Genomic DNA, 62,430 nt, shown 5'->3' with positions numbered 1-62,430 from the left:
TGATTTGGCCGTTTTCGTTGCCGTCGCCGCTAAGCATTACACGATTCTAAATTTTGTTTGAGTGAACTATAAATACTAACGAGAGCGTCGCTGTTAGCCCTGGCTAAATCTACGTATTATGATAGATTTAAAGGCAGATCCAACAAGGCGGCAATCTGGTGTCGAGCAGACTACCAAAATTTAACAAAAAATTTAGAGGTCACAGTTTCCAGAAACCTGACATGACTTTCCATGACTTGAGTTTGGCATTATTGCTGCCGCCACTTCGTCGGTCTTTTTAACAAAATCATAATTATGCTAGCACAACATGACAGACAAAGGCTACACATGTGTGAAAAGGGAGACACACATGGAAGAAGAGAAACATAGTGGGTTTAATTTTCTTGCCTATGGAACCATAACAATTAACGCGACGTCAAGGCTTGAACTCGTAACAAAAGACCCGAGGATTGAAATGTTCGTCTCTCAGCCATCTCCCCTCAAAACATTAGTAGTAAAACTAAACGATACCCTTCTCTTGAAGTACTAACGTATTTTATTATAATTAAAAAAGCTATAATTGTTGCGGTACTGAAAAAAGGGCCTACGTAGAGAAATGGCAAAAAGTAAAAACAATTATAAGAAAGGTTCAGTTGAAACCAACTGAATTGATACCCTGGCTTATAATTTACAGGCCCCTTTTTCGCTGTAACGTCGTGGCATGCAAAAGTAACTGGCAACTGGCATGGTCCAACGTTGACAATAAATTGCAGAATATATACACTTGTATTTAAAGAATTTATACACTGGTATCCGAAACAGTGTTCAGCTCCAGTTTATCGTTTCTCTTGTCGTTAAAATATGCGTTATTGACCAAGCGTGAGGTCAAGATGGCTAGATTTTGGCCAGGTTCTTTAATATTATGACCCGAGACGACGTAGAGGTCCGCTAAAAACACACAAAGAAACGAGGCCAATATCCAGAACAAGCTTGGTCAGGAATGGATACAATATTTCCAGCGGGCAAGAATGGACCCATCATGCGAGATCGAGTAGCCTATCAGATCACAGTATTTGCTTCATCTTGCCCATTCGCAGATTCAGCCAATTGATAAACGTTGTTATTGCTCGTCACTTTCGGAGCCCTGGGAAAAAATCGCGCAAGTTACTCTAAAGGGTGGGTTTATTAACAGCATAGATGTATGCATTTGCTGCTAATAAAAGACCAGACGGAAACCAAAGAAAAGCGTATGAATAGTCTCAACTGGGAAATTCCGTTTTCACTTATGTTCTATTTTAGATGCATTAACTTTATCTATCTGACATAATGGAGGCGAAATAGAGCTGCCTAAAACTTTTTTAACCAACTAAAGGAAAAATTTCAACCTGTTCATGTATGCAATTAAAGTCACTCCTGCTTAGTTTTACAGCGTTACACTTTAGACGAATCTTAACTACCGGTTATATTCCGTTCAAGTTCAAATACCTATTAAATATATCTTTCAATTGAAAATAAAAACGCGTGGAGTAATAGTGTCGACTAACCACCCTGCAACCTACTGAATTATTGCGCCTTTTCATCAACTTACTTTCACACAAGAGCGCAACTTAACTCTTACTTCTACTTTATCTTTGGCTCACAGAAGGCACTCACTGTAGATTTTCGTTACAAAGAAAAGAAATAAGAGGTGCTAAGCGATAACAAAAGGTCACTGTTAACTAATTGTGAACAACACATGCATGTTTAACAGGGCGTGTCATGATTTCCATCTTCCACCTGTGAACCCGCTACGACGATCTCTTACCCTTTGGCGCGATAGACAAAGCAGTAAGTGTCAATAATAAATAACCTTGAAACTATAGTCGATTGCAAGAAAGTAATGAATTCACTGAAAGTTTAAATTTGGAGAAGAAAGGTCTTGTGAAATGTTTAGTGGATAGAAAGACTGAAGCAGACGACAACAATATTCACCTTTACTGGTAGGTAACACTACTATTGATGGGATTTGTGTTCATTTTTATTCGCAAATGCCACATTAATGTGACGCCATGATCTTCCCGCACACCACCTCTCGCGCTTATATATCTCTTTTATTAAGACACATGACTACCAATCGAAAGCATTTCCGCGGTGTGGTTCTTCTCGAATTGACCATTACTTGAAATTGTAACTAATACTTTTTTATAATCTAGTTTGAACCTTCAGGTCGTCATTATTAATAGACAAGAAAAGAGAGCCAGAGCTAAAAGCTAGACGCTATGCTTGGTTTTCTTGGTTTTCAAGTTTTAATTTCATTGGGTACGTCAATCTTTAATTTATGTTGTTATTCCTAAGACCTACGTAGATTTAGTTTCTATAGTACTGCTTTAAATCTTTTTGTCGCATGTACACATTTCTACTTTGTTAATAATGTCAGGCAACAAATTCTTCTTCAGGGCCACTCAAGTTTATTTGATTTGATTTTGACTAGTTTTATTATTTAAGTGTTATTGGTATCGATTAGTTTCTTTGTATCTTTTGCAGTGGATTTTATTATCCCCTACAGCTCATAGATTTGTGGTCCTATTGGTCGGGATTAATGTTTAGATACGTCTTCTCATGAGGTCATACACGTACATTTCCCTGTTAAGGCCGTAGGTCGTTGTCATGTAACAATTTCATTTTACCTTTACATTATTGCTTTCATCTAGCGATTGCGCTTTTCTTTGTGCAAGTGTATCTGTTCATTAAAACAATACATCATACCCACAGTATTCGTGAACAAATCCGTTGTGCACATGGTGTCGCGGGTCTCGCTCACGCTTAGCAGGCCTTTTATCATTGGACTTTCCTGAAACGTTCATTATTTGATTTTGAACACAGCTTTGTCATTGGACATCTTTGAGAATAACTGTTTACAGGCAACCAATCAACTGAGAAGACGACACGGCGTTCCAGACTTAACTTGGTCCAACACCCTCGCGGCTGATGCACAAGCCTGGGCAAATAGGCTAGCAAACAGCAACGTATTTCACCACGACTATATCAGCATGCAAGCCAAGAATCAAGGAGAAAACTTGGCCTACTTTAAACCTTTCAAGAGGAAATGTCAGGGTCCAAAAAGGGACGATTGCGTCCAGTGCGCAGAAATTGTTGATGATTGGTATGATGAGGTCAAGAATTACGATTTTGACTTGGGTAAAGCCAAGACACCCAGTGGAGTAGTGATGCACTTTACACAGGTACCAGTTTGCATGGACAACTCCAGCAATTTTAATAGTTTTCACTATTTTTATTAGGCTATGTTCATTCAATAGAGGATACCTTATCGCGCGGACACGAAAGAAACCTATCCGAAATGTGGCGCCCACGTAAGGGATTCCGCATTCTGGAATACGGAACAATTTTGCTCGTGGAATCCAGAATCTGGATAATTTTAGTTGTGCTACCCAAATTCCTGGGCTGTTGAATAAGGAATACGGTTCAACGAGTCCAGATCCTACTGACAACTAGAATCCGGAGTTCAACTGACAAAGAATCCGATACCCAGTACAAAGAATCCGGAATCCACAGCATGGAATACAGAATCTTAGACTTTCTTGGATTCCCTTATATGGAGAGATATGTGGCTCTCCACTTCAGAGATCGGAGCAAAGCAGTTGCTCTCCGTTACAGACATAGAGCAACATCACCGTTTTTATATGTGAACAAAAGCCTTACCCGGTATGATTCACGTGCCGGCGTAAAAGCTATCCAGTATATTGTGAATATAGCCTTAATGTCTTAGGTGATGACCTCTGAACACGGTGCACAGTCATGTTTAACAAGGGAGCTTTGTACTTAGATATGAGCAGAGCCAGTGCTGCAATAAACAATAGCTGTTGTTATCAACAGTTGTTGATACAGTTGTAATTATGCAATAATATAAAAGAATCTGCTAAAGTTCCTTCCAAATTATTCACTTTCTGTTTGAGGTGATGTTTTCATCTTCATTCTTCATATGAACCCACAGCTTCATAGCAGCGAAAACAGGAAAGGATATTTGCCATCAAGCGCCTATTTGGGCGCGTTAACTTTTAATCAAAGGATTTTCCTATGCCAGCATCTGTAAATGAATTCTATGTCGAATGTGTAGACTGTTGTCACCAAGTTCGATTTCTTTCCTCCGATAAAAAATTCGACCGTATAAAATCTACACCGTGAATTTTCGTCATATAAAAGGGAATTATGATAGAACTTGAGCTCAAATGGCAAGAACCATTGAGAACCAAAATAGTTTTTTTACTTAGCCTGACCTATTCCTGTTTCTCAACAATTCAAAAATTTCGCTGCTCCTGTAATTTATATTCTCCGTCCACTACCACCAACATCGTCACTACATTTCTATTGTTTTCCCAGTCCACCCCCATCACTGCCACAACCACATTTCTATTGTTTTTCTTCCACCACCACCATCACACCACATCTGTATTGTTTTCCCCCCACCATGATCACCGCCACAACCGCACCACATTTCACAACCACACCTTCCACCACCACCACTACCACCACCAGATTTTTATTGTTTTCGCTCTACTACGAACACATCCTTTCATCCGCATTTTATTCATGAGATTAAGACAACACGCTAAGGCGCCATTGGCGTTAATGTATTCCTGCGCTAGTTTATGACTTTCCTGCGCCAAAAACGGATGATTTCATCCCTGCTATACTACTTAGAAACGAACATTTTTTTTATTTAAAACTTTGATTACGTCTCATACAAAACGCCATTATTTTTTATGCAGGAAGTCTGGAGAAAATCGCATCATTTCGGAATTGGCACTGCCAAAAGCAAGAAGTACGGCTTTATTTTAGTGGCACGCTACAGTCCTCGGGGTAATGGAGGAGGGCCTATGGTTTTCAAAGACAATGTCTTCCCACCAGGTGCGTTGTCGTCTTATGCATTTTTGCTTTGAAAACTCCTCAAAAATGCAATTGAAAAAATAAATAATTAAGGCTAGTTTGTCTTCTACAGTATAATTACGCTTTTAAATAGTCTTGGCCCCTATTAATTGCAAAAAATCTTGCATGAGAGATTCATTCCAAATGGTACAAATAGACGCTAGAAGCACAAACGTCTTTAGGACTGAATAACAATTCCAATTGTATTTATTTATAGATTATCTACTTTCCATTCGTTTGAAAAAAACACCGAGCAATTTTTCTCTTTTTTGACAGGGACTATTTCGGACCCCACGCCATCAACAAGCCCAAGCGCAACCACTCCAGCGCCCACGTCGATCACACAAAATATTAAAATTAACATATCAATTAACACAAGCACAATGCCTACATCAGCTCCAAGCAAGCAAGGTGAAAAACTGCATGCAAACTTTTACGATTTTATATATTACAGAAGAACCAAAAGCTCTGCAACAATGATTTTCAAATGTTTTTTTTTTTGGACAGAAAGCAGTATCATGCAATCGAGGAAAAGGCTTACCTCTTATTCCCGGCCATTTGATTTAGTGACGCACTCGCTTAACATTTCGTATCCGACAATAAAACGAAGACTTGTCCTTATATTTGAAATTAGACTTCAAGTCTATGTTAAACGTAAATGTCGCATATGTTACGTGATTCTAAGCAAAATATCTGTAAAATACATTCTGACATTACGATTCTTCATAGCCAATAACATCACGGCTTAACTGACAGACGACCGATAATATCGAGACTTAATTTACCAATCAGGTCAATAACCAGAGTTTAACAACATCAACCGACGTGATACAACTCACTGTGACTCTGAAGATGACTAACGCACAAGTTGTCGAAACGTCAGTCATGTCAACAACAACAGTCCTATTCAGGACTACGTTCACCTGGACGATTATACTCAATCGACTCATGGGCATAAAAGTGTATCTCAACTCGTTCTACGACAACTTATGAACTTTCAAACGATGACTTCTTGATGAACTTTCAAATTGAATGCTCATATCTGACTTATCTTTTATTCTGCAGGCGGAGGAAAGCCCACCACGCCGAGTGTCACTACCACCTCCCCTCCACAAGTGACACTTCCTGCTGGTAGGTGATGAGTGAAACTATTGTTTATCTTTTTAATTGTTTGTGTCTAAACGTAAACGTTGAGTTAAGTTGGACCTTTAATGTCCAACGCCTGAACCTTCACACAATGGCTTTATTCTACTTGCACGTAAAGGTTACGTGACAGTGGAAATCCACACTAAAGGGCTGCAATAAAATCATCCATAGGAAGTGCGATGATTTTTAGTGTTTGTCCGTCATTTGACACTGTACTTGTCTTCGTATCATGTGATATTTGTGTCGATTCTGCGCATTACAAAGTAAGTAAAAAGGTACCATTCTCCTTTCTTACTTACTGCAAGGGGCTTATCTATCATTTCTTGTATCCAGACCTGCACCACTTCCTCTTGATCGCAAAAAAGGATGTCGTTCCTCCACGTATTAGGTACAGAAGGAAGGCGTTGTTATGAATTATTAGGTTCTTGTCAACCACTGTTATTTATATTTTCTTTTAATTCTTTTTTCGTTTGTTTATGTACGCGGAAGTTATCGTTTTGACGAATGACTAGCGCCGCAACGTCAGTTTCTCAATCTACCTACGGAGGCCAATCTATAATTTAAATCATATCACCTTCGTTTATAAAGCTAAATTTTTGAACCTGATCCCACAACCACCGCCGTAACGTGTCAGTTTCTTTGGAAAAGTAAACCTCTTCGTTTATCTTTTGTTTTCGAACCACCTCACTTTATTTCCAACGCCTTATTGAGCAGAGAATATTAAAGTGAATTTACTCTTTAGAAAAAGGCATCGATTCGAAGGTCACAAGTCAGTCTGCAACTGGGGCCAATGACACTCGGGTCAGTGAGTGGCGGGAAAATAAAGGAACACGACTCCGTTGTTCTAAAATTTTCTTCGGATGGGGTCTTCTGAGGGCCTAAACTCAAACGTTTTCAACAGGAAAGTCAAGTCCTATGTTAACGGCTTTACCGAGAAAAATGTATTTTTGGAAAGAACGTTGGAGAAAAGGATCGAGCTTATAAAGAAACAAACGCAATTAACGTCTTTGCAATTTTATTTTAACGCGCCAACTGATGGAGAAATTTCAGAAATCGCCACTTAAGCTTAGCTTGCACGAAATTGTCCTCTCCTCAGTGTTTGTTTGTATTTATGCTGTTAAAAGGGGGGGCATATCCTTTTTTTAACTCTTTTTCCCTTTGGTTAACATACATCATTACACCACCTTTCCAAGACTTTTTTTCAGGTCAAGTTTTTTTGTTCTTGTGGTTTGCGCTCCTGTTGATGTTTTACGACCATGATTACTTAAACTTCATTGCCTTCGTTTTTGCTTCATTCAAACTATCGATCATCCAAGCAGCCATGAATATAGACTACGAACAGTCTCTAGCGCTTGACGGAAGGCGCAAGAGAGAAGAGGCGTGAAATATACAGGCTTTTCTTAAACCCAGTCGGCATAATTACAATAACTTCACGTCCCGAGATGAGAGCTTCTAATGCTTCACTTTGCTCTGACTTTAACGTTCCTGTTTTTTGGACTACGTGACAGACATTCCTGCATACTTCAGTCATCATCAACTTGTCAGTGGTTTCGGTTGTTGACAGTTGTTGTCAACGCTTCATTCATAAGCAAATTGTAACTATTTTTGAGTCGTGAGAGCAACGCATAATTCTTTTTGCTCTGGCTGTAGGAAACTCTCTTCTTATTTCGGGTCCGACTACGCAGCACAACATGAATTGAAAAACCATAGGTTTATTTTGGCAGTTTAGACCAAACACCAAGAGCTATAACAATACGTTCTACTACAACTTCTGTTACATTCAAATATGTGGTCGATAAACTAGAACAGGGTTTAGAGACAGTTTAAAAAGAATACTGTAAGTACAAAAGCCAGAAAAATACCTGCCGGGAAAAAACCGAGTAGGGAAAAACCACCCAGGGAATCTGGGAAGGAGCCATGATCATGCTCTGAAAAGCCCAAGGTCTCTACCCTCGTACGTTACTTTACTTAGAATGTATCCCAACAAAGCGCGATAAACTCAAAATAATGGTAGTCGAAAACAATATACAAAAAATAAAGGAAACAAGCCAAAACCCTCGCGAAATTCAGTCTGTTACTTACTAAATTCAGTAAATAAAAAGACAATAAATAAATAATAACGCGGGCTAAACGAGGTGTCGGCTCAGATTACTTTCCCACGTGATAAGAATCCCTTTTATAGCTCTCCATTTTACCCATGCTGCACTTCAGATTCGGTCTGGCACGATGGACTCTTATACAAGCTGTTACAAATAAATGTTTATACTCAAACTCTACCTGTTAAATTAGGATTGGAAAAAGCCAAACACAACCTTTTCAATACACTAGAGGTGTGCGTCAAGGTCCTTTTCTCTTTAACCTATACGTTAACAGGTAGATACGACAATATAACACGCGGTGAATGGTTTTTTTAGTCTCTGCAATTGCAACAGAATCGAAGATGAAACTCACCTTTTATTAGATGGTCCAATTTTTTCTTCGATAAGAGACATGTCTCTAAACTAGAAGGCTTATTAATACCTTTTCTACGACTACATGCAATCACATGCGACCTTATTATCACTTCTAATTAATTCTACTGACTATTTTATTAACATCCAATTAATTTCATTTATATCATCTTGTTTTGAATTGAGAGAAAAAATGGTCTCCGGAATAATTAATCCTACTAATGGCTGAAAATAAGCAATTTTTATTATATTTAAAGTTATTTTAAATAATTAATTTAAATAAGGAATCAATAATTAAATTCAAGTAGCTTTTGCATGCAATACTGTTTAGTAATACTTTGTTATAGTCATGCAAATAAAGCTTCTTGTTGTTGTTGTTGTTGTTGTTGTTGTTGTTGTTGCCCCAGTCCCCACTGCTCCCCTGCCGCAGAAAATTTCATTTCCGGCTAATTCGTATTCACTCAAACGTAGGAAATTCCATTTTTCTTCTCGGGCTGCCGCCCTTGTCTCTCGCGTCTCGGGTCGTCGCCGCTGAACGCTCGTTCCCGTGTACCACCCTCAATAAATCGGAAGGAAAAGAAAGAATGATCGTAGTCTACCATCAGTTCATCAAATCAATAGAACTTACAGCATCGTAGCCGCAATAGTTTCAAACACGAAGCTTTTCAGGATTCAAACCGAACAACAATAACATAATTATTATTATACATAACACTATCTATCCTCTGAATGGCTAAGAGCCTACAGTAATAGTTACCTAATTATTGTGTAACAAACTTAACCGTGTCGCTTTTTATATATATAAATCTCTCTCTCTCTCTCTCTCTCTCTCTCTCTCTCTCTCTCTCTCTCTCTCTCTCTCTCTCTCTATATATATATATATATATATATATGTATATATATATATATGTATATATATATATATATGTATATATATATATATATATATATATATATATATATATATATATATATATATATATATATATATATATATATATATATATACACCCGTTTTCAAAAAGGTTTTCATAGAGAGAGATATATAGATAGATATATACTTTATTCTCTTGCACGTGCGCCCGTGTGCATTTTGCACTTCTTATTGTCCAACTTGTGAAAAACTCGGTTCAACGATAAATTTTTTCTTCGTCGGGTTTTTTGTTCCAATTTGACATGTCGTTTTGAGTTTGTTTTTTTTTTTAGAAAAATACATGCGCCCTGCGATACAAATTTACAATGGCGAATTATATAGCTGATTTTGGGAATGAGGAAAACATCCCGCGAAGCAGCCGATCCGCGAGTTATCGGCGTCACCGAATTAGTAGGCCAAATGCCATGACATCTGTAGCAAGTGACGAAGCATTTTCATTGATTGAGTGTATTAAAAAATGCGCTGTCCAGAGGCGTGCTTAAGAGAAACTGTAAACTAACTTGACAGCATTTGCGAGCCGAGAGTTTATTCTGTCTTCAATGAGACGTTGCCTTACAGGCCGTGATTTTACACGCAAAAAGGCTGAAAAATTAAGATATATGACCAGCTCATCATGGTTATGATAAAGTCTGCTTTTATGAACCTCGCCAACGTCTTAGTCCGTTTTAATCAACTGCTATAATATTGTTGCTCCTTCCCACATATCCAATATGGACATCCACCGTTACATCCAGTCCTTCTCAGCGGTTTAGAAAACACATTTTTTTTCATTTCATCTGCGTTTTTCCCCTTATCCTGTAACGACAACAATTCTTTGACCTATAAGTGACCGAATTCCTCATTCTTTAAGTTTCAAGAGAATGCAAATCAAGAGAATTGCAGACAATACTCGTGCATTATTTTTTTAATTGACAAATTGGAACAAAGAACCTGACGAAAAGAATTTTTATCGTTGAACCAAGTTTTTTCACAAGTTGGACAATAACAAGTGTAAATGCACACGGGCGCACGTGGAAGAAAACAAAAGTATATATCTATCTATATATCTCTCTATATGAAAACCTTTTTGAAAACGGGTGTATATATATATATATATACATATATATATATATATATATATATATATATATATATATATATATATATATATATACACCCGTTTTCAAAAAGGTTTTCATACAGAGAGATATATAGATAGATATATACTTTATTCTCTTGCACGTGCGCCCGTGTACATTTTGCACTTCTTATTGTCGAACTTGTGAAAAACTCGGTTCAATGATAAATTTTTTCTTCGTCGGGTTTTTTGTTCCAATTTGACATGTCGTTTTGAGTTTGTTTTTTTCTTTTCGAAAAATACATGCGCCCTGCGATACAAATTTACAATGGCGAATTATATAGCTGATTTTGGGAATGAGGAAAACATCCCGCGAAGCAGCCGTTCCGCGAGTTATACGGGCGTCACCGAATTCGTAGGCCAAATGCCATGGCATCTGTAGCAAGTGACGAAGCATTTTTATTGATTGAGTATATTAAAAAATGCGCTGTCCAGGGACGTGCTTAAGAGAAACTGTAAACTAACTTGACAGCATTTGCTGGCCGAGAAATTTTTCTGTCTTCAATGAGACGTTGCCTTTCAGGCCGTGATTTTACACGAAAAAAGCTGAGAAATTAAGATATATGACCAGCTCATCATGGTTATGATAAGGTCTGCTTTTATGAACCTCGCCAACGTCTTAGTCCGTTTTAATCAACTGATATAATATTGTTGCTCCTTCCCACATATCCAATATGGACATCCACCGTCACATCCAGTCCTTCTCAGCGGTTTAGAAAACACATTTTTTTTTTTCATTTCATCTGCGTTTTTCCCCTTATCCTGTAACGACAACAATTATTTGACCTACAAGTGACCGAACTCCTCATTCTTTAAGTTTCAAGAGAATGCAAATCAAGAGAATTGCAGACAATACTCGTGCATTATTCTTTTAATTGACAAATTGGAACAAAGAACCTGACGAAAAGAAAATTTATCGTTGAACCAAGTTTTTTCACAAGTTGGACAATAACAAGTGTAAATGCACACGGGCGCATGTGCAAGAAAACAAAAGTATATATCTATCTATATATCTCTCCATATGAAAACCTTTTTGAAAACGGGTGTATATATATATATATATATATAATAAATTTAGGCCAAACACCTGGTTCATCTGCCGCAACTAAACCACCCAGTGTATCAGGTAACAGCATGCTAAAAAAGCAATGAGACTGCATGGTGATACTTGAAACCACTGTCCAAAAAGTTAATGAAAAAGATCAAATTAATTTATTATCAGGTAATTGCGTATAAAAGTAAACTTAACGGCTTCAAATTATCTTTAAACCAGGTGAACATACGGCTAAACTTTGCCTGTATATTTTCGTCTGAGATATTTCATCTTCATACTTTTTGAGTAGTTCAATGAACTCGAAACTTAATGCTCTATATTAAATATAAACAAGGAAAACGTACCAGTATCATTTACTATTTTGTTTTGTTTGTTCATTTTTTTTTGTTTTCAACCATTATATTTATTCTACATGTTGTTTTGTTTCTCTGTACTCATACTGTTGGCCCTTTACAGCTTCACGAGGATTTACGATGAATGTATTTCTAGTTTTCTAAGATAATACTCGTGAGAATTTATAGCTATAGGTGTATCTTCCAGGGACGACGAACGTACCTTCCTCACCGAAACCATCAACTACACCAGGTAAAAAACCGTTTAGAATAGGATTTATAAGACTTGTCGACCTATGTAGAAACTGGGACTATCTAAGGGTGGCCGGCCAGACCATGGTTGGACCAGACATTTTGGAAATGAAATAGGCTTTTTCTAAAAGGTTTTACTGAAAAACCATCTCTTTGGTGCATAATATTTGACTGATCTGGATGGTTAGTTTTGATTAAAAGTGAAATTCTCATTAAGATGGGAATGGGGTGGCTGGTCAGTTTTGACAGATGGAAAGCGCCCTCAAAACCGGCTGTAAATCACTTTTTTCAACGAACTTTGTTTTATTATTTGGATATCAAATCAATCATAGCGTTTCGTGGTTTCATATATTAGTAATTGTATGAATTGAATTCTCGAAAATTTTGAACAAACAGTAGGTAAGAAGCAACAAATTTAAGGTTTTATGTGTAAAACTACTAATGTATGTTCTGTTTAAGTTGTCCAGTTTTAAAAAAAACAGAATTCGAGGTTCGCGTTCTTTGAGGTTTTTAACACTATTTCGCTGCCTACAGACGTCTACCGATACCTCAGACAAATATTAGTAAAACTCTCAAAGATTGTCTAATGATAGTGATAGAGATAGAGTAGGAGCGTTGGATGTTCCCTACATTTCTAGATACTCATCTTATTACAGGTACTTAAATTAACCCCCAGTACTCGGCTTACCAATATTTTTGAGATGACACATAAGGAATATAGATTCTTGGATATAATTCACAAGAAAACAAACTATTCAGCAACTTTCTCGCAAAGACAATTAACACACCAAGTTATCAGCTGACATTGATGGAATTGCAAAGCTTCAGGAGCGTAGCGTCCATAAATGTACATACGCCCGTGCGTACAGCTGAAATCTGGAAAAACAATTTTTGTATTATTTCTTGAAAGTATTTTTATCATTAAATTGGGATGACGGTTAAACTTTTCGCATTATATCAGCGTCTTTGCTTGTAACCAGTACTTGATGGGGTCACCAAGTGTTTTACCCTTTTTCCCGTAAACACTGTACCGTGTATACCGATAACACTACAGATGGGTAACTTTTGCACTTTCCTTCGTATTTATTTATTGAAAATGTCCGGCGGAAAGCGCAGAAAATGACATTTCCTAGACCCTAGATTCAGAACTTTTCTGGGGGAGCATAACCCTGGAGCCCCCTAGATTGGAGTGCGTTCGGCACTCTAACTTTTCTTCCGTGCGCACACATTCAAAATCTCACGCTTCGCCCCCGAAATTGTATCCCTTTTTCTCTTAGGGACAACACCCGGTCCATCTGAGGCAACTAAAACACTCAGTGTATCAGGTACCAACCTGTTAAGAACTGAATGTGCGGTCTGATGTTAGAGAACACAGTTTTCTGTAACAGAAAACATTGATGGAATTACAAAACTTGTATCTTGTTCCCTCTTAGGAAAAACACCCGGTCCATCTGAGGCAACTAAAACACCCAGTGTATCAGGCACCAACATGTTAAAAACTGAATGTCGTTCTGAGATTAGACACCATATAGTTTTTTGTAAGAGAAAACACTAATGATTTCAAAAATACTTATTTTGATTAAATTAGCGAGGAGACCTGGTTCATCTTCTGCAACAAAAATGTACAAACTGCTTGTTGTTCTTTGAAAATCCTTCAACAGGTACTCTGTAGACTAAAAATTATTTATCCAGACGAGACCAAAGTAAGCTACGTCATCACTGCTAAACCCAAAACGTGATTGAGCAGCGTAATTTGTCTCCGAACGTCATGTTCAAGCTTTTTATGTAATCATTTTAACTGATTTATTGTCTTTTAACCACAAGGCAACCCGGTTTTGCTTCGTTTTTCCCAAATCAAATTTACAATTGCTGTACGAATAGTGTAGTCCGCCATGCTAGAGATTTATAACACGGTGTCTATAACTAATTGACTAACTAACTAACTAACTAACTAACTAATTAACTAACTTCATGTAACTACATTATCAAAAGCACATCTAGCTGGTGCAAAGATGAAGGTTTTTAAATTTTAAGAAGCAGACTGAGTTGACATTCTAAGATAAACACTCTTCATTAGACAAAAAATATTTGTCTGACTTATGAAATTAGTGCTTTTCTACTTTCTAAATCCTTAACTCATTCCGAGAGATTTAGTGAATTACTACTAAAAAGTTTAAAATGAAACCATAGAAGGAAAGAATAATGAAATAAAGTAGAATGGTCATCTCAGCTGGTTTGATTTTTGTAATAGCAAAAACCTTGCAAGGTTAACTGATTTTTAACTTAGGCACAACGTCCGGGGCATCTGCTGCAACTAACCATCTAACCTACCTATTTACCCCAGCTAACCTACTGTATCAGGTAATGGCATGGTAATGAAAATAAACAAAAATAATAATAATAAAAATTGTAATATAATAATCATTAATAATAAAAATAATAATAAAGAACAACTTAAAGACGGTGGCAAATAATTAGAAAAACTAATAAACTCGTGGGCCTCTTCTAAAATGAAACCTGATTTTTGCAAAACACCTCCAACTTCCACAACAAGAACACCAACTGCAACAGGTTGGAATTCAGCCTTCCTCTGTACATTATGAATACAATCTGACCCATTACATAATTATTTTATAATCCTTATGATTAAAATACATCGACCAAACAACGTAAACTTCCGATGCTCTTCCCAAGTCGTTTTACAAGATTGATAAAAAACGTGAATTATGACCAGAGTGATAGTGTTAGGTTTACTTTCTAGGGACCTCACCCATACCTTCCTCGCAAAGACCAACTAGTGCACCAGGTAAACTGCCGATATGAAATGAACAATAATACTTGTATTCCTGTTTATATCTACTCTTAGATTCACCAGATTACACCAACTCTATATACTTCAGTTGCCAGCTGTAACTGGAACGTTTTTCATCCTAATCTGACAGCTAGTAATTAAACAATATTAATAAAGGCCTCATAAATTTTTTTGCCTTTCTGTCAGACATAAAAACAGTACTTTAATTTTTATTTTCCAGTCATTTTAAGTATTTTTAAATACTTTCATACTATTTGTTAATTATTAAATTTTGTGACTCTCATTCACACATTTTAACTTTTGATTTGTAGCTGTACCCTTAAACTTAATTAATTAACTGGTTTTTTTTTGTTGTTGTTGTTTATTTTTTTAATTTTTTTTGGTTTATTCTCATTGTCATGTTATCTGTGTGGGAAAATAAAATAAGGTATAAGGCTCCTTTCAAACCTTGTTCCTCATGGTGCTGCCATGATAAGCTAACCCGACTGTACCCCGACGGGGGCACGATTTATTTTCAGAAGTCTAGTGTAATTTAGTCAAATACAGTGCAAGCCGAGAACAAAAACACTAAAGCAAAGGCAGTTGAGCCATCTTATCTGGATATATTTTTTCATTTATGAATTGAGTTTGGTACTGCCAAAGCACGACGTCTAAAACCTACTGCCCTGCTCAACTCAGTCAGATTTAGTTCGATCAAAACAAAAATCCGTTTAATTCTATTTGTAACAATATGCACAGAACAATAGATAAAATTTAAATAAATAAGTTTTAAAATTAATCAATTAATACTCATAAAAGTGGTAATCATATCAGTTAGGAGAATAACAGGGCGTAACATCACCAAACGAGTCAGATCATCACTTAGCATGTCTTTAATTGCACAGTTATCGTCTTCAATTAAGAAAAAGTACCCATTCAATGTGTTCAAAATTAGGACAATAAATGAATGCTGATAAAAAAAAAGGTCAATACGAAGGATGGCACTTAAAAAATAACACCGTGTTACTTTTTAGGGAAATCACCCCTTCCATCTTCTTCCACTCAACAACCTAGTGGCTCATCAGGTAAAAGCCGCATGCTTGATCAAAAACTTACAAATTGAACTCTCGTAATATTTTATTTAACACTCCATGTTCAAACTCTAATTTGAATTGATAATGAGATCTTATTAGTTGTATAGCTTATTAACTAAAACGCAGTGTCGGACAGCTTTGTGCTGGTTAACAAACAGCTAAATACTTTTAATTGCTTCCAAGAACTAGGAATTCAGGTGTGATATATACACAAATAACGACAACTCGACTAAACGTAATTTGTAGAAGGTAAAACTTGCCATTGTTCTAAACATAAAAAACTATAAGATAAATAGCATGTACTACTTGATAAATAGCATACACTTGCTACAGGTACAACACCAGCACCGTCCGCTTCGACGGGACCAACCAAAGCACCAGGTAACTACAGTTAAGCTAAAAATAGCAACTTAAAATATTAAACCTGTTAACTCTGATTTTCTATTCGTCCAATTATTTAGTGTTTCAAACTATTCTATATATATTTATCGGTTTAGTTTTAGTTAGAAAAAGAGCTGTTAGTCTTACATTACCCATCCCAATCCAAAAGCAAAATTGAGGAAATGGCCAAAATAGAGAAGAAAAAACAATTCTTATGATAACAATCCAATTGAGACTGTTATTAATTTGAAATCTATTGTTGTCAATTCTGTTTTTTTAGACAATCGAGTTAAATAATTGAGGATATTGGTTACTGAGGCCAAAGCTTAAGATTTCGAACCATTACGTGGCAGTTATAAAATGACACTATAATATATAAATTTAGCCAGGTGTAAAACAAAAATATAAAATCGTGTAATGCTAAGCGGTGAAGGCAACGAAAACGGTAAAAAAAAAAAAACAAGAATAGGTCATAATTGGTAAAAAGCAACTTTGCACGTGTAGCACACTTTTTTTGGTACATTTCTTTGCCTTTATTTTGTCCGACTACAACGTGGAACTTCCAGAAACACCTTCGCTGGGTGTCGCCCTACTTTCTCTTTTTTTCTGTCTTTCTCTTTCTCTGTATTCCAAATTTGTGGACATGACAATTAATCTAAGCTTAATCCTTAAGACAACACGGATACAGAAACATTTTCCGCTTTCCGTTTTCGTCTTTATTGACTCTTTAGTGGTCTCTGCTTCACATGACGTGGGTGGCCGTACGCTTTACCGCCAAAATAAACTGACATTTAGTATCGGCTTACATGAATTTGTGTGCACAGACGGGCGGGCGTACAATACGTCATGACTAAATTTTCTCGCTTTCATAGGTTACCAATTTATCTTAGCAATGGGGTTACGCCGAGCGCGCTTCGCGCGCGCGGTGGGTCTGCTATTAATCTATTTATTTATCATTCTATTACGACAGTCTCTCATAAACCATTCCTGTCTTACGTAAAAATAATCTAAATTATCATCATTATCGTTATTATTATTGTTATTATTATTATTATTATTATTATTATTATTACTGTTATTATTATTATTACTGTTATTATTATTATTATCATTATTGTTGTGGTTATTCTAATGGTTCCTCCATACAAACTAAATATTATTTTAACGATAGCAGACGTGTCACACACGCTTTAAATTTTAATTTAGGAAAAACATCAGCTCCTTCTGCAGCAACTGAACAACCTAGTGTGTCAGGTAACATATTCAATTTCTAAATAGCAAATTTAACAGTATCAAATGGCTAAATAATACCTCGCATTTCTTCTTCCCAAATATCAAATCAGTCTGATCTACACGGCACTAGTTATTAAAACTACATTAGCCATGTAACATATAACTTTTTCTTTCTAATTCAGAGAAAACAACCGGTCCTTCTGCTGCAACTCAACAACCTAGTGTATCAGGTAACAGCATGCCCAAAAACACATTTCTCGACAAAATAATGCATGCTGATATTTGACATCGCTATAATAAATGACACAAAACATGTCCATGATAAGCTTTCTAATACATTTAGGAAAAACTACCAGTTCATCCTCTAAAACCCAACAACTTAGTATATCAGGTGACAGCATGCTCAAAATACGGCAAATAATGCATGCTGATATTTGACAAGATATTTTGACCAAGGGCAATCACATATAACTACCTTAGGTTAACAGCTTCACTGCATCCTCCGAAAGAAAACGAGTAATCTGTACACATGACTGTACTATGGATATTACCACATAAACACCTTACCTCTGATCTGTACACCTAAAAACAAACCTGGGCAGGGTTTATGAATCATTAAACAGTAGAATTGCATGTAATCGTTTGATATTTACTCCTGTTTAGCAAATAAATATTCATTAAATTTTGAAACAGATCATTTCTGATCGCTCCATTTCAGAAGCACGATAAAATATTCGCGTCCTAATTACATCTGATCAAACTCAGATTGAAGCAAATATAAATTAGCTTACTTAGTAGAACTTTTCGAAATTTTTTGCAAGATTATGCCTATGATATAGTAAATAGCTTCAGAGATTATATACTTTCTAGGGACAACACCCTCACCTTCCACGAGGAGGCCAGCCAACGCACCAGGTAATAATCTGCCAGAAAAGAGATAATACAACGCGTATTCAAATGGGTTTCTTTTTGACGAACACTCTAAATTCAATTTCAAAAAAATCGCAATTTTTGAATTTTCGTTTATTTGAAAGCATGAACAAAGATTGTTTTAAGAAGGGTAAATCTGTTAAATAAGCATTCTAAAGTTATCTGTTAACTTTTATTTCTGTTATGATTAAACACAATTTATTATAAGTAGAACCTGGTACCAGCCTGCCAGCGCATATTCAGCGGTGACCATACGTACGGCCACCACTTACATGTAACGACGGGAACTCAAATGTTGTTTCAGTTTACCTTTTCAAGTAATTAGACAATAAATAGATTAATGGAGGCCTCCGAAAACCACTGTCGCGAGTTGAGCTCCCTCCACTAAGGTGAACGTTTTTGAAAGGGCATGGTGATTTTTATTTCAATTGAAGTTTGTTTCAGATTCTTCAAAACGAAACTTTCACATCCTTACACTACAGTTGTAGTGTAAGGACTGTACAAAATCGTGAATTAATTAAATATTGATTAATCAATTAAAATTGATCAAATCCTCAGCTTGAACACACATACGCGGCGAGAGATTCAATGACATCAAAGATAACTTGAACTCAATCGCGCGTCCGAATATCTTCTTCGCCATTTCCTTTCAAACGCCTTCCTCAGAGGTTTAAAATCCTCACTGTAATATATCCAAATAGAACTGGACATTTCAAATAGCAAAATGATCTTAAAAATTGTATCTGGGTCACATACATTTTTTTTCCAACGTTTACAGGGAAAACACCGCGCCCAACTTCTACAACTAAACAACCCAGTTTACTAGGAAATAACGTTATCAAAAGTGAAACAAACTGTTCATGCTGGTACTTGATTGACAGCGCTAATCTTGACACATTTACTTATTTTTAATGCAGGAAAGAAACCAGGTCCAGTTTCTACAACTAAACCACCTAGTGTTTCAGGTAACTGCATGGTCAAAAGTGAACCATTCAAACGGCATGTTGATACTAAAAAAACATCATTTTTTTACTCCAAATTAAAGAAATTTTTCAGATAGATTGATATGAGATAATGTTTTTTTATAACAATATAAGATAACAGATAACAGCTTCAGCTATTACTTTCTAGGGACTACACCCACAGCTCCCCCTAAAAAACCACCCAGCGCACCAGGTAATGTGTTGAAAAAATTAATCGCACGACTGGCATTGTGCCTTTTATGAAAATAATTTGTCAAGTAATTTGTCTCCGAACGTCATGTTCAATCTTTTTATGTTATCATTTTAACTGATTTATTGTCTTTTAACCAAAACGCTATCCGGTTTTGCTTCGTTTTTCCCAAATCAAATTTACAATTGTTGTACGAATAGTGTAGTCCGCCATGCTAGAGATTTATAACAAGTGTCTATAACTAATGGACTAACTAACTAACTTCATGTAACTACAACATCAAAAGCACATCTGCTGCAGAGATGAAGGTTTTTTAAATTTTAAGAAGCAGACCGAGGTGACATTCTAAGATGAACACTCTTCACTGGACAAAAAATAATTGTCTAACTTATGAAATTAGTGCTTTTCTTCTTTCTAAATCCTTAACTCAATTCCGAGAGATTTAGTGAGTTACTACTAAAATGTTTAAAATGAAACAATAGAAGGAAAGAATAATGAAATAATTAAGCAATAGAAAACGTTTTCCGAGTTTGCATAGCCTTATATAAACACAAGAAGGGTTGGGAGAATTCGAGACAGTTATGTAAACCCGAGACGAAGTCGAGGTTTGCATAACTGTCGAGAATTCTCCCAACACCTCGAGTGTTTATATCAGGCTATGCAAACACAGGAAAAAAGTTTTCTATTGCTTTTATAAAATAACTTTCCCGAGAAAAAACGCAAAACTCTTTGTATGGCGCTGATTAAAAGCGAAATTCTTACCAGTCGCAAAATCTTGTCCACGAAGTCTTGCACGCGTAATCAGTACTGTTTTGCAAAAAGATGCTTTGCAAAATACGGATTTTTCTCGCTTAAAATGTCAGCTAAAGCGAAGAAATTGACTCACCTTCTTTGTAACGACTTTCCATGTTTCAGCCGGCGAAGGAATGGGTACATAAAGTAAACTTGTCGAGTTTTGAACTCGAAAACCTTTTCAAATGCGTGCTTGCGTGATTAGCGCACGAAAAGCCAAACAACTTGACGCCACAACCATATTTACATACTCTCATGCAAACACTCCTCTCGGCCAATCAAAGCGCGCGTACTATCTTAGTTATTTTATAAAGTAGAATGGTCATCTCAGCTGGTTCGATTTTTGTAATAGCAATAACCTTGCAGCGTTAACTGATTTTTAACTTAGGAACAACGTCCGAGGCATCTGCTGCAACTAACCATCTAACCTACCTATCTACCCCAGCTAACCAACTGTATCAGGTAATGGCATGGTAATATGAAAATAATTAATAATAATAATAATAATAATAATTGTAATATAATAATCATTAATAATAAAAATAATAATAAAGAACAACTTAAAGACGGTGGCAAATAATTAGAAAAACTAATAAACTCGTGGGCCTCTTCTAAAATGAAACCTGATTTTTGCAAAACACCTCCAACTTCCACAACAAGAAAACCAACTGCAACTGGTTGGAATTCTGCCTTCCTCTGTACATTTTGAATACAATCTGACCCATTACATAATTATTTTATAATCCTTATATATGATTAAAATACATCGACCAAACAACGTAAACTTCCGATGCTCTTCCCAAGTCGTTTTACAAGATTGATAAAAAACGTGAATCATGACCAGAGTGATAGTGTTAGGTTTACTTTCTAGGGACCTCACCCATACCTTCCTCGCAAAGACCAAAAAGTGCACCAGGTAAACTGCCGGTATGAAATGAACAAGAAAACTTGTATTCCTGTTTATATCTACTCTTAGATTTACCAGATTACACCAACTCTATATACTTCAGTTGCCAGCTGTAACTGGCACGTTTTACACCCTAATCTGACAGCTAGTAATTAAACAATATTAATAAAGGCCTCATAAATTTTTTTGCCATTCTATCAGACATAAAAACAGTACTTTAATGTTTATTTTCCATATATTATTAGTATTTTTAAATAATTTGATACTATTTGTTAATTATTAAATTTTGTGACTCTCATTTACACATTTTAACTTTTCTTCTGATTTGTAGCTGTATCCGTAAACTTAATTAATTAACTGGTTTTTTTTTTTTGTTTCTTTTTTTAAAATTTTTTTTGGTTTATTGTCATTGTCATGTTATCTGTGTGGGAAAATAAAATAAGGTATAAGGCTCCTTTCAAACCTCGTACCTCATGGTGCTGCCATGCTAAGCTATCCCGACTGTACCCCGACGGGCGCACGATTTATTTTCGAAAGTCTAGTGTAATTTAGTCAAATACAATGCAAGATGAGAACAAAAACACTAAAGCAAAGGCAGTTGAGCCATCTTATCTGGATATATTTTTTCATTTATGAATTGAGTTTGGTACTGCCAAAGCACGACGTCTAAAACCTACTGGTCCTGCTCAACTCAGTCGGATTTAGTTGGATCAAAATAAAAATCCGTTCAATTCTATTTGTAACAGTATGCATAGAACAATAAATGAAATTTAAATAAATAAGTTTTAAAATTAATCAATTAATACTCATGAAAGTGGTAATCATATCAGTTAGGAGAATAACAGGCATATAACATCACAAAACGAGTCACATCATCACTTAGCATGTCTTTGATTGCACAGTTATCGTCTTCAATTAAGAAAAAGTACCCATTCAATGTGTTCAAAATTAGGACATAATAAATGAATGCTGATCAAAAAAAGGTCAATACGAAGGATAGCTCTTTAAAAATAACACCGTGTTACTTTTTAGGGAAATCACCCCTTCCATCTTCTTCCACTCAACAACCTAGTGGCTCATCAGGTAAAAGCCGCATGCTTGATCGAAAAACTTACAAATTGAACTCTCGTAATATTTTATTTAACACTTCATGTTCAAACTCTAATTTGAATTGATAATGAGATCTTATTAGTTGTATAGCTTATAAACTTAAAAGCATTGTCTGACAGCTTTGTGCTGGTTAACAAACAGCTAAATACTTTTAATTGCTTCCAAAAAATAGGAATTCAAGTGCGATACATACTCAAATAACGACAACTCGACTAAACGTAATTTGTAGAAGGTAAAACTTGCCAGTGTTCTCAAAATAAAAAACTATAAGATAAATAGCATGTACTACTTGATAAATAGCATACATTTGCTACAGGTCCAACACCAGTACCGTCCGCTTCGAAGGGACCAGCCAAAGCGCCAGGTAACTACAGTAGCTAAAAATAGCAACTTAAAATATTAAACCTGTTAACTCTGATTTTCTATTCGTCCAATTATTCAGTGTTTCAAACTATTCTCTCTATATATATTTCGGTTTAGTTTCATCGTTGGTTTAAGTCATATTGACCCTTTATTCGAAACAGAGCTGTTAATCTTACATTACCCATCCCAATCCAAGAGCAAAATTGAGAAAATGGCCAAAATAAAGAAGAAAAGACAATTCTTATGATGACAATCCAATTGAGACTGTTATTAATTTGAAATCTATTGTTCTGAATTTTGTTTTTTAGACAATCGAGTTAAATAATTGAGGATAATTTCGAACCATTACGTGGCCGTTATAAAATGACACTGTGATATATAGATTTAGCCAGGTCTAAAAGCGAAGATCCCTATACTATTTATAGTTTGCTCAAACGAAATATAAAATCGTGTTATGCTAAGTGGCGATGGCAACAAAAACGGTAAAAAAAATGCAAGAATAGGTCCTAACTGGCAAAAAAGCAACTTTTCACGTGCAGCACACCTTTTTTGTACATTTCTTTGCCTTCGATTTGTCCGACTGCAACGTGGAACTTCCAGAAACTTCCTGGTTACACGGTTTATGGAGGAAATGTCGTTGTCGCTCATTTTCACCCCGGTGGCCGCAGCAATTCTCATTTTCTCACCGCCGCTACAAAATTTCATGTTGTTCCTACAACAGAAAAAGGTCTCCTTTGTTTTTTCTCTCTCGCTCTAGCTCTTTTTCTCGTTCAGCTTCGCTGGGTGTCGCCCTACTTTCTCTCTTTTTCTGTCTTTCTCTTTCTCTGTATTCCAAATTTGTGGACATGACATTTAATCTAAGCTTAATCCTTAAGACGACACGGATACAGAAAAATTTTCCGCCTTCCGTTTTCGTCTTTATCGACTCTTTAGTAGTCTCTGCTTCACAAGATGTGGGTGGCCGTACGCTTTCCCGCCAGAATAAACTGACATTTAGTTTCGGCTTACATGAACTTGTGTGTACAGACGAGCGGGCGTACACTACGTCATAACCAAATTTTCTTCCTTTGTTGGGTACCAATCAATCTTAGCAATGGGGTTACGCCACGCGCGCTTCGCGCGCCGGGGTTCCTCTATTAATTTATTGATTTACCATTCTATTACGACAGTCTGCAAAAAACCATTCCTGTCTTACCTAAAAATTAACGAAATTATTATCATCATCATAATTATTATTATTATTATTATTATTATTATTAATTATTATTATTATCATTATTGTTGTTCTTATTCTAATGGTTCCTCCATACAAATTAAATATTATTTTAACGATAGCAGACGTGTCACACACGCTTTAAATTTTAATTTAGGAAAAACATCAGCTACGTCTGCACCAACTGAACAACCTAGTGTGTCAGGTAACATATTCAATTTCTAAACAGCAAAATTAATTGAACAGTATCAAATCGCTAAACTTTACATCGTATTTCCTCTCCTCAAACATCAAATCAGTCTGATCTATACGCCACTAATTATCAAAACTACGCTAGCCATGCAACATATACCTTTGATTTCTTTTTCTTTCTAATTCAGGGAAAACAACCGGTCCTTCCGCTGCAACTCAACAACCTAGTGTATCAGGTAACAGCATGCCCAAAAACACATTTGTCGACAAAATAATGCATGCTGATATTTGACATCGCTATAATAAATGACACAAAACATGCTTGTTCATGATAATCTTTCTTACACACTTAGGAAAAACTACCAGTTCATCCTCTACAACCCAACAACCTAGTATATCAGGTAACATTATGATCAAAATACAGCAAATAATGCATGCTGATATTTGACAAGATATTTTGACCAAGGGCAAAAATCATGTCACATATTGTTGCCATCCTTAATTAAGGGAACAAACCTTCCTTATCTTCGGCAACTTTATTATCTTCTGTATCAGTCAGCAATATGTGAAAGAACATGATAGAAATATGCAGGTACAAAATTATAAGCGTGACACTCAAAGACAGCTGCACATATTTTTAAAACAACACCAAACATGAAAAAATGAATTCCAACTTTTTCTTAGTAATCTAGGGAAAACAGGAGGTCCATCCTCGGTAACTCAACAACCAAGTGTGCCAGGTAACGGCATGCTCAAAAACAGTGCGACAAAAAATGCATACATCCTAATATTTGACATCACTTTGGTAAATCAAAAGACAACAATCATATCACATATAACTACCTTAGGTTAACAGCTTCACTGCATCCTCCGAAAGAAAACGAGTATTGTTGTTATTATTATTATTATTATTATTATTATTATTATTATTACTGTTATTATTATTATTATCATTATTGTTGTGGTTATTCTAATGGTTCCTCCATACAAACTAAATATTATTTTAACGATAGCAGACGTGTCACACACGCTTTAAATTTTAATTTAGGAAAAACATCAGCTCCTTCTGCAGCAACTGAACAACCTAGTGTGTCAGGTAACATTCAATTTCTAAATAGCAAATTTAACAGTATCAAATGGCTAAATAATACCTCGCATTTCTTCTTCCCAAATATCAAATCAGTCTGATCTACACGGCACTAGTTATTAAAACTACATTAGCCATGTAACATATAACTTTTTCTTTCTAATTCAGAGAAAACAACCGGTCCTTCTGCTGCAACTCAACAACCTAGTGTATCAGGTAACAGCATGCCCAAAAACACATTTCTCGACAAAATAATGCATGCTGATATTTGACATCGCTATAATAAATGACACAAAACATGTCCATGATAAGCTTTCTTATACATTTAGGAAAAACTACCAGTTCATCCTCTAAAACCCAACAACTTAGTATATCAGGTGACAGCATGCTCAAAATACGGCACATAATGCATGCTGATATTTGACAAGATATTTTGACCAAGGGCAATCACATATAACTACCTTAGGTTAACAGCTTCACTGCATCCTCCGAAAGAAAACGAGTAATCTGTACACATGACTGTACTATGGATATTACCACATAAACACCTTACCTCTGATCTGTACACCTAAAAACAAACCTGGGCAGGGTTTATGAATCATTAAACAGTAGAATTGCATGTAATCGTTTGATATTTACTCCTGTTTGGCAAATAAATATTCATTAAATTTTGAAATTAAACAGATCATTTCTGATCGCTCCATTTCACAAGCACGATAAAATATTCGCGTCCTAAATATATCTGATCAAACTCAGATTGAAGAAAATATAAATCAGCTTACTTAGTAGAACTTTTCGAAATTTTTTGCAAGATTATGCCTATGATATAGTAAATAGCTTCAGAGATTATATACTTTCTAGGGACAACACCCTCACCTTTCACGAGGAGGCCAGCCAACGCACCAGGTAATAATCTGCCAGAAAAGAGATAATACAACGCGTATTCAAATGGGTTTCTTTTTGACGAACACTCTAAATTCAATTTCAAAAAATCGCAATTTTTGAATTTCCGTTTATTTGAAAGCGTGAACAAAGATTGTTTTAAGAAGGGTAAATCTGTTTTGTTTATTTCTGTTGTGATTAAACACAATTTATTATAAGTAGAACCTGGTACCAGCCTGCCAGCGCATATTCAGCGGTGACCAAACGTACAGCCACCACTTACATGTAACGACGGGAACTCAAATGTTGTTTCAGTTTACCTTTTCAAGTAATTAGACAATAAATAGATTAATGGAGGCCTCCGAAAACCACTGTCGCGAGTTGAGCTCCGTCAACTAAGGTGATCGTTTTTGAAAGGGAATGGTGATTTTTATTTCAATTGAAGTTTGTTTCAGATTCTTCAAAACGAAACTTTCACATCCTTACACTACAGTTGTAGTGTAAGCACTGTACAAAATCGTGAATTAATTAAATATTGATTAATTAATTAAAATTGATCAAATCCTCAGCTTGAACACACATACGCGGCGAGAGATTCAATGACATCAAAGATAACTTGAACTCGATCGCGCCCGAATATCTTCGTCGCCATTCCCTTTCAAACGCCTTCCTCAGAGGTTTAGAAAACCTCACTGTAATAATTTTATCTAAATAAAACTGGACATTTCAAATAGCAAAATGATCTTAAAAATTGTATCTGGGTCACATACATTTTTTTTCCAACGTTTACAGGGAAAACACCGGGCGCAACTTCTACAACTAAACAACCCAGTTTACTAGGAAATAACGTTATCAAAAGTGAAACAAACTGTTCATGCTGGTACTTGATTGACAGCGCTAATCTTGACACATTTACTTATTTTTAATGCAGGAAAGAAACCAGGTCCAGTTTCTACAACTAAACCACCTAGTGTTTCAGGTAACTGCATGGTCAAAAGTGAACCATTCAAACGGCATGCTGATACTAAAAAAACGTCATTTTTTTACTCCAAATTAAAGAAATTTTTCAGATAGATTGATATGAGATAATGTTTTTTTAAAACAATATAAGATAACAGATAACAGCTTCAGCTATTACTTTCTAGGGACTACACCCACAGCTCCCCCTAAAAAACCACCCAGCGCACCAGGTAATGTGTTGAAAAAATTAATCACACGACTGGCATTGTGCCTTTTTATGAAAATAATTTGTCAAGTAATTTGTCTCCGAACGTCGTGTTCAAGCTTTAACTGATTTATTGTCTTTTAACCGAAACGCTATCCGGTTTTGCTTCGTTTTTCCCAAATCAAATTTACAATTGTTGTACGAATAGTATAGTCCGCCATGCTAGAGATTTGTAACAAGTGTCTATAACTAATTGACTAACTAACTAACTAAATTCATGTAACTACAACATCAAAAGCACATCTGCTGCAGAGATGAAGGTTTTTAAATTTTAAGAAGCAGACCGAGATGACATTCTAAGACGAACACTCTTCATTGGACAAAAAATAATTGTCTGACTTATGAAATTAGTGCTTTTCTTCTTTCTAAATCCTTAACTCAATTCCGAGAGATTTAGTGAGTTACTACTAAAAAGTTCAAAATGAAACAATAGAAGGAAAGAATAATGAAATAAAGTAGAATGGTCATCTCAGTTGGTTCGATTTTTGTAATAGCAATAACCTTGCAGCGTTAACTGATTTTTAACTTAGGAACAACGTCCGAGGAATCTGCTGCAACTAACCATCTAACCTACCTATTTACCCCAGCTAACCTACTGTATCAGGTAATGGCATGGTAATATAAAAATAATTAATAATAATAATAATAATAATAATAATTGTAATATAATAATCATTAATAATAAAAATAATAATAAAGAACAACTTAAAGACGGTGGCAAGTAATTAGAAAAACTAATAAACTCGTGGGCCTCTTCTAAAATGAAACCTGATTTTTGCAAAACACCTCCAACTTCCACAACAAGAAAACCAACTGCAACTGGTTGGAATTCTGCTTTCCTCTGTACATTATGAATACAATCTGACCCATTACATAATTATTTTTTAATCCTTATGATTAAAATACATCGACCAAACAACGTAAACCTCCGATGCTCTTCCCAAGTTGTTTTACAAGATTGATAAAAAACGTGAATCATGACCAGAGTGATAGTGTTAGGTTTACTTTCTAGGGACCTCACCCATACCTTCCTCGCAAAGACCAACTAGTGCACCAGGTAAACTGCCGATAAGAAATAAACAATAATACTTGTATTCCTGTTTATATCTACTTGTAGATTCACCAGATTACACCAACTCTACATACTTCAGTTGCCAGCTGTAACTGGAACGTTTTACATCCTAATCTGACAGCTAGTAATTAAACAATATTAATAAAGGCCTCATAATTTTTTTTGCCTTTCTGTCAGACATAAAAACAATACTTTAATGTTTATTTTCCAAATATTATTAGTATTTTTAAATATTTTGACACTATTTGCTAATTATTAAATGTTGTGACTCTCATTGACACATTTTAACTTTTCTTTTGATTTGTAGCTGTACCCTTCAACTTAATTAATTAACTGGTTTTTTTTTTGTTTCTTTTTTTAAATTTTTTTTTGGTTTATTGTCATTGTCATGTTATCTGTGTGGGAAAATAAAATAAGGTATAAGGCTCCTTTCAAACCTCGTACCTCATGGTGCTGCCATGCTAAGCTATCCTGACTGTACCCCGACGGGGGCACGATTTATTATCAAAAGTCTAGCGTAATTTAGTCAAATACAATGCAGGCTGAGAACAAAAACACTAAAGCAAAGGCAGTTGAGCCATCATATCTGGATATATTTTTTGATTTATGAATTCAGTTTGGTACTGCCTTAGCACGACGTCTAAAACCTACTGGTCCTGCTCAACTCAGTCGGATTTAGTTGGATCAAAATAAAAATCCGTTTAATTCTATTTGTAACAGTATGCATAGAACAATAAATGAAATTTAAATAAATAAGTTTTAAAATTAATCAATTAATACTCATGACCCATTCAATGTGTTTAAAATTAGGACATAATAAATGAATGCTGATTTAAAAAAAAGTCAATACGAAGAATAGCTCTTAAAAAATAACACCGTGTTACTTTTTAGGGAAATCACCCCTTCCATCTTCTTCCACTCAACAACCCAGTGGCTCATCAGGTAAAAGCCGCATGCTTTATCGAAAAACTTACAAATTGAACTCTGGTAATATTTTATTTAACACTCCATGTTCAAACTCTAATTTGAATTGATAATGAGATCTTATTAGTTGTATAGCTTATAAACTTAAAAGCATTGTCTGACAGCTTTGTGCTAGTTAACAAACAGCTAAATACTTTTAATTGCTTTCAAAAACTAAGAATTCGGGTGCGATATATACACAAATAACGACAACTCGACTAAACGTAATTTGTAGAAGGTAAAACTTGCCATTGTTCTCAACATAAAAAACTATAAGATAAATAGTATGTACTACTTGATAAATAGCATACATTTGCTACAGGCCCAACACCAGCCCCGTCCGCTTCGAAGGGACCAACCAAAGCACCAGGTAACTACAGTGGCTTAAAATAGCAACTTAAAATATTAAACCTGTTAACTCTGATTTTCTATTCGTCCAATTATTCAGTGTTTCAAACTATTCTCTCTATATATATTTCGGTTTAGTTTCATCGTTGGTTTAAGTCATATTGACCCTTTATTCGAAACAGAGCTGTTAATCTTACATTACCCATCCCAATCCAAGAGCAAAATTGAGAAAATGGCCAAAATAAAGAAGAAAAGACAATTCTTATGATGACAATCCAATTGAGACTGTTATTAATTTGAAATCTATTGTTCTGAATTCTGTTTTTTAGACAATCGAGTTAAATAATTGAGGATAATTTCGAACCATTACGTGGCCGTTATAAAATGACACTATAATATATAGATTTAGCCAGGTCTAAAGCGAAGATCCCTATACTATTTATAGTTTGCTCAAACAAAATATAAAATCGTGTAATGCTAAGCGGCGATGGCAACGAAAACGATATAAAAAAAAAACAAGAATAAGTCCTAATTGGCAAAAAAGCAACTTTGCACGTGGAGCAAACTTTTTTTGTACATTTCTTTGCCTTTGTTTTGTCCGACTACAACGTGGAACTTCCAGAAACTTCCTGGTTACACGTTTTATGGAGGAAATGTCGTTGTCGCTCATTTTCACCCCGGTGGCCGCAGCAATTCTCATTTTCTCACCGCCGCTACAAAATTTCATGTTGTTTCTACAACAGAAAAAGGTCTCCTTTGTTTTTTTCTCTCTCGCTCTAGCTCTTTTTCTCGTTCAGCTTCGCTGGGTGTCGCCCTACTTTCTCTTTTTTTCTGTCTTTCCCTTTCTCTGTATTCCAAATTTGTGGACATGACAATTAATCTAAGCTTAATCCTTAAAGGAACAGTATTCCGTTACTGCGCATGCACCAAACTTTGATTTTTGGACAGGATGTCGCGAAATCAAAAGATGCGAGGAGAGTAAGAGAATCTTGAAAAATCCATTTGCATCGCGCTTGGCGGGACCAATACGACACTAAAACTTCTCAGGATTATAGATCAATGATATATTGTTTTTGTTAAGTTTCGATTTGGGCAAAATCTAGATTTTTTGGCGTTACCTTTATCGCCGTTGGCCGGAGGACCAAAAGATTGGAAGCACTTTGATGCCGATTGAAGGCTTATTTCTTCTGCTAGCTTCCATACAAGCTCAGATAATTGTGAAAGGAATACGCAGAAATGAAACAGCAACAATAAAGACTGTAAGAAAGAATCTGTTGACACATTGATGTGACTGAGGAGATCTTGTGGAGGGGAGCTTCGTGAAGAAGAATGTTTTGCAACGACGCGTTAGTAAACTTTTAAATGAATCTCCCTACGGCCGACAAAATCGAACAAACAGGCGCTACATGTTTTGAAAAACTAGTGACATGAAATCATAATATCATTTTTGACTAACCTTTGTGATGATTCATAGCGTTGAGATTGCATTGTTATTTATGTCTTTCAAACGTTTGAGGTTAGAACGCGAGCAAATCAGGCAGATATTACTGGACTTAAAACGACTGACCTCTGACACGAGTTTCAAATTAGAAAATATGTTTTTAAAGCGAGCGGAACGAGATTTTCGGGCCAGTTAGCGATAAAATCGCGATGAGTCTTCGAACCGCGAGCCAAATTTTTATATAAGACGAAAGACTTCTTCGTAAGTCTAAAATATTACTTGAGAATATAAACAACAAATCTCTGTCGGCGGTGCGGTCCGGAAGGAAATCTTGTCGAGTCAATTTAACAGTTCTATTGTCTTTTGAAGAAAAATCAGATGGCGCTCGCGCGTGCGCATAATCGGGACACTGTCCCTTTAAGACGACACGGACACAGAAAAATTTTCCGCTTTCCGTTTTCGTCTTTATTGACTCTTTAGTGGTCTCTGCTTCACAAGATGTGGGTGGCCGTACGCTTTCCCGCCAAAATAAACTGACATTTAGTTTCGGCTTACATGAACTTGTGTGTACAGACGGGCGGGCGTACACTACGTCATAACCAAATTTTCTTGCTTTGATAGGTTACCAATCAATCTTAGCAATGGGGTTACGCCACGCGCGCTTCGCGCGCGCCGGAGTTCCGCTATTAATTAATTTATTTATCATTCTACTACGACAGTCTGCAAAAAACCATTCCTGTCTTACCTAAAAATTAACGAAATTATTATCATCATCATCATCATCATTATTATTATTATTATTATCATTATTGTTGTTGTTATTCTAATGATTCCTCCATACAAATTAAATATTATTTTAACGATAGCAGACGTGTCACACACGCTTTAAATTTTAATTTAGGAAAAACATCAGCTACGTCTGCACCAACTGAACAACCTAGTGTGTCAGGTAACATATTCAATTTCTAAATAGCAAATTTAACAGTATCAAATCGCTAAACTTTACATCGTATTTCCTCTCCTCAAACATCAGATCAGTCTGATCTATACGCCACTAATTATCAAAACTACGCTAGCCATGCAACACATACCTTTGATTTCTTTTTCTTTCTAATTCAGGGAAAACAACCGGTCCTTCCGCTGCAACTCAACAACCTAGTGTATCAGGTAACAGCATGCCCAAAAACACATTTGTCGACAAAATAATGCATGCTGATATTTGACAAGATATTTTGACCAAATTTTAATTAGGGGAACAAACCTTCCTTATTTTCGGCAACTTTATTATCTTTACTTTAACTTTATTATATTATTTACTGATATTTGACAAGATATTTTGACCAAATTTTAATTAAGGGAACAAACCTTCCTTATTTTCGGCAACTTTATTATCATCTTCTGTATCAGTAAGCAATATGTGAAAGAACATGATAGAAATATACAGGTACAAAATTATGAGCGTCACACTCAAAGACAGCTGCACATATTTTTAAAACAACACCAAACATGAAACAATCAAACTTTTTCTCAATAATCAAGGGAAAACAGGAGGTCCATCCTCGGCAACTCAACAGCCAAGTGGGTCAGGTAACGGCATGCTCAAAGACAGTGCGACAAAAAATGCATACATCCTGATATTTCACATCGCTTTGGTAAATCAAAAGACAACAATCATATCACATATAACTACCTTAGGTTAACAGCTTCACTGCATCATCCGAAAGAAAACGAGTAATCTGTACACACGACTATCCACATAAACACCTTACCTCTGATCTGTACACCCATGTACAAACTTGGGCAGGGTTTATGAATCATTAAACAGTAGAATTGCATGTAATCGTCTGATATTTACTCCTGTTTAGCCAATACATTATATTCATTAAATTTTGAAACAGATCATTTCTGATCGCTCGATTTCACAAGCGCGATAAAATATTCGCGTCCTAAATACATCTGATCAAACTCAGATTGAAGCAAATATCAATCAGCTTACTCAGTAGAACTTTCCGAAATTGTTTGCAAGATTATGCCTACTTTCTAGGGACAACACCGTCACCTTCCTCGAGGAGGCCAGCTAACGCACCAGGTAATCCGCCAGAAAAGAGACAATACAACTCGTATTCTGGGTTTCTGTTTGACAAACACTCTAAATTAATGTACTCTCAAAAAATCACAATTTTTGAATTTTCGTTTATTTGAAACAAAGATTGTTTGAAGAAGGGTAAATCTGTTAAATAAGCATTCTTAAGTTATCTGTTAACTTTTATTTCTGTTATAATTAAACACAATTTATTATAAGTAGAACCCGATACTAGCCTGCAACTGAAGCGCATATTCAGCGGTGACAATACGTAGGACCACCACTTACATGTAACGACGGGAACTCAAATTTTGTTTCGCTTTCCCTTTTCCAAGCAATTAGACAGTAAAAAGATTAATAGAGGCCTCCGAAAACCACTGCCGCGAGTTGAGCTCCGTCAGCCAAGGTGATCGTTTTTGGGGATTTTTATTTCAATGGAAGTTTGTATCACACTCTTCAAAACGACAGAAAAATCAATTATGGTACTAGGATATAGTAAAACGAAACTTTCACATCGTTACACTACACTGTACAAAATCTTGAATTAATTAGATGTTGGTTAATTAATTAAAATTGATCAAACCCTCAGCTTGAACACACATATGCCGAGAAATTCAATGACGTCAAAGATAACTTGAACTTGCGCGATCGGCGTCCAAATATCTTCCTCACCATTCCCTTTCAAACGCCTTCCTCACAGGCTTTAGAAACGTCACTGTAATATATCCAAATAAAACTGGACATTTCAAATAGCAAAATGATCTCATACATCTTTTTTCCAACGTTTACAGGGAAAACACCGCGTCCAACTTGTACAACTAAACAACCCAGTTTACCAGGAAATAGCGTGATCAAAAGTGTGCAAAACTATGCATGCTGGTACTTGATTGACAACGCTAATCTTGACACATATACTTATTTTTAATTTTAATGCAGGAAAAAAACCAGGTCCAGTTTCTACAACTAAACCACCTAGTGTTTCAGGTAACTGCATGGTCAAAAGTGAACCATTCAAACGGCATGCTGATACTAAAAAAACATCATTTTTTTACTCCAAATTAAAGAAATTTACCAGATAGATTGATATGAGATAATGTTTTTTTATAACAATATAAGATAACAGATAACAGCTTCAGCTATTACTTTCTAGGGACTACACCCACTTACTAGGGACTACACCCACAGCTCCCCCTTTTTTTTTCAAAATGCAATTCTATGAGCATACGGCGATAGTAAAAAGGGATTGTTCTCTTAAATCTTTTATCAACCAACCTGTTTCCAATCCTTACTATAAAACTGAGGATTATTCAGTACGTGTTTCTACTTCCTAAATCATCCTAGTTGAGTATATCAGTTTTGGACGCAAAAAGAACGAACAATAACTTACTTCAACAAACAAAAAATTGCTGATTTCGGACTTTTGAGCAATCGTAGTAACAACGCCAATGATATGCTTGTACCTAATTTAGGAAAACGCTAAGGGGTGCATCTGCTGCATGTAAGAAACCTCGTGCATCACGACTTGTAGCATCCTAGCTAAAAAAGAATGCCGTAATGAAATGTTCAGACCAGTATCATGAATTGTAACAGCTGTAAAGCATTTAAAAATATTTCCTGGGCATTCATTTATAATATGCACCTTTTATAGGGTCTATATTCAAATTAAAAATCAACACTACACGAAATAAGATTTAGTGGAAAAAAGAATTACAAATATGCTTAGTATTGGCAAGTTTTCAGAGAGTCACTCTCATTCTATGCTTTACGTAATTATCCTTATATGTCCCCACTCTAATATTAATGACGGTATCACATAAACGTTCTTTCGTTTAGTGACAACACCCGGTCCAACTTCTGCAACTAAATTTCCCAGAGTATCAGGTAAATAAAACATAGAAAACTCATGAAATCACCATCACTCATCACTCTGACTAATATACACAGTTGCATGACAACGTAATGACACAAAACATTTCTCCAAATCTAAGGACTCATGTGCTTAAAATTAAACTGATATTCTGATCTGTAAAACTGTAGCTAACAGTGTTTTGCAGACGTTAAAATAAGACAGTCACAGATCGTGTTATTCTATCATGTTTAAAGGTCAAATGAACCAAAAATTCGACATTTTTTATTTTAGTTCAATTCTAGTGAAATGTGTTTAATATGAACCAAATAAACATACTATGAAGTTTCAGTTCAATTGAAGCAAGTATGCCCGAGATATTCGCAATTAAAAATTGCTGTTTTATGGCCCTTATCTTCGTAGAGCGGTTGGAAAAATTGTCGGAAAAAACAGCTTGTGACGTCAATGTTGGCCAGGTGAAAAAAAAGCGGGAAATTCAAAACAGAGTTTTTCGAGTCGACTTGGCGCAGAAGTGGTTTGTGCGGACATAAACCTGGAAAGAACAGGCAATTTGTCTTCAAAAGTTGCAAGCTGTGGTTATAACCTTCTTAATTTTTTTTTTTTTTGTCGAAGAATACATCATAGTAAAACTGACTTTAACGACATCTACTAATTTCCTTGAGTTGTACTGGAAATGTGCGTGCGTAAGTCCGATTTTTTTCAAGATGCATTCACAAAATTTGTTCATATAAGGAAGTTCATGGATATATAAGGTCCGGAGCTCCACCGTGGACACAAAAAAAATATCTTTGTATAATAAACTGCCCAAAGAAATTCAAGTTTGCCCACAATGTGTTTGAAGTCACTGAACTTTGTCGCAGTCGAGCTGATATTTTAAAACCCACGGATATTTTAAAACCGATCGGACACTTCTAGCTTCGCAGATCACTAAAATGTAAACAAAATCCTCAAGGTAGAAGTTTTGGCGTTGATATGTGGGCAGAAAAAGAGTTAATCTTTATCTAATAAATCTTCCCCAAGATCGGTTTCAAAGCAACCACAGTTTTCTAAACTTGATCGTTTCGCGCAGATTAATTTTGCTTTGTGTTGTCAAGTTGAACATGCATAACACCTGTTAAAAACCTACGCGTAAGTAAGATTTCTTTCAAGCAAAGTTAAAGTTGCATTATTGCAAAAACTTCTTTCCAATTATGTATAAGATTTAATTACCTATTGAGGTCACTTGAAGGACCATAGACGCCACTTTAAGCTGGCAAAGAAATGCGACAAGCAAAGAACAATTCCATCATGCATAAAATTCAGCTTAAGTGAACTAAAAAAAGCTTCAATAAGGTTGCAAAACAACAAATTTTCATTAAAAAAACATAAGGCTTATGGCTCTTATACCTGATGACAAAGAAGAAGTGAATTTTCTGTACGGAAACAACCTACCTAAAGATCTTAAAAGAAAAAGATCAGTTGCAAGCGTCGCAGCCAAGCCATGATTCCGACTATTTAGCTAAATTAGCTACTTTTTTTTGAGTAATGACTGGCCCATGCGAGGGTCTTCATTCAAGCAAATATATTAAACTCAGCAAACTGGATCATTAGAAAATACAGAAAACTGCACAGAAGGATTTGTTTTGCTCGCTTCAGTCGCATCCAGCTCCAGCAATTGTTTACGGGCAAAGAGTCGATTGTTTTGGAGTTACTGCCGGCAGTTGTCGTTCTCCGCTACTTCACAGCGAGAGAAAGGAAAATTTGCGTACAGAAAGATAACAAAACTATATAATTAAAACTGAAAAAACTAAAGGAAAAATACTCTGACTACTATGACTTGAGCAACAGAAAAATGATCGAAGTAGACTTTTCTTCTCGAGTAAGCTTGCTGGCCTTCTAAAGTTCCGAGGAAGTTTTAAGCGCTCAAGTTTGTTCACTCGCAAGCGTTAGCGTTACGGTTCTTTGACATAAGACAAGGATAAAGCTGGTTCTGCAAAGGTAAATAATTTTAGGCATTTAAAAAACTAACCGTTACTACTAATAACAGAATACAGGGCGGTTTTAATTCAGTCCGGCAAAAGAAGGCGAAGCACTGGACAAAAACTAAATTCACAAATCGAATGCACAATTATCAGAAAAATACAAACCTCTTTGGACATGTTCAAAACATTTTATTCCTCCTCAGACTGACGGATGATCTGTTTTTACTGTAACATTGGTTCTTCTGAATCCAAAGTAATTTTCAAGTGAGGAAAAAACAACAACAACAACAAAAACAAAAAAAGCCTTTACAAGGAGCAAACGTTCGCACCTCGTGTATTTCATTCAGTCTCAGTCAGAACTCTCACAGAACGAGGCAAACAAACGCAGGCGATAAGGGATGCGCAGAAGCTTGCGCAGAACGTTTTTCCGCCCTGAAAGACCAACATTGACGTCACGTAGTCTCCAGTCTATTACGCGGCCATTTCAGAAACGTTTTCGTGAAGTTTTCGGAAATGCTCGGATTTTGATCTTTTATCTTTCTCTAAAGGCTTGAGAAGAAAAATCTTTACCCAAATCTCACTTAGGATGGTTCTTTTTAGTGTTTGGTGAAGGTAAAGCGACAAAAGAAAATATGTCAATTTTTTGGTTCATTTGACCTTTAAGACAGAAGCACTTCGGCTACGTAAAGACTCACGTGCACAGCTACTATTATTAACGTCTTCTGTGCAAAACTGGCCCAAAGATCAATGAGTAAAATTGATTATTGAAGTGGCGAGAATTTTAAGACGATATAATTGCAAAATTAATACATAATTAGATGTATTCTCCAACACAACACTCTCGCCTAATACTAAAAGGGAAAAGCGTGAGCAGAAGGTAACCTGCTTTAATTATACATCAAACGTACATGCTATGCTTTAACTCTATTTTCAGACTAAACTGACTCTTAACTCAATTGTAGTTAACAATAAATACCACTGATTTTCGTCCCAGGATAACTCAAAAACTAAGGATTAATTTGTGAACAAACTGATTTACAGGAGGGTTCGGTCCATTACTTAACTCACAGTCTGGCGGTTTTGATCTGTTTACATTGATACTGACGGTTTAAACATCCCGAGATAAAAATACATTCATTAATAAAACCACAAAGTATATTTTAAAAACAGCAACAACATGTAAGACGCAGAGACCTATTCCCGACTTGCGTTCACGTTACATGTCAGCTTTCAATCAACAATGATCGTTGATGCTTATCTGATTAATTGAGCGAGATGGTACTTTGTACGGACAACAGTCCCACCTGTTAACTCTAAGACGCCAACCAGCACGCCAGGTAACTTGCTGAAAAAGCTTAAATTGAATTCTATTCTGTTTCTCAAAGTAAACTCACCAGTAAAGTATCTTGGATCTGATGTCATGTATATTACAAGGCTATTACATTTTTCGCTTCCAGTTTTCCTGCCCAAAAACAATTATCGAAAATCTAACCCGCATCATATTTTGATTAGGATGTTCAAAAACTTCAAAACGCTCATATTTTCGAGTTCTCCAATCAGCTTCGCAAGGGCTTATTGTCAATAGGCAGCGGTTTGAAAAACTATCTGATAGTTCAATTAAGCTATTACGTAAACTCTACGAGATTTCCTTACGATGTTCTGTATACGGAAAACACCTTCACCGTTCTCGAAGAAACCCGCCACTGCACTAGCTTGAGAAAACAGAGAACATTTCGCGACGCCACCACTGGTTTTTCCGCAAAATGAAGTCTGAAAAACAAGCGCGGAAATTCCATGCTGATGACGCGTCTCAAGACCCAGATCTGGATGATGCTTCTGATTGGCTGAAGCCAGTTTCTCACGCAGTACGACCAGTCAGAAGCTCTACCCAGATCCGGGTAGTGACGACTTATCAGTATTGAATTTCTGCACTTGTTTCTCAAACGTTATTTTGCGGAGAAATCAGTGGTGGCGTCGCGAAATGATGGCTTTTTCTTAGGCTACCACCGCACAAGGTAAAATAATAAAGACGAAGGCTGCTTTCGCTCTGTAAAATCTGTCATCGTTTCGTGCAACCTAAGTTGAATATTAGGACGTGAGTCAATAACTCAGTTTTATCTTACTTTTATTTACGCGTTTAAGCTTGTAAGGTCTTATTCAAATTATTTTTTTCAACTTGAGGTTATTTAAAAGTTTTTTACTTTCTGACTTTCTGACAGAAAATCCGCTTTCGCCCTAAAATACCCAGTTTCGCAAAGACCTCCCTTGCAGATAATGGTTGGGACTACAGCCTCATTGATAAAAACAAACCCGCCATTTTTTTTTTTCCTTTTAACTGAACGTATTTCCAAATCGTAAATCGTGGAGTCTACAAGTTTATAGCAAAAAAATTAAATAACGAAAGTGGGAACTTAAATGCAAAACTAGTCATCAACTCTCATCCTAGTAATTACAATCCATTGTACCAAAATATGTTGATTCAAAGAAATCACGTTACTGTCATGATCATAGCTCTATATTTTGTCCACCTTTTCCCGTAAATGAACATTTTTTATTATATTAATTTAGGGAAAACAGGGGGACCATCTCCAACAAGTAAAGCACCTAGTCAATCATCCACAGTCAAACCAACTAGTGTATCAGGTAACTTGCTTGCTAAAAGGAAAACATAAATACTGCACACCGATACCTGAGATCACTGTGATGATGGAAACAACATTTTTCATTAATATAGGAAAAACAGGGGGACAATCTACGACAACTAAACCACCAAGTCAATCGTCTACAGTCCAACCAACTAGTGTGTCAGGTAACTTGCATGCTGAACGCAAAACACAGATATACTGCATGCTGATACCTGAAATCACTCTCACGGATAATCGAAACGCCGTTATTCATGAATTTAGGGAAAACATGGGGACTATCTTCGACAACTAAACCACCAAGTGGATCATCTACGACAGTCGAAGCAACTAGTGGATCACGTAATTTGCATGCATAAAGCAAAACATACATACTGCATGCTGATACCTGAAATCACTGTGATGTTTGTAACAACATTATGAATAATTTAGGAAAAACTGGAGGACCATCTATGACAAGTAAAACACCAAGTCGATCATCTACAGTCAAACCAACTAGTGTATCAAGTAACTTGTATGTAGAAAGCACAAAATAAAGACTGCATGCCAATACCTGAATTCACTGGTAATGATTGTAAAAACATTATTCATGAATTCAGGGAAAACAGGGGGACAATCTACGACAACTAAACCACCAAGTCAATCATCTACAGTCAAACCAACTAGTGTATCAGGTAACTTGCATGCTGAAAGCAAAACAAAAATACTGCAGGCTGATACCTGAAATCACTCTCATGGATGATCGAATTAAACCACATTATTAATTAATTTAGGGAAAACAGGAGGACCATCTATGACAACTAAACCACCAAGTGGATCATCTACTGTCAAACCAACTAGTGTATCAGGTAACTTGCATGCAGAAAGCACAATATGAATACCGCATGCTAATACCTGAAACCAGTGTGATGATCATAAAAACATTATTCATGAATTTAGGGAAAACAAGGGGACCATCTATGACAACTAAACTATCAATTGCATTAGCTACACTCAAACCAACTAGTGTGTCAGGTAACTAGCATGCAGAAAGCAAAACATAGATACTGCATGTTGATACCTAAAATCGCTGTGATGATCGTAAAAACATTATTAATGAATTCAGGAAGAACAGGGGGACCTTCTACGAAAACTAAACCACCAAGTCAGTCATCTACAGTCCAACCAACCAGTGTATCAGGTAACTTGCATGCTGAAAGTAAAACAGAAATACTGCATGTCGATACCCGAAATTAATGTGGTGTTCGGAACAACACTAGTTGGTTTGACCGGGAAAACAGGGCGACCATCTACCACAACTTAACCACCAAGTCAATCACCTACGGTCAAACCAACTAGTGTATCAGGTAACTTGCATGCAGAAAGCAAAACAAAAATACTGCATGGTGATAACTGAAATCACTCTCACGGATGATCGAATTAAACCACATTATTAATTAATTTAGGGAAAATAGGGGGACAATCTACGACAACTAAACCACCAATTGGATCATCTACTTTCAAACCAACTAGTGTATCAGGTAACTCGCATGCGGAAAGCACAATATGAATACCGCATGCTAATACCTGAAATAAGTGTGATGATCACAAAAACATTATTCATGAATTTAGGGAAAACAAGGCGACCATCTACGATAACTAAAACAACCAAGTCAATCATCTACAGTTAAACCAACTAGTGAAGCAAGTAATTTGCATGCAAAAAAACATATAAATATTAATAGTGCTTGCAAATACCTGAGATCGTTGTGATAATCGAAACAACATTATTTTGATCACTTATTTAGGGAAATCAGGGGGACCATCTACTACAACTAAACCATCAACTGCATTAGCTACACTCAAACCAACTAGTGTGTCAGGTAACTTGCATGCAGAAAACAAAACATAGATACTGCATGTTGATACCTAAAATCACTGTGATGATCGTAAAAACATTATTTATGAATTCAGGGAAAACAGGGGGACCATCCACGACAACTAAACCACCAAGTCAGTCATCTACAGTCAAACCAACCAGTGTATCAGGTAACTTGCATGACGAAAGTAAAACAGAAATACTGCATGCTGATACCTGAAATCACTGTAAATGTTCAAAGTGCTGATACATTTCTTATGAATTTAACTTAAGTAAAGCAGAACTCAACCGAAGGAGTGATCGTATTCTTATTAACTGTACGCGTGTGACACTGAAAGGTACAATTTTTAACTTAGGGAAAATAGCCATAACATAAAAAAATGCATGCTGATACTTGTGAATACTATAGGGGAGTATTTCAATTAGCAAAATATACGCTTTTATTTGATCCCAGAATGTTGCAAAATTGCAGTTCCACAAAATTTGATTTATATATTATGGGGCCATTGAAAGCTAAAATTTCACATCGCAAGAGTCCTACACATCATAAAAGTTTAGACCGGGCCTCAAGAGATATGTAAAAAGATATGTAAAAAGATCTCATTTACACCCCTCAGAATTAAATTGATTCTTTAGGCCATATTAATCGGGTTACATGTCAGAATGCACTACTGTATAGCCAACATAAAGACTTTTAAGAATAGTATAACTAACTTGTACAAAGATGAATTAGCCAATGTCTTTGACCCCGATAAACCATGTTCATGGGGTCTTGCATGTAACTGTGGGTACCACTGGCAACAATAGTTTTATAAGCATTTCTTAAGATTTTTACTGATTTAGTTGGGAGGTGCCCTGCACGGCACCTTTCCTTTTGGTTAAAAAAAAAAAGCTTTATTGGGTTCGCCACGGTGGTCAACTCAACACGGTGACAAATAATGGAACAGGACTTGCTTCCCAATTGAAATCAACCCCTTCATTACCCACCCAGCTCATGAAAAGTTTTACCACACCATCGGGGTCTACGTCCCCTACTCTTTACGGACAACAACAGTGTGGGTTCTTTTACGTCCCACAAGAATCAGAATAGTGAATTCAAAGAATTGTGAGACAAGGCCTACGGATTTTCGTCCTTTTCCGATATCACTAGAATGTCTTTGTTCTTTGTTTCGTTGTTTCGTATTGCCTTGTGTAGTTATATACTACAGAAGAGAGTTTAATAAAAAAAGAAAATTAAAACTTAGGGACAAAACCTTTAGTTCCTCCATCAAGACCCCCTACGACATCAGTTAACAGCATGAAAATAAAGTATCAAAATGTTTAAGATATTGCATGCTGCTGACTTGTCTTATTACCTGAATGTTTTATGGCTTATGACCTGAATTATGCAAGCCTTAAGCCTAGCTACAGAAAAGACAAAAAGCAAGTTCCCACATGATGGTACTATCATATGAGAACAACACTTCAAAGATCGTTGTCACAAATGATCGCTGAAATTTAAACATGGTTTCCTTCTGATCTTTATGGCCGCTGGCTGTCTTCTGTTATATATATTTTTTTATTTCATCTCACTTCATTTTATTTTGTATTGTAATGATCGTCGAAACTCGTACCATTTACCGTAAATTCTGAAAATAAGCCCCTCCGTGTATAAGCTCCTCCAAAAATAAGCCCCCCAAACCGGTAACGCTAAAAATCCTCCGTTCAATCGCCCCTCCAAATATAGGCCCCCCCAGGGGCTTGCACTTGGAAAATTGCCCTCAAATACAAAGTAAAACACAGCAAAAACGGTAAATTTACTTCCAACTATAAGGCTAGCCCAATCGATTTTGAAACGCAAATTTCTCTCCATAGATAAGCCCCTCCGCATATAAGCGCCTCCAAAAATAAGCCTCTCAAAAATGGCCCTTTGAAAAATATAAGCCCCCAGGGCTTATTTTCGGAATTTTACGGTATAATATTTATGGAAAATTAACTGAAAAACTTTGTGAGAACTTAGGCACTAATATGATTACCATTCTACTTCACCTGTGACTGTAACTTGTTTTTGTCCTTTCATAGCAGGCGGAAGAAAGCCTTTTTATTGAAATGCTTTTGGATCACTTAAAATTTATAACGTTTGAAACATACAAACTTCTCAAAAAACGTGAAGCATTAAGAAATGTTTATTAAGACACAGGTGATACATATACAAATATTTTTAAACTCACTTTTAATAAAGAAGAATTTAGAAATGTAAGGTCAGTAAATAATCGTTATGACAGTAACAGCTTTCTATTAATTCAGGAACACTTCCACCAGGGGTTTCCACAACAAAACCGACTAAGGCACCAGGTAACGATTAAAATTTGTTGATAACCCAATATAAAATAATTATTTCCAATCTTAAAATATGTTTGACTTTGTGTAAAGTTCCCGTCTTTCAAATTATTACCTATCCTCGAAATTATTAGAATATGCAATCTTCGTTGACGTATCTCTGCTTGCTATCTTTTTGAGGAAGAAGTTCGACTTTTTTGTTTTCGCATGACCAGTTAAATCCCCCGCCATTTTTTCCACTTCTTCACGTCCTAAATAGCTGAGCGACCGCGCCTCTTCTCTGTGCGTCCCTTTTTCTGTCGATATCAATACTACTGACATCAATCGTATTCATTAATTTTTAAAGTTTGTTTCTTCCTTTAAGAGTTAAAGTTAGGTAAGGAGTTAAGTTGACTTTTGGAATATAAAAAAATAATGGTTGTCTAATGACTACTGTACAACATCCTACAGGTTCTGGTAAAAATGAAAGTGACAAATGTCAATATTTCGTGGTTAACAGTACGACTTACACCTATGCCATAGTTCAAAGTAAGTATTATCACACTTTATTAAGTATCTCATAAGTAAGAGGGATCGCTTAATAGGCGGCCGCTTAATAGGTGTTCGACTGCCGCCAACAACAACAACGTTATTGGTTTTCCTTGTCGTAACTTTTCAATTATATAGTTAGTTGGATAGGAATAAAATTTGTGTACCAAGCAGTCAGTTGGTGTAAGAAATAATTGAAAGTGAATCACACGCATAAAAATAGTGGAATCAAGGATACTCAACTTGGGTCACGCTGCTCTGGTACCTACCTTTCTCTCTTCTAATGTTGTTCTGTAATGGTTTTTTGTTGGAATTGTCCATTTTCGAGGCAAACATTGAAAGGGAGACGGAAAATGACGCCGAGCACAAAATGTCAACGTTATTCCTTCAATCAGGACCCAAGTTCTAATGTCAGGAATTGCGATACTGCAGACGAAAACAAGAAAAATGTGATACAAGACTAGGCTTGAACGAAAATACAAAAACTTACGGCGGTTTTGATAATGAGTAAGTTCTCAAGAGATTCTTTGTTCTGGCGCGTATTATTTATTAGCGACCTTTAGCAAGGACGACGGCGACGGCAAAACACAAGGAGTTTAGATGAGCAAAACAACAACTTTGCATGCGCATCCCGTTTTGTGGAGGACGAGAACTCAAGACAACGACTTGAATTTTCTTTCCTGAACTTAGATGCAATCTTTTAGATTCAACCCCAGAAAAGGTTACCAACATTTGACGAATTAAACGAAATGGAATAGGCCAATAAATTTTTCAGTGACGTTTCGTGGCCGTCGCGGTCGTGGTTGCTTAAATTAGTGCCCTCTTGTACCCTCTCACGTGACAGTGACATTAGAAAAATCGTAGTAAAACGTGAGACAAACAACCTCAATTTAAAATATGCCCCGTCAATCAAGTTTTAAGAAATGTGTTGTTTTAACATTTTAGCCTTTTTTGTGGATTGGCGTTTTTCGCAGCGGTTAACGTTGTCTAACTGACTTAAAGAGGCACATTTCATTTTAAATATATCTCTTCTTCCTTTTTTTAGAATGCAAAGGAAAACCCAATGTCACATTTGTCCCACAAGGTGAGAACCTTCATTATGTAAATACAGTCGAACCTCCCGTAGGCGACCACAGTGCGATGAGTTGGTGCTCGCTTACGGGAGTCGAACTACAGACGGTGTTTTACGAGGAGAATTACGAACACATCTATACTTTTTGGAGTGAATGTATTGCATGCAATTTCTAGTTTAAAATATAGATAAATCCATGCTTCTCTAAAAGATCTTCGCATACTCTGAGTAAAATAGTACATACAGCGAACACACAGATCATACATTTTGTCAGGTAGTCGATTAGAAGGGGTTAAAACAATGGACAATTCCTCAACAGTCATCCTAAAAATAGTCGAAGTTGCTCAAGAGAGGTGGTCGTTTTTCTGGAGGTTCTAACTATAAGGCTTTGACTAGGAAAATGTTTATTGTTTTGGATAGGTGGTCGCTTACGAGAGGTGATCACATATAAAGGTTCGAACCTCTCTACAATTATATACAATGTATGTCGAAGTTAATTTTTATCTCAGGTAATTTTTATTTTTCTTTTGTTTCACCTTCATTAGCAGACATTTCCAAACCCACAACCAAAAGAAAAATAAAAATAACCGAAGATAAAAATTAGATACAACATTTATCTACTAGGCCTAAATCCACGCCCTTTAGACTTAAAGACAATCCGCCATAACTTAGTAGTAATTGCTTTTTCTTTCTTTGGTCACCACTACTGCGCATTGCCTTATTAACCTCAGAGATTTCATGCTCGTAAGCCCGATATGTTGGGTGAGTTACGTTTTCTGGTTCACGAGCGTGGTGATTTATATTTTGCCAAAACTAAATTTGGAAAGTCTCATTTGCGCTTGCTTGTCGTCGTTTATGTTATACGAGCAAGGAAAAACGGGATGCAACTTGAACATGACTTCAGTTATTTTCTTTATTTTCAGTTATTTCTGTCATAATAAACGATTTCTCGATGTGTTTTCAACTGATACTCACGTGGAGAATGATTACGTTTTGGCAGAAATGTTTCAAATTTGCAATTTATCAGTTGATATATGCACAATATGACTGCAAAGGAAACAATAAATGAATGAATGAACGATCACACGAACGAACGAGCGATCAAACGAACGAAAGAACGAACGAACGAAAATGAGAACGTTGACTTGTATCATACCTCACTACCAAACGATATTTTGTGTTGGCTCTGAAAATGAGGAGATAGGGACTACAATAATTTTGTTAGTTGACTGATGGAGAAGGTAAGGTTTTCGAAATACTAATTACCTCAGAAAAATTCTCTGCTAGGGAAAATGGTCTGCATTTAACCACTGGATTAGTAAAGAATAAATTTTGTTGTACGCAGAGAGAAAACTATTATCCCTTTTTAGCACTAAGGCAACATATTTGATCTTTAAAAGTCGCACATACATGTAAAAAGAAATGGGCGATTAAGTCAGACAAGAAATTAAGGCACACTGGGTGTAGCGGACATGTACTTAGTTTAATAAGAAAACGTGTTAGGTGCTCATCTTTAATTCTGCTATGATGGATTATTATGTCTACCTTGACAATCAGATGTACTTTCTATATATGATCATCATCAAGTAACAGCATGCTGAAAAAAAGCTCTAAAACCTGCATGCTGCTACTTGCATTGGTGAAAACCCCCGAACACTTCCTTTGTTTAAACAAAACATGCTACAATTAATAAAGCTAGTGTAATCATAGCATGTGATGATAAACTTTTTAATGCAGCTTTTGATTTCTAAACAAAGGCTCAGTTTAATAACTGATTTTAAACTTTTCATTCGATGTTCTGCTGAAGCTTTAAAGGTCGTCTATTTTCAAATTCGACATAATTTTTATCATAAATTGCGTTTCACGGCACTGTAATGATGATGTACATACGTCCTTTGCGTAGTTTACCATTTTCACGTACACAATAATGTACCTTGTTAACCGCGGCCTATATTTTGCATAACCATCGATTTCTCTTGTGAGGTCTGTAATACCCAGGAGAAATTGGAAACAATGGGTATGCAAAATTGGGGGGTTGGGTAGCCAAGGTGCATTATAGTCTTTGTGAAAATGGTGAATACGCATGTCAGAAAAATTTAAGATTCTTAGAATTTAAGTTTATAAAAAATAAATTAATGATTGGATTAACTTTAATAAGCTGTGCTCAATAAATGAATAAATAGAATAATATTTATAATGATAATGTTAATAGAAAACACTAAAAGAGCTAACTGAGTAGAGAGTTTTTTCTGCTCTTTATTTTCTCTGGAGAAGATGGAACTTAAAGAGTAAATACCCCGTACAGTTCTTTTTCGTAGGTGGCCCCTTTCGAGCTATTTTAAGAAACTAAATGGATAGAAGCTCAATTAAAATAATAACGAATTACAAATCTTCATTTTCTAAAATTTAAAGCCCCAAGATTTCTAGTTCTTCACGTTTTCTCCTAAGAATGCCGTCCCGCTTTTTTGGCGCCAAATGCTTGTTTAATTATTTATGGAGAATGTAATGGCGGTATTAAAAGATTTTTAAAAAAAAACGACTGGGGCTCAGAAGTGTTAGGACCTTTAACGTGGCACAATTAAAACTGGAACCCTGATTTTCGGACACGATCAAGGTGGGTGAGAATAAGTCTTTTATGGCACAACGTTGCATGGGGAAGAGGGCGGAAGAAAGGATGAACCCAGATCCGATTAAACATTCTTATCAGGAGCAAGGCCCTTGGAAGGGTTTTCCTATCTGTCTGAAGTACTTTTTCGACCTCTATTGAAGGCTTTTAATACCCAAGTAAGGGAAACATTTGAAATTCCTCATATATTTTTGTACTAAACACAATCAAAAAGGGATTATTAATGAGATGTAGGCCTATTATGGAAGATTCACTTTCTTACCCTGGATTCTTTCTTGTCTGTTTCAAATTCACACTTTGGCATTTTGCGTGGATGGGTTTGGTTTGTAAGGCTGTAAAGCGGTGACTGGGAGAAGATTAAAGAAAATCATGTTTAGTTGTAAGCCTTGTTCTATAAATCATTGATGATGATAATAATAATAATAGTTGGTAATTCTCGTTCAGAAAAGAGAAGCTTTCGTTACGTATTAACCACTAATAAAAACGTGCACGTCTGATTAAAGTTGAATATTGCAACAATACTAACCAATACGAATTGAAAATGAAATACATAAATAACAGGAATAGATTAAGACCATCGCCAACACATATGAACATGAATGGATAGCAATGGCCGAGATATTTCTTCAGGTGAGCTAGTAGAATTAACATCTTGTTCACGTTCTGAAAATTATATTTCATAAATTGGTCTAACTCCTAACTAACGTTCTCTGGCCAGGGCGTACAAAAGAATCATAGAAACAAACATTGTACTGTCTTTAGCTTGATAACAGAAATACAACATCGAAAAACTATATCTATAAACGATGCATACATAATAAAATTGTCTGTTAACCTCGCTGAGTTTGGCAGTTGCTCATGCGGTTGCTGGTTACGTACGCCATTTATCACGGGATGGTATAAATGCAATTGGCAAGATAGAACAATGGATTCGCATTTCAAGTAGAAATAGGCAATTAAAAATACTAGACTTGTTTTGAAAACAAAGGGTGAACAAAACCCATTTTGAAATAGCGTAACTTGCAATGTAAAAGTTAAGAAGCTCACTGAGAAAAAGGTTTAAATTGTAATCCTGAGACTGTTATCTTAAATTTTGTTACAAATCGGTAGTTTACACTTCTGTCTACTAAAACGTGACTTTCCTCGACAGCACCAGGACAAAAACCAACAGTTAACCCAGGCGAATCGAGTACAACAACAACAACAACTGTAACGACTATTACTGCTACGACTCCAACCGTAAATTCTGAAACGTTGACTACATTAAAACCTCTAACAACACTTCAACCGGGACTACTACTATTGGTCAAGGAACCACGACAACTTCAAAGCCCGGAGGTACATCTTCAACATCACCAACGACTGTACGACCAGAAGAGCAAACAACACCGGCCACAACGAAACCCACAGGCCCAGAATTAACGACTGCTAGTACGTTTACTACACCTGGTCCTGGTCTAACGACTATAGCTACAAAAACTACACTAAATCCCGAATTAACAGCAACTACAGGGAAAACGACGCCAACCACTACAACAGCAACAACACTGGCGCCTGAAGTGACAACCACTTCCTCGACAACAAATCAGGGAGTGTCCTCTCCAAGTACGATAACTACATTGAATCCAACACTTACAACAGCAAAGCCTCCAACGACGTCTGCGCAAACTTCAGAAACTACACTGGTCACATCGAAACCCACAAGCCCAGAGTTAACAACGGCAAGTACTTTAAGCACCCCTGGCCCTGAACTACCTACTACGGCTATAGAAACCACATTAAAACCCGAATTAACAGTATCAACAGGGCAAACGACACCAACCACCATATCCACAACCCTGACACCCGAATCGACAACCACTCCAAGCGCGATTACTACACTGAATCCAGAACTCACGACAATATCAGTTTCAACGACGTCACAAGCCTCGACAACACCTGGGAAAACATCAGCCACATCGAAGCCCACAGGCCCAGAATTAACGACAGAAGGAACTTTAACTACACCTGGGCCTGAATTGACGACTACAGTTTCAATAACCACTCTAAACCCAGAGATAACAACAAGCACCACAACAGAACCTCAAACCACACCTACTGAGGAAACGACGTCAACAACACCCACGACTACAGGGATAACGAAGCCAACTTCACTTGGTCCACAAACACAGGCACCTATGACAACTGTGAGTCCAGAGAAAACTACAACAACTACTACTCCAGAGTCACCCACAACCATACAGGCTGCAGTAAGTACAACACCGTCGACATCTACAACTAAACCTCCAGAAGAACTGAGTACCCCAATAAAACCAGAGCCTACTAAACCAACAACAGTGGCTCCCAATTACCCAGAATTAACGTCATCAACGACTTCGTCCACACCTAAACCAGCAACTTTTACAACTACTTTAACCCCTGGAACGACAAAGCCTACTGTAGCCTCTACAGCTTCCACTAGTAAGCCAACCGTAAATCCAGTAACAACTAAACCAACACTCAAACCTCAGACTACAACAGCCACAGAAATCGAAAGCACTACGACCACAACGCAAAAGACAACTGCGACAACAACTGCTTCATCAGAACAGGAAACGACTGAAGAGACAGTGTCTACGACAGTGACGACAACATCAACAATAGCCACCGTAACGACAAAACCAACCACCTGTGTCACTCTAACAACAGGTACATTCCATAAATACTGGAAGCGTAAAAGGTGCGTTCAAAACCATCATACCGCCGCGATGCAACTATTGAGTCAGTCTTGTAAAAACAGTGCTTTGGCCAATTGCCTGCATCCGAAGTGAAAGAACAGAGCCTAATGTACAACACAAGTTTTGGAAAGACAGGCCGGACTTTTCACCCTTTCAGACTTGTTGGACAAGCTTTTTTGCTGTATGGCTATTCTATTAACTTTTAAAAATGTCCGCAAACTTTTTTTTTCCTGCATGGGCGCGCCAATGCGATAAATGCTTTTGAACGCGCCCTTTCCATAGCTCTTGTTTTGGTCAAAAAGCAATTTTGATCCTTTGCCCTAGGGTGGTTCAATGAAGCAATTGTCAAAGAATTTAAAGCAGCAATAGTACTTGTTTTTACAGATAGTACCAGTTCATGACGGGTATTTTTACCCAAGGAATTTAAGAATCTAAGCCGGAAAGTGTTCCGTTTCACGTTTATACATGTATGAAGGATAATTTTAGCAACTGCGACAGATTTGCTCACACACTTCGCTGAGTACTTAAGGAAGCCTGAAACAAACCCATCCTGGTAAAATGTTCATTAATAGACTGTAAAATAAGACAGTAGCTCGAGTTGCAAACGCATTCTAAAAATTCTAACTCTCAAACTGAATTTAAACAATGCATAAACCGTGTTCATAGTCGTGAACAGTTTCTGGCGTTTCTGCAAGTCGGTATTGCGGCTATAGCAAGAAAGTCCCACGGTTAAATAGCAACCTCCTGTCATTTTTGCTGATAGCTCCCCCGAAGCCATGTGAGCCCAACCCATGTAAGAATGGTGCCACTTGCGAAGTTCTTGGAGGATTGAACTTTACCTGCATATGCCCACAAGGGTATTCTGGACAACTCTGCCAAGAACGAGGTATGTTTGTTCGGTCTTACGGTATTCTTTGTTGACTATTCTCTTACCAGAGATTCTATCAATTTCATTCGTCATGATTCGTCATGATTCGTCATGAAGTCTACTCTGGGAAATCAGTTTTCTTTTCTTACGTTAAAGTCCCTGGCTCTCTCAAGCGTCGCTGGTTTATAAACTTCATGTATAGAATCTTAAGCCTTAAGAAGACAGCTGTATGTAACTAAAAATATCAAGACATTTGTGGTAAAAACATTACATACTACTTGCTTTTGCGGAGTTGATATTCCCGGAACGTGAACAATCCGAAAGAGGGCTAGTTACCCAGAAAAGGTATTCTGGATTTGTGGCGACGTGGAGGATGGAGGGATTTTTTGAGTATGAAAATTTCGATTCCTTTTTTGTTTAACAAAAGGTTTCAGACTGACGGTTATAAAACATAAACATATAACAAACATAACATTTGACACGTTATGTTACGGATATATAGTACATTTGTTGTCTTAAAAGACGGTTGTTAACATTCACTGACTCGCTCGCCAATCCCCTCAATGGCAGTAAACATTTCACCTCTTTTACTCATGGTACTCATTTTTTGTGACTTATTTTGCCGTTGTTGTTGCCCGGGGGGGTACTTACTGGGACCCTGTTGGAACCCTTAACCTATACCAGAGCTAGTTCAGCTGAATTTGCTACCCTATACTAGAGTAGCTGTTTCCTGAAACTACTGAGGTCACCAGCACAGTCTAGCCAAAACAAAACCTTATACCACAACCCCTAGTGTAGATAAAATCTTCAACCAACTGATCAGTTTCCTGAAAAATGATACCCTATTCTAGACCCAAACGCTCTGATTTATATACCCCATCCTAGAGTAAACTGCTTGAAAACCATACCCTTCACAGCGGCACATACCTATATAGCCCATATATGGCAGTGCCTCCCCTCCCCCCCGGGTGTTGTTGATATATTTTTAATTTCTTTTATTTCATTTTATACTTTTGTGGATGAGGAGGGATGAATTTGGGTTCAGGGGAATTTGGGTGGGGAGGGTTTTTCTGTCACCCGTTCGCACCTTATTTAATCACCCTATGGAACTTGTTGAAAAAATGAATTTATTATTAAGAAATCGCGTATTATCTATTTCGTAGGTCCCAGCGAAGAAGAAATTAAGGATGCATTAATGTTAACAAACCTGTACAGAGCTATGCATCAGGCTCCTCCAGTCATCTGGAGCAAAGAAATGGCGGCTAAGGCCCAGGACTGGGCAGATAAATTAGCACGTGAGCAAAGGCTTGTCCATGAAAATGAAAGTTCAGCTGATTATGGGGAAAATTTGGCAGAGGTAGGAGGAGACGACAAGGCGTTACTGAGAGCTATTGATGCTTGGTATAAGGAATTCACCAATTACAATTTTAATGACCCGACGTTCACTACAGATACTGGCCACTTTTCTCAGGTAAGGTTGTCTGTGAGGTCCGTTCGATATAAGAACTGAGTTACAGTTTTAAGGAAGCTACGTTCATTGATCGCTATATATGACTTTAGCTAAGTTTCACCCTTTTTGAAACGACAGGAAACGTGTTTATTTCTTTCAAACACTAAAGGAATATAGAAAAAAACATATGGCACCAACCTTGAATAGCATTGCTTTACTGAGACTTCGGACTTCTGTTCAATGCGGTGGCTCGATTATGCTTTATAGACTGTAAACTATAACCTTCTTTGCCGCAATAATAACCACAATTTTTAAGGCTTAATAACTTATGTGCCCAGATATAGTCAAAGTAGCATTTAGCATCTTTACAGTTCCTAAACTAAGCTACTGTGTTCTGATTGTTTTCATTTACAGCTTGTATGGGGCGCAACTAATCAGTTTGCAATGGCAAAAGCGAAGGCACGAGACGTACCAAACGTGTACGTGGTGGCAAGATACAAACCCGCAGGGAACGTTGTGAATCAATTTCAAATGAACGTAAAACCAAAGCCGCAATGAAATCCAACGATTATAAGGCAAACTTTTTTTTTCATTCTGTGAAAAAGGCCGTTTTATGAATGTGAAATCAATACAAATAAAGAAATCGAGGATTTTCTGATTTTCACCGTTTTCATTGTTGTTTAGTTGGTCTAAATATCAAAAGCATTTATCAGATAAAGTTCACAATCTACGAAATGAAAGAATTTTAATATGCAAACAGCCTTGCCAAGTCTGCGTGATTCTTATATGTTAGATTCTCAGACAAATGTTTTACTCATGGAGACGACATGTTGTTTACATGTTGGGGATTTCTGAGGACACCGATATGGCGACCGGAAACCAACAGAAAAATCCGTCATTGAGTCTTTTTTTTTTCAAAAGAGTGAGTTAATCATGCTTACTCAAAGAACCCATAAAAAAGATCTCAAAAAGCGAAGGCCCCATTTATAGGGAGAAAAGTTTTTACGAGTAGAAGGTAACCTACCTACCCGAGCTACTTGTTGGGTCAGCTTTCCATACATTTCCTTAAAAAAGAGTCCAACCGTTTACGTGGGAAACAAAAAGTTGGTTCGGCTAGAAGAATGACCCACCTAGCCGGGTCACGATTTTTGGGTCAGCATCTCGGGCGGGCCAACTTTTCTCCCAATAAACACTTTGGGCCGCTCGGTCAAGGCGAGATAAACAGAGCACGCGTCAGCGCTGTTTTAGACAATAGGGACTTTAAGATCCAACAACGTGACACCAACAAGAACGTCCACGTAGTTGTAGTTAATTTAATTCCTTTAGCAGTGGACCCTACTGCCCATGACAACCTTCCTCCATTAAAACGGGGCCTAAGTGACTCTTAACCATCGAGACAGCTTTCTCGGCCGCCCTTTCACAGGCATATGCCTTAGAAATTCAGCGGTATTACAAAACGGAGAACCATTTTGAGCTAAAAATTTATAACGATATAAGTGTTAAGCTGCTCTCATACCTCATAAAAGTAAAATTTTTAAAACAACTGATAACTCAGTATTTGAGTTCTGGTGACATAGCGGGCAACCCAGCAATAGTATAGCTTTGCGTAGGTCTGGCAGCAATTTGTATAGGTAATCACGGACATAATTTCGAGTGCAATTTGGGATAAATCAGCGCAAGTAAATTTTTCCAAGACTCAAAAAACGAGTGCAATTTGTGGTCTTTGAAAAATTGAAAAGTGCTGATTTATCCCAAATTGCACTCGAAATCATATACATGCAAAAATTTGGTTGCTTTTCCTCTTTATGTGTCACCGTTTGTCACAGCTCCCTGTTCCCGCCTACAAGTAATGACCTCGACCAAGACTGGTCTAAATTTTGACAGGTAAATATTGATGGATAAAAAAAACAGAAGCTAAAAAGTTGTTTACCACGAACTCAAGCCTTTTGTCATTTTACGTTTTTAACTTTTCATGTTTTTCTACTGCCGCCACGGAAACAAATACAACTGCTAACAAGATTCCTTTGCATTGCTGTGCATTGTTTATTTGGGTTTTGATTGATGACTTCGGCGCAAGTGTGGTTTGATCGATGGCTAATTTTGTAGTTCATGCTGGCTTTAATTTACAGCAGAGTAACGAAGAAAACGAAAGCGTTTCTAATTACCTCACCTACTAGCTTTCAGGAGTTGCATCTCAGGTGAGTTTGAGTTATTGCTTTTTTTTTTTCTCGTTTTAAGGGACCATAATTATTTTAATAAGTTTCTTACACGGTGACTTGTAAGATAAATTTGAGACGATGTACAGCCTCGTGTTTAAGAAAACACAAGCTTTTTAAAAACAGTTTACGACTGTAAATGAAAAAACAGAAGTTCTTAAGGAAACTAAGTTATCGTGTTGGTATAAAAAGAAGGGTTTACTCGGGGTAAGCTCATCTAGTATAAACCTTGTCACGGTTTTCGACGCCATCTTGACGAGTAGGCAAACGCGTGAGAACTTACAGTGTATGTATGAGAATCTAATGTCGAATAATTTCGGTAAAACGGCTGTTCTAAAAACATATGAATTGTAAACTTAAGCTACACAGCAAAGGATTTTACTGACAAATTTTGGGGGCAGTTACCGTGCTCAAATTTCTCCAGACGCTTGCTGTAGATTTTCCATGTATTTGTCTGCAATTTTTCCCGGGAAATTTTTACAGACAAATTTATAGAAAATTTTAAAAAGTGGTTCAATGTCTTCTAGCGCATGTAACGCCCTCAAATTTTTTTCAGTAGAATCCTTAAGTGTGAAGCTTTAGTTTACAATTGATATTTTTTTCAAAACAGCCGTTTTGCGGAAATTATTCGACATTAGATTCTCATACAAACACTCAAATTTCTCACGCGTTTGCCTACTCGTCAAGATGGCGTCGAAAACCGTTACAAGGTCTATTTGCCTTCCAAACACGAAGCCGACTCAAACAAGCTTGCAAACAAACAGAAAACAAGGTTTTAAAAAAGATTTTCCGCAACACTCTAATGACACTACTCCTCCTAGATGGCTTAATGAAATTGGAAAAGTGCTTCTGTTTCAAGACATTTTTCATGTTTTAGTCTGTCAGTCAATAATTTTGCATTTTGATATTTGGCGTTTGTCTCAGGTGGTTTCTTGGAGTGTGGGTATGTCGCGTGACTGAAGCTGATATCAGAATTGCTTTATGGTTGCATGATTTGTGATTTAAGCTTACGTCTGTTTGTATATTCTTCATCCTTACCACAAAAAAATACCACAAAGGAGCTGTCGATTATTCTTAAGACAGACGGCCTTACGTACTAGTGAACTTACCTGAGCCTGACAATCAATCTAATTTCATCTTAGTTTCTGCACTCAATTTCAACTTTTTGTAGCCAAAAAATTTCAACTTTCTGCACTGTTTGAGATAAATTGACGTGCTCTTAGCCAATGAGCCTGCTGAAATTATTGCATGTACGAGAAAGTAGTACAGTCGAACCTCTCCACAACGGCCACCTTGGGGACGGAAGAAAGTGGCCTTTGTAGAGAGGTGACCGTTACGGGGAGGTAGGGGTGTAATATGACAATTTTATTTTAGGGGAGAACAACATGTTTATTTTGCTATGTTCACACCTACTTTATGCAATAATGGTAATTCAATCGTAAATGATAAAAAGAGATAAAATATACACACACGAAAGACAAATTAATGTTTTTAATCAGTGTTAATATGACAAAACGAGTAAGGTTCGCAACATTCGCTATAAGTATTGTAGACAATTTATGCTTTCTGCAACGGAATAAATGGAACACAATCAAAATAAGATCGCTCGTAATCATCAATGCGCCATACGGATCAAAATCAATTTCGCAACCATTTCTGACTTTTTGTCAGTCGCGGAAAAAACTAGCCGTTGTTGAGAGGTTAATATTTTGGCAGTTGGGGACGCAGTTTAGTGGCCGTTGCTGTTGTAGAAAGGTGGCCGTTTTGGAGAGGGACCGTTAGTGGACGCTCGACTTTACGAACATCTTTTGAAACCTAGGGCAGCTATTTGGACGGGGGGGGGGGGTTGAGAATTATTCTAAGGGGTGGAAACCACTAACTCAAGGCGCACAGGCATTTGGATTCAAGGCTTCTGATTAGCTTTACTGCCATATTGGCTAGGCCAGTCAGTAGCAGGGAATTGAAATCTTTCTAGAATTGTTTGGGCTGTAACTTAGTGGCTCAACATGCGATTGCTGACAAACTTGATGCATCCTTTTGCGTGGTCCATTTTGGGGCTGTCGCCTACTAGGTATAATACCGTTTTTTACCTGCAACTGGTGCGGAAAAGGTTTTATTAGTCATCATGGAGGGAAAATAATGCTTGATTTCTTTCCTTTTTATGCTAGAGGTACACTCAATTAAAAAGAAGTGAATTAGCAAATAAATGATACGGCTCGGAGAACAAAATTTGATCGAGTGTTATGTACATAAGCCAAGACAAATGCCCGTGCGTTTCATTGATGATATTTCGACTTCTCGCTTGGTTTTGTGTGTCTGGGTCGATGCTTATCTTTTCTTTTCCTGTACTACTGGCTCTCAAAGAAGGTCAACGATCCCTCTAGGATTTCCTTTTTCTCAGAAAAGCAATGACGCACTTCAACGTATACAAACAAATGGCCGGATAAGAAAGAATTTCGACTTAAACAAAGTACAAGCTCCTTCGGACTCAGGCGTTAGACAAATTCATTCCAAGCAGGAAAATTCTAAAAGTAAAACTTAAAGCATAATTTAAAATTGTGAATATTTTACAGTTTAGATTTTTCTTCCTTGGTTATTTTCTGTATAGATCCGGAACTACTTACAATGCCGATGTGTATTCAGTGTTTCGTGATCTTTCGACGATTTCCCAGAAACTGCAAGGTCAGATAATGCTCCATATCAATATTCCCAGAATTAAGGTTTTAAGTACAAAAAGCTACAATCGCATATTTTGAAGGAGAGTCAGGTAAATATTATACAGGCTGAGACTTCAACATTGAAGCAAACCTAGGCGCAAATCAATGCAGTTTGTTAAGGCGAAAGTTGTAGGTTTATTTTTTGATGCAGTAACAAAAATGAATGCATGTAAAGATAGAACGGAGGGCCTGGAGGCTCCAACAGTTCTACAAAGCTTAAAATTACCAGCAAATTCCAAGAATCGATTCCTGTGATGAACATTCCCCAGGTACGTATATATTTTTTCAACCTTATTAAAAAACCAACAGGAAATGGGTAACAAATCAGTAGCGCGCATGTATCATATGCGACTTTAATCTCTCTGCCAAACTGATCAAGGTGGCTATTAACAAAACCATTGGTGGATCACTGAATAGCAAGAGATAATATGGATATTTACTTAATTTTCTTCTCCCTTTTGTTTCTCTGTCCTTCTTTTAAGAATTACTTACTTACTTACTTTACTTGCAATATTATGTTCATCTAATATTCTCAGTCATGTTTAAGCATGAATACATAACAAAAGTCACATTCCACTTCAATTTCAGTTCACTTCGCTTATGTTTCATTCTATTTTTTCTTTTTTTTCATCAAACATATATTTGCCACACCTTTCAAGCACAGCTTAGAAGATTATTGCTTCTAGACAAAACCAAATGTTTCAAATGCGCATGAAATCAAAAATCGACTGGAAAAACGTCAGTTTATTTACTAAGAACTCGACCAAACCTATGAAAGAAAAACGAATTTATATGGCAGTTTACTGAGCATCCAATCCCAATTAAATGGAATACCAAACTTCCAAAGTATGTTATGTACCCTAGTAAGATTGGTCACATGAAAGCTGTTTCTGAGAAAAAGATCTTCCAAGAAAAAAAAAAAAAAAGATTAAACAATGTTGGCATTAGAAGTTCACCATGGTGAAATTTGACCTCCTTTTATTTGACTTTAAAGATAATTTGAAGTTGTAGGTCAATAAGTAACTTTAAAACGTAAGGAAAAAGAAGGCTATTTGCCCAGTTTGATCTCAAATTGCACGAATTGTGGCATTACATCTTAAGGAAATATTATGCGACCAAATTTAGCTCCATCCCTCAAAAGATGGAATTGACAGACATGGAAGCCGTGTACAACTGAAATTGAGCCCCTTGAAGAAACAATATGGTGAAGAAAAGTTTCTAAACTTTGAATAATACTCTCTTCCTCAAACGAAAAAGAATGAGGATAAAAATAAAACATTTTAAAGGTATTGTTATCGTTTGAGGGTATTAAATGGCGTGACACATTCAACTGATCAAATGATCAGATACCATTGACGTGATTGGGTGAAATGTTATTGAAAAAGTTGTAGTTTCGATCTCACAGAAAATCATGAAGAAACATTTGTTTTTATCATCCTTTCAAATGTCCAAATTTGAATTTTCAGTACTATTTTCATATAGTTTCAGTTAATATAATCTTTCTTGGAAATTTATTTGTATGTATTGAGGCATTACTTCCTACTAAGATCTTGGAGTTAAACTTAAGTAGCCTGTTGTGGTTAAAACGGGCTAAAATTCCATATTTGTCTCCACATCTCAATAAATTGCATCCAACCAAATGTATATTTGACTACAGCTTTCCATAACTGTTACCTCTAGAACGAAATATTGTGCTTATATTCTCTTCCCATTTTTCGAGGAATTCTGTACCCAGCTTACAACATAAACACTGCTTGGAATTCCTCAGGTCATTTCAACGCAATAGTGATAACCAAAATGTTGTGATCGTGGTAAATACTGATGTAAAGTTAATACAAATAGGATAGCAACCATGAAATTGTTTGGAAGGGGTTACTGCCTTCACATGCAAACAAACCTAAACGTTCTTGGGATATTTTTGACCTTGAAAAGTCGAAGCTGACTCAGTGGAGAAGGCTGCCAAGCTGTACCAGTGTTTAACAAGAAAGTAGGTAATGAAAATACACCAACCTAGTTCTTAGTAATCAAAAATTGATACAGTTTATTCAGCCCCATTTATCTTGTCACTGAGTCTTTGGGCTCTAGGGGACCAAGGAACTGATAGTGAACTACATAATTACATATTCGCATATTATGGCTGTACACAGAACCAAAGCAATGTAATCCATCCTCTTTGCTTCATCTTGTAAAACGTTCGCACAGCTATGCCATGTCATCCAGCAACTTTGTGGCAATGTTATCACTTGTTGATAACAGTTCGGAAGGACTTCCCTGCATTATTAAAAGAGGTATCTGTTCTCTTCAACTGTTATTGGTGGGCCATGGTGGTTGACATTATGTTATTTTCCATAGGGGCATTAAAAACCATCAGCTTTACGAAGAATACTGAAAAACGACCCTTAAAGCTATGAATCTGCATCATGACACTATCATTTGCATTGTTTACAAGAAAGCTCTATTTTTTGCTTTAGTTGCTTTTTCTCACAGCCAGTTTCCTTCTAATATTTATTTCAAGAAACTGTTTTTTTAAAACATGTGGAAGTGAGATAACTGAACCGTAAAACATCATTAAAGCAGTCGCTTAGAATGATGCTGGTCCTACATTTAACAAGTCACAAATTCCTAACTTCTATGTAATCGATTTATACAGACAATGACAACCGAAAAGGTAAAAGACACTACCCTTCCTGGTAGGCAAGTGGAAACGAACAGAAATACACTAATTTTTGAGCTATCCCTATTCAATTCTTTGGGTTCTGTTAATCAAAAATCAAGAAGTACCTTGATTTTTTTTTTTGATTATTGTTATATTTGGCACAAAATAACTTAAAATATGAATTATTTTAATGGGAGCAAGAAGGTCGATACGTAGCCTTCTTCTATAGCAAGAACAGTTCATAATAACGTAGAAACCATATACAAAATATGAGTTGTGAGATCTACTAAGGTGTGTTTGCAAGCCTTAAACCTTTACAAGATAATCACATTTTAGTATGGAGGGCCTCAAAATAGAAGGTCTAGCTACTTTGTTAATAATAAAAATAATAATAATAATCGAATATTTATCCAGGATAACAATTCTGTACAAAGTACTGTTATCAACGGGGTCCTGCTGACTAAAAAAAATGTAAAAAGAAAATATGCACTAGGTTAAAAACCGCTAAAAACTACAATAAAAAGTTACAAGTAATACGAAGTACTAGAGAATAATAACAAGTTCTAGTACTCTCACAAAACATAACACTGATTATCTACAGCTGAGGGTAATATGCTCCTCTTCAATACCCCTAATATGAGGCCTAATTACCTAAATTAGAGAAAATTTTGTAACAAATTATAACTATTTCAATAGTTTTAAATAAAGCCTAACTTATTTAAAAGTAAACTATATGCCACAGTAAAACAGCAAAACAAAGAAAAAAAGAGTAAAAAGCACTTACAAATTTATCGGTTATATTTATAGTTTCTCTTAAAGTTTATTACACTTCCTTAGGGGAAGAGCAACAGTGTTTCAGGCAACGAACTGAATATTAATCATGAATTTTAGAATATTCCTAATGTATAGTTTCGACCAGATATTTGTATAAAAAAGGGAGTATTTTACCGCTATACTGTACACTATACTTGTATGATAATACTTTATCTATAAATTAGTATCACTTGTATAATTTGTTAATGAGTTCCATGAAGTTTAAGATGTTACTTCTTTCCTTGAAAATATAAAATAAATATGTATTACTGTCAATTCAGACTCTGTCGTTAACTATTTAGTCTAACAGATTATATCATTAGTACATTTGTATATATGAATAATAAACTGCAAACCTCTTTTGTTCAGAAAACCAATGGTAGTTTTCTACCCTTGAAACCTAATATATCAACCTCGTTTTGCTACGTGAGGTCAATCGCAAATTGAAACTATTTTCTTTGGTTCTTTTGCTAATAATTGAATTTAACTTCTTTTTTGGGTATTTTAATACTTTAATTTAAGTTATCAGATTCATACCAATAACGTTAAAATATGTTTGTAGAAAATCAACGTCAATAAAGGTTTTACATTCAATCAATCTTAGCGAACACTTCCTTAAACAGTTCCGCGAGAAAACTAATATTAAACACTTA

General features: G+C 36.4%; 2 protein-coding genes across 2 annotated transcripts; both read left to right on the top strand.

Moving 5' to 3' along the window:
* The first annotated feature begins 1,813 nt into the window (after positions 1-1,813).
* On the top strand, positions 1,814-54,018 carry LOC140935726 (uncharacterized). Its single transcript, XM_073385297.1, has 12 exons — positions 1,814-1,958; positions 2,172-2,277; positions 2,842-3,200; positions 4,746-4,884; positions 5,179-5,313; positions 5,968-6,033; positions 44,082-44,129; positions 44,565-44,642; positions 45,688-45,726; positions 51,821-51,943; positions 53,089-53,396; positions 53,790-54,018. The coding sequence occupies exons 2-12, from the start codon at positions 2,238-2,240 to the stop codon at positions 53,931-53,933; spliced, it is 1,479 nt and encodes a 492-aa protein (XP_073241398.1). The 5' UTR covers positions 1,814-1,958; positions 2,172-2,237; the 3' UTR covers positions 53,934-54,018.
* Positions 18,722-42,015, top strand: LOC140932814 (uncharacterized). Its single transcript, XM_073382321.1, has 9 exons — positions 18,722-18,746; positions 19,534-19,581; positions 27,267-27,314; positions 27,481-27,525; positions 39,864-39,938; positions 40,030-40,104; positions 40,537-40,611; positions 40,711-40,785; positions 41,891-42,015. Exons 1-9 carry the CDS (start codon positions 18,722-18,724, stop codon positions 42,013-42,015), a joined length of 591 nt encoding a protein of 196 aa, XP_073238422.1.
* Positions 54,019-62,430: the final 8,412 nt, after the last annotated feature.

The sequence above is a fragment of the Porites lutea genome, chromosome 4 (assembly GCF_958299795.1).
Source record: "Porites lutea chromosome 4, jaPorLute2.1, whole genome shotgun sequence".
Taxonomy (NCBI): Eukaryota; Metazoa; Cnidaria; class Anthozoa; order Scleractinia; family Poritidae; genus Porites; species Porites lutea.
Note: the sequence above shows the minus strand (reverse complement) of the source record. Positions and strands in the feature narration are given on the sequence as shown.

Excerpts from the sequence above, each read along its gene's own strand:
- LOC140935726 (XM_073385297.1), top strand. The coding sequence starts at position 2,238 with ATGCTTGGTTTTCTTGGTTTTCAAGTTTTAATTTCATTGG. Across the intron at positions 3,201-4,745 it reads TAGTGATGCACTTTACACAG|GAAGTCTGGAGAAAATCGCA; the intron begins GTACCAGTTTGC and ends TTTTTTATGCAG. Across the intron at positions 53,397-53,789 it reads ATACTGGCCACTTTTCTCAG|CTTGTATGGGGCGCAACTAA; the intron begins GTAAGGTTGTCT and ends TTTCATTTACAG.
- LOC140932814 (XM_073382321.1), top strand. The coding sequence starts at position 18,722 with ATGAACAAAGATTGTTTTAAGAAGG. Across the intron at positions 40,105-40,536 it reads CCAACCAACTAGTGTGTCAG|GGAAAACAGGGGGACAATCT; the intron begins GTAACTTGCATG and ends TCATGAATTCAG. Across the intron at positions 40,786-41,890 it reads CAAACCAACTAGTGTATCAG|GGAAAACAGGGGGACCATCC; the intron begins GTAACTTGCATG and ends TTATGAATTCAG.